The 72,089-nt window shown below is 38.3% G+C and overlaps 1 protein-coding gene across 1 annotated transcript; it reads right to left on the bottom strand.

The window, feature by feature from the left end:
• Positions 1-20,867: 20,867 nt before the first annotated feature.
• Positions 20,868-60,187, bottom strand: LOC150080246 (uncharacterized). Its single transcript, XM_090381425.1, has 4 exons — positions 59,445-60,187; positions 31,849-31,886; positions 22,932-24,194; positions 20,868-21,905 (listed from the first exon to the last, which is right to left on the bottom strand). Exons 1-4 carry the CDS (start codon positions 59,482-59,484, stop codon positions 21,684-21,686), a joined length of 1,563 nt encoding a protein of 520 aa, XP_090237551.1. The 5' UTR covers positions 59,485-60,187; the 3' UTR covers positions 20,868-21,683.
• Between the last annotated feature and the right edge of the window lie 11,902 nt (positions 60,188-72,089).

Here is a 72,089-nt window from a genome sequence, read left to right as displayed (position 1 = left end):
GGTGGCCAAAAATTAACTTTACAACTTTCATTTCAAATAATTCCTATAATAAAGACAAAACAATAAATATTTTAACATAAATGCTTTATTTGGACCTTGCAATTATTTGTGGAATATAATGTCGGCCAAATGGCCGCCTCTTGCTGCCACACAAATGCGAGCTCTTTCAAGAGCGTATCTCATAACATTTAATATTAGTATTAGTATGGCGCATTATAGCCTTAGTTGCTAATGCGCCAACAAAACCCAACCAACCAGTATTAGTAATGGCCCATGGTTCAAGAAAGCCTATGGCTTATGCTGCAACAGCCAAAAAAATAAAAAATAAAAAATAAAATAAATAAATAATAATAATTAATAAAAGAAAAGAATTTATACAAATTTCAGGAGATATTTCAACTGTTTCTGCTCGAATATTGTTCTTTAGTTGTTCAATCGTCTTTGGCTTGTTGGCATAGACACGTCCTTTAAGATAACTCCACAGAAAAAGTCTGCAGCAGTTAAATCTGGCGATCTTGACGGCCAGTCGATGTCACTGTTTCTGGAAATTAATCGGTGTGGAAACATTCTCTTCAAAATTTCGATTGTGGCTCATGCCGTGTGACATATAATCCCATCTTGTTGAAACCACATGCTTTCCAAACTCAGTTCATCCAATTGCACTGACAGAAAGTTCTCGATCGTGGCACACACGTGGTCGCCGTTCACAGTTACAGCGTTACTCGCAGCATCTTCGAAGAAATAAGGTCCAATAACACTCCTGACCAAATGCCACACCACACTGTCACTCTGCGAGGATGTAATGGTCACTGATGAATCACTTTTGGATTTTCAGTGCCCCAATAGAGTCTATTATTGTTTGTTAACATAACCGCTGAGGTCGAAATGGGCTTCGTCGCTCATTATGATTTTCTCATAAAAATTCGAGTATTCATTAGAGACGAGTAAGATTGCATTATTGTAGTTGTGACGGTGTTCATGGTCTCGAGGACGAAGTTCTTGAATCAACTGTATCTTATATGGATATATATGCAAATCGTTTTTGAGAATATTCTGCAGAGACGACCGCGAAATTCCAATTTGTTGGGAACGTCACCGTGAGGACGTTGTCGGTTCTTCAGCTACACTTTCATGCACGATTTCAATGTTCTGCACTGAGCTTGCACTTCTAATGTGGCCTGACCTTGGTCTATCTGCCACAGCACCGCTTTCCTCGAAATTAGCCACTAAACGAATAATTGTGGGTCTGGAAGGCGTATTGTTTCTACCAAGAATTGGATGCAATTTTCTGTGGGTCACCGTTATTGATGACTGATTTTTGTAGTATGGTAATAATAAGAACGCATTGTTGAATCTTTAAGCGCTCCATAACAAATCTGCCGTGTCCACACTGCTCGACGATGTACTGTCACGTTCGAACCAAACCAAGATGGCAGCCGTTATAAGTTGTAAAGTTATTTTTTGGCCACCCTGTGCCATATGATGGTCTCTAGAATGATTTGGATTGGACTTGGGTGGATCATCAGGCACTAACTGCTTTAATTCCAAAGGTCATTTTGGTGGAGAATTCACTTGCTAGAAAACTGTGCATATTGTTTAATAAAATCAGACCTAACAGAACCAAAACATGCCTTCTGGTGTTACTTAAAGTGCAGCCATTATCAACCCACTGCAGGATGGAAGCCTCCTCAACAATTCATGCTGAGGGAACCAACTGCTAGTTATCAAGGAAATTAAAGACTGTATGGTTATTTTTTGGGAGAAGTAATGACTTAAAGCAAAGCTGAGGACTTGGAAAAGAAATATAAGGTCATGCTAAAAAAAAAGTCACGAAATAGACCTGAAGGACTAACTATGTACGTAATAGGGTTTTAGAAACCTCAGCAACAGTCCGTATTGCTCCGTGTAAATTGTCTGTAAATTGCGTGTGTTCTGTGGTCGATTTTCTGTTTACTGGAAAAAAAACTTGAGTCTCCGTGAGGAAAAATCATGCTTCCCTCCCTTGAGACCGACTAATTCAGCCATGTTGTGAAAAAGTCCCATAAAAATAACTCGGGTCTTTTCCAGTCCGTGTAGGGAGGACTGTGATCCTATCAACTGTACTACTCACGAGGGCACCTGAAAGACTTTGCAAGGCTTATGGAGAGGGTGATTTTTCAGCATGATTAGTAGAAGAATTTATTTAGCAAAAATGAACACAGGAGAACATTTGAACACAGGAGATTGCTAGTTTTTTGCTAATGCCATGAAGAGTTTAGGAAACTGTTAATTGGTGGTGTTAGATCTTCCAGAAGTTCTGTACGACCACGATTTTTCGATATTCACGAATAGAGGAAATGAGGAAGATGTATGTGTTAAAAGATCAGAGGAGCAACTAAGGCTGTAAGATATCAGTACGTTGTGTCTGTAATTGCATGTGTTCTTCGGGTGATTTTTTTCCCGAAGACTCAGGTTTTTCATCCAGAAAACAGCAAATCGATCACAGAACAGATATACGGGGCAATATGGCCAAAATCGCTGATGTGCCTAAAACCCTACAACAACCGTTGGTCAATTTCCTATTTGCTGGGGGAAAAACCGGTGGTCTCATGAGAAAATTCCACGCAATCGTTGCCTGAGACCGACTTAGTCAGCCATTTTGTGAAAAGGTGCCCCTTAAAATTCTTCAGGTCACTGACGGGATTCCAACTCAGGTGTTTTCCATTTGGTATGGAAGAACGGTGATATATTCACTGCGTTACTACTAGACACATGTCACTTTGGAAAAACTTGCTCATTTAACATGTTCTTGCAAAATTTTCATGTTTTCTTTTGTATGAGGTGTATCACGAAGTAGTGAACAATAGAAAAATACAAAAGCAAAATAGTATTTTACACAAAATGAATTAATTTAAACTTCTTGTTCGGTCTACTAATGTTGATGTACGGCCAACTGACATGTGGTGCAATCTAAAGCTGAAGAGTAACTTAACTTAGAGATTGGGAGGACTTGTGATTATGATACAGTCAGCTATGAAATTTAGCATGCACTCTAAAGAGGTTGATGAGAAAAAGTAATAAATTGTTATATTAGGGACACCTGAAAACTAATTCATCTGTCCATGTGAATTATGTTCATTATCTGGTCGATTTCTCTGTTTAGGCTGAACGCAAAATCCAAGTTTCCTGGTTAAAAACCTTGCGCTGCATGATTGAGACAGGCTAACTCTGCCATTGACCGAAAAAAGCCGATAACAGTTCCTGGAGTTGTCGACGGGATTCGAGCTGGGGCTTTTCAACCTGATGTGGAGAGGATGGTGTTATCACTACTGTGCTACCATCGCAGACTGGTTGATAGGAAAACAATGTCTGTCTATAATAAACAGTTCCTTTGCAAGAAGAGAGGGGGATGGTATTGCCCATCTCTATAAGAAGTTGGCGAAATCTCAATTTGAACAGTATATCCAGATATAGAGGTTACACTTGAAGAAGAACAAAATTTCTAAAGAGAATTCAACGAAAAGCGACGAGATTGGTGGGCAACACTAATCGAGATCTACCTTCCAAGAGACTTAGAGGGTGTGGACTTCAAAGATACGCAACTGCTTGCTAACTTGGTACCCATACATTAATGAAGCTCATTTATTTCTTTTTTTTTAGGAATACTGGTTGTTAAAACGGACCATCCACAAATTTCATCTTCTCTTTGCACAATGGACAACGGAAATGGAAAAAGGAAACGGTAATAACCAGGCTAAAAAACCTCGGTGAAGATAGAAGACCTGCATTTACTGCTAAAATTGGCTAAAATGGTAATAGGCATTTTATCAGAGCCTAATATCTGGGAAATATATTCATGGTGCATCTCTCTGCACGTCTACGGTCGATCCCAACGATCATTATGGATTCCGACAATTGGCTTTATTATTATTATTATTATTATTAGCCATATGGTGCAAGGAAGCCTGAGGCTTATGCTACACCAGCCAAAAAAAAAAAAAAAAAAGAAGAGTTACCCTGAGAGAGAGAGAGAGAGAGAGAGAGAGAGAGAGAGAGAGAGAGAGAGAGAGAGAGAGAGAGAAGGGAATCACCAAGAAAGAGAAAAATGATGATATCCAGCTCAGGGTGTGCCAAGCCCATACTCACCAGATGTGAGCCCCTGGGATAAATTAAGTACATGGACCAGCATCCCTGTGGCATGCTGTTGACATCTTATTGAATCTGTGCCACAACAAACAAAATCGAAACTGTTCTACGGACTAAAGGAGGGCCCACTTGCTATTAGGTAGGTGCACCTGAAAAAGTGGCCACCCAGCATACACTAGTGTCACTGCTTCTGACAGTCGGAAGCTTCGATTAATTACAGATGTGCTTGAACTTGTAAAATTTAATGACCATATTAACATTTAATCAGAAAAACATTTTTTGTGTATATTGAACATCTGGTGGAATGCCTTGTGCTTAATTAAAAAAAATTAAATCAATTTTTTGTTGCGTTTACAAGTAAGTTTTACTAAATGCTGTAATAAGAAGTTACGACCTTATTAATTTAATGCTTACTACACCGCTCAACAAAATTAAAAGAACACGTGGTGTAATTGGTGAGCTTGTGAAGTGGGACAAAATTTGATATTTGATGTACCATATAACAATGAAATGAGGAGACAGTGAGAAACTTCGGACAGGTATAAGTGACATTTATAGGGGTTGTATGAGAATCATGAAAAATCATATTACAGAAGTCAATACAAGATGCTTAAAAATATGTTCGCACGACATCAGTATGGTGTATAATCCCCGGTAACGGTTAAACAGGCGTGACAGTGGTGAACCATGCTCAATATAAGGGTGTCTACAAGATTCTGTGGAAGCAAATCCTATTCTTCCACCAGTGCAGACCTTAACTTGCCAAGTGATTGAGGAGTTGGCTGTCGGTGTGAAATGCGACACCCTAGGGCATCCCACACATTTGATCTGATTAAGTCTGGTAATTGTGCTGGCCACAGCAGTTGTTGAATATCTTCAGGTTCAAGATTTTCCTCCCATACTTGAACTCCATGTACAGTGGAATTGTCGTGCATGAAAATACAATCTAGATCAACTTGAGGTCTTGAAGTTGTCACAGACATTCCCTCAGCTATGCCAGACAAGCTGTACTTGCTACCTGGGAGTCTAAAACGCTGATGGAACTGATATTCAGGTGACACTCAAGTCGAGTGGACCCAATTTCGGCGAAGTCCGGACGGTCTGTGACAGCCAAATCCTCTGCTTGCACCTTCACGATGGTAGGACTGTTAGTAATCCTAGGTATAACCTCCATGCACAAGTACATGGTGGGTGACCACCCAGGTGTGAACCAACATAAGCATGGGTTGAGGTGTGGCGCCCACACCACATGGATAAATGCCGCCCCTCTATGTTACCAGGCAGTACTAGGTGGTAGATGACTCTCGTCAACCGGTGCAATACCACCACTTTGCTTATTGCAGGCTTGAAGTGGTGGAACCAATGTTTAGTCTCTAGAGCTAAGTTCCGGTCAACCCTTCCCTATCTCTTCCATCATGCAGTATGATTGATGACTTTTGAGGTTATGATGAAAGTTGTGGAGAGATCCAATATTCCTTACATTTCGAGGGTACAGCTCTAAAACGGTGTTCGCAGGCCGGTCGCTAGTTAGTACACCTGACCGAACCTATTTGTTAGTCTCTAGGAGGCTTCTGGATCAGCTAGTGTATAATCTTGCTACCTCTATTCTGCCAGATAGTGACTGAAGGGAGTCCGAGTAGTGTGTATGCGGGGAGCATTGTCGAGGCTACGTTATGTCAAGGATCTGGGTATATTCTTACCATGTGTAGGCCATATCCAAAAATTTCATTACTTTAGCATTAACATTAGCATTAGTAGAGGCATATGATGAAAGAAAGCAAGCTTATTTATGCAGCATCAGCCAAAAAAAAAAAAAAAAAAAATTCCACTTCACCCCTCCGTTCGTTTGAAATACCTGTCCAGCTGAGCCTTAAATTTATTTAGGCTATCAACTTCCACAACAAGGGATGGAAATCTGTTCTACCAACCAACTACCTGCTGGCTAAAGGCAAATTTCCGCACATCTATCCTACATCTGTCTTTCCTCAATTTGAATTTATGCCCTCTCAGGTGATTATTCTGAGAAAGAGGAAGAATCCCATCAGCATTGAGCATGCTCAAACCATTCAAGGCTTTATATACCTCTATCAGATATCTCGCCGGTGCCTACTCTCCAGACACTGTAATTTGCAAAACTTAAGCCTTTCTTTGTAAGAGAAACCCTTTGTTTCAGTCATCAATCTTGTTGTCCTTCTCTGTACTCGTTCAGCAGCTTTATATCCTTCTTGAAATGAGGCCTCCAGACCTGTATACAGTACTCAAGGTGTGGCCTGACCATTGCCTTGTACAAGGGAATAATCACCTCCTTATCCCTGCTAGAAAAATTCCTGTATATCATTGACAAGACACCATGAGCTACTCTTGCAGCCCGTCTGCACTGCTCAGAGAACTTCATATCTGCCTGCACAAAAACCCCAGGTCCTTTTCATTCTCTACCGCTGTCAGTGTAGTACCACAGAGTTTAGAAATCTTTATTGCAATAAAAATAATAATAATAGTAATACAATTTAATGGATACATCGTAATAAGCCCTTCACGGCCACAAGGCCAGGGGTTAACTGAAATATTACAATATATAAGAAAAAGGAATTAATAAATTAAATATAAAAATGCATATATGAACGAATAAAAGTAAATATAGCTCAACACTCAAAGTATAATACATCACAATGTGGAAAACTGCAAGGTTGGCTGGTAAGCCATCTTCATATCATGCTGGATTGCGGCATTAAGGCGAGCTTCAAGGAGAAGGATCAGGGACAGGGAAGTACAATTTAAGGATGCGGCGTCTGTACTCCTTATCACAAGAAAACCTATTAAGGTTAGCATCGAAAGACTGGGCACATGAAAGTAGCTGATATGGCAGAAACCTATCGGATAGGTGGAGACGGCTGAGATGTGGGCGCAGAGTTGAAGTCGCTCTGAGGGAAAGCTGAGGGACTCTCCAAGAGCACAGGTCCCAGAATGATGGTGCCGAGATCTCGCCAGAGATCATTTTTACAGTTGTGGTAAGGCATTTTTGTACACTCTTCTTATATTGTAAATACTGTAAATAATTATAACTTTTTGCTTTTTGTACACCCTTCTTATATTGTATATAATTGCAATTCTTACATTTTGTACGCCCTTCTAGCCGGTCGGCTGTGTATAAGGGGTGAAAGCTAACACTTGCTATTTTTAATAAACTGATTTAATAATAATAATAATTAATAATTTCACCCTAATCAGCATGGGAAGCCTGTGAATTTTTATCAAACTGGTCATTTCAGTTGTCCTTAACTGTTGAGGAAGTTTATGTTTGTTTATGGTCCATTTTAAGAGCCAAAACTCAGTAGAAAAGAGTGGTCGAATTGTGCTAGGGACAGCAGAAGCCCATCCGTCTGCAGCATATAGAAGCAGAGAGTATACTGTGCTTTTTGTATATCTTCTGGTGGTCGTTAGCTCATTAATATAATGCAAATGCTGTTTGGCCATCCATCGGAGTCGAGCTGCCTGGGTGAGCAGCTTTTCCATGTGGTTACCAAAGCAGAGCTTAGAATCAAAAACAACCCCCAAATCAGTATGTTTCTTGACGATGGAAATAGGGGAATTGTATAATGTTGGCTGAATATAGGAAGGCGTTTTCTTTAATGAGAATATCATAAATTCAGACTTTCCTGGATTTATTTTTAGTCCAAACTGGTTGAGGTAGTTTGCAAATTCCAGAAGTATATTGTTAATTGATGCTGTTATCATGAGAAGATCATCATGTGGAGAAATCAGTGTGAGGAGTTTCATATCATCAGCATAACATAGAGTATCACGTCTGGACTCAACAAGCGGCGAGATAAGCGCTGTAAACAAGAGCCCTGATAAGACACCACCCTGTGGCACGCCTGAAGAGACACATCGCTCGTATGTTTGGCCGTGGAGAGTAAGCCGGATTATTCTATTTGAAGGAGTGAAGTGATTAATTGTAGAGTGTCTCCCTTGATTTGATAATGGTCTGAAAGTTGCTTCAGCATTGCAGGAACGTTTATAGAGTCGAAAGCTGCTTCGAGGTCTGCATAGGTGACTGCAAGCTCTGCATGAGATTCAAACGCAGAGAGGATAGAGCTCGTGGTGGCTAAGAGATTAGTCACAGTGGATCTATGAAGAAGAGAGTAGTGGATTTGTTGAGGCTGATGTGGAAGAAGTTGTTTAGTTAGAATGGGTAGAAGTACCTCCTCTAGGAGTTTTAGAAGACTTGAGGCGTTGGAGATTGGCCAGTCTCTGGAGTTACTATTTCCCATATGTAGTACTTTACATTTGTCAGTGTTAAACTTCATTTGCCACCTCTCAGCCCATCTGCTCAACCTTTCCAGATCCTGTTGCAGCAGCATAGCGTCAGTAGTGTCCTTAACAACCCTGCCAACCTTTGTATCGCCTGCAAACCTGGACATTAAGCTTGATATAGCATCATCAATATCATTTATAAATACAGAAAACAATAATGGATCCAATACTGAACCCTGAGGGACTCCACTAATAACATTAGTCCACGATGAGCAGTGTCCATTGATTACCACTCTCTGTCTTCTCCCCCTCAACCATCCCTTTATCCATAGCAGCAATTTGCCTCCAATGCCACACTACTCCAATTTGTGTAGCAGTCTTCCATGTGCAACAGTATCAAAAGCCTTTCTAAGATCCAAATTTATAATATCAAAGTTATTGCTTGCATCCAGTTCTTTTGTGACTGCATCATAGTATCCAATCAAATTTGTCAGGCAAGACTTTCCCTTAACAAAACTATGCTGTGTCCGAGCTATAACTGAAGTCTTGTCTAGATGATCCTGCAGTGCTTCTTTAACCAGTGCCTCAATTAATTTTCCTGGAACAGAAGTTAAACTCACAGGTGTATAATTACTTGTGTCAGCCTTTGATCCTCCTTTGTGAATTGGGATCACATTTGCACATCTCCAGTCTAAGGGTACCTCCCCTGAGTCCAGAGAGGCTCTCATGATTATGGCTAAGTGTTTGCTTACTTCCTTTGCTGCCTTCTTTAATATAACTGGATAGATCCCATCCACCCGGGTGCCTTTTTTATGTTTATCCTCAAAAATTTCTCCTTCCATAACAACGCTGAGTTGTCGCCTGATTTCCTTACATCGCGCACACACAAAGACAACCCCCCATGGCAATATCATGTCCCGTACCCGATTGCTCCACAAAAATCAAGCAAGAAGTGCATTTTAAAAGGCTATGATTCAGAGGGCAACTGCTCCCTCAATTCTCCCCTGAGCCACAGCACTCCCATTAGCTTGAGCTTTTTGCTTTGCTGCTCTGGTCTGACTCATGATTTCGATTTAATTTCAATAAAATTTCAATTTCAGTACAAATTTTAACCCTAAACTTGTATCCCAACACAGTTATAACGCTATATATATTTTTCAGTACAGAGTATTATCTATGAGTTCCGTTTATATAATTTCCGTATCAAGTTATGTATTAATTAATTATGTGACGTTTGTAATCTTAGTCGTTATGTGTATTTAGTTAAAAAGTACAATTTAATTGACAATGAAGTTTAACAAGATTAATAGATTTTACTGATTAATTGACAATATTATATTATATACTATACTATACTAAACTTACGCTATCCAGTTCGGGATATCCAGTTCAGGTCGGTACCAGCACTTGTGGCTCACCACAACAGGCTTGTACTCACCGAAAGATTTCTGCCCAAGCAGATGCTCGCTGCCCTCAACCGTGTGGACGCCGACATCGACACCATAATAAGTAAAAAGAAGGACAGACACAACTTTATCAAAGCTCTTGAAACCTGAATCACTGCCAAGTTGTATTTGTTTTTCTTTATTTGTGTTCAGCTCCTTGTTTTTATGATGTATTTGTATTTCTTTTTGCATTTGTAATCTGTATTTTGTAGCCTTTTGTATGTGTTCGCTATATTTTGTAGCCATTTGAATTTGTACTTATGTTATCCATATATGAACCCCTGGCGCTCGTCGCCGTGATGGGATATTGTGCTGTAATTCTACTTCACAATAAAGATTTATTTATTTATTTATTTATATAACGTTGTATCGTATAACAATGGCGGCAAGTTACGAACGGTAAATCTACGGACACTTAAGTATTAATTAACTTCAGAATCTCGCTGTCTCAATTCAGAATAAACTAAGGATCCTGACTAAGTCTATAAATTACTTATAGAAAATAATTTGATATAACAATTGGTCAATAAAACGGCTAAATATGTGTAAAAAACTTCTCGTTCAGCGGAGCTGCACTTGTAACACGTGGATTTGATACTCTTACCGATACTAAGTAATACCTACAAAATATCTATCTAAGTTAATCTTTAAACTAAGTATCTAAATATAAACCTGTTTCCCACCGGTGTATGTTGTTGTTGTTGTAGTTGTAGTAGGGTTTTAAGAGTAACGGAGGCCATATTACTCTGTGTATATTATCTGTAGATTGCATGTATTCTGAGGTTGATTTTCAGCTTTGCTGAGCGAAAAACCCGAGTTTCCGGTAGAAAAACCATTCTACCCGCGCATGAGACCGACTAACTCAGCCACGTTGTGAAAAGAGCCAATAAAATTCCTCTCATTATCGACGGGACTCGAACTCAGGTCTTTTTCACCCGGTGTAGGGGCAGACGGCGATTCTACACAGGGACGCATTAACGCTAGGGCCAAACCGGCCATGGCCGGAGGCCTCATTTTCAGTGTAAATATTTTCAAAAGTAGTAATAAAAATTTCTAATAATAATAAACCAATTAAATGTGTAATATAAAAGCATTCTTAAACTTAAGTTTAAGCGTTTAAATTTTATTATTGTACCTTTTTATTGTACAATAAATAAGTTAAAAGTTTCTTTTAAAATTGTTTTTATTATTACTTTATTTTTTTAAGTCAAAAAACAAAACAGTTTTGACCTCTTAGTTTACATTTGTATCAAGGAATTATTATTCACAATATAAATATAAAAACCTATGTAGTATTTGTTTTTATAGGTATGTGTGTAATATATTTTTATATTAAAGGGGCCTCAATTTTAAATATGGCCGTAGGCCCTATTTCATCCTTAATCCGAACCTGGATTCCAACCAACTGTGCTATCCACGCGGGCAACGTGCGTCTCAAGAAGTTTATCATGGAGCAGCGTATTATAGAGCAGTGAAATAAAACTGTCTTCCTCATTTATTAAAAACAAAACACAATGTGTTGTACCTTTTTGTCACTAGAGGAGTTACTATATGCATATTTTTGATGTTATTATTCTTATTTCATATTATTTTTATTTGTTATTTTATGTATTCATTTTTCTACGTGTACTTTTCTGTGTGAAAATATCCATTTATTAATAAATGCCTTGCACTTTCCGTAATAAAAATAAAGATTATTTATTTATTTTCTTTGACACACACACACACACACACACACACACACACAGATGCATTCCAAACGAATTCTGCGTTGGTCCACAAGTCTAAACCAAACAACCGCAACTTGCAAACAACGCCGCATCTGAGTTAATAAAGTTAATATTAACTTTATTAACTATTTAATTCATAGTAGTAAACTGGTGTGCAAAATTTAAGGACCAGTCAGGTTTCGACTTATAGCTTCTCATAGGAGTGGCCTGGATATGGGAAAAGCATACCAAAGGAACCTGGTGAGGCAGAAATGATGAAGGAAACAACGCCGACACAACAACGGAAACAAAACTGTATAGAGGGACGTTATTCAAAAATGGCAACATAGCATTGGCTGCCATGATACAGATGCATTGCTGCCAAAGATGGAACAAAGGGAAGCGGTGGTCCTCAGTAGGAGATATGTCCACTCCTAATGTCGATGTAGGCTTTGCACCGCCTGTCCATACTTAGAACAATGTTGTTGATAAGTTCTTGTGGTAACATCGTCCGTTCCTCTGTCAGTGCCATCTTCAGATGGTGAACATTTTCTGGTGGGTGTGGACGTGCCGATAGGCGTTTCCCCAGAGCGTCTCATATGTGTTCGATGGGATTTAGTTCGACGGAAACGGGCAAGCCAATCCATAAAAACAATGTCCTCACTTTCCAAAAGCATATCAACAGCTGCAGTGCGATGGGGTATGGCGTTATCATCCATAAACACAACAACTCGGGGCCAAGGACAACTCGGAACAGACTCACATGGGTAAGGATTACCTCAGTACAGTAGTGTGCACCGATTACAGTACCGCCTTACAGTTTCTGGAGTTGTATAAGTCCATTCAAGAAAACGCCTCCCCAGACGAGAACGCAACCACCGCCATATCGATGCCTTTCAGTGATGTTTGCGCAGTGATACCGTGCGCCAACCTCTCGCCAGATTACATGACGTCCAGAATCGCTGCTGACACTGAATCTACTCTCATCAGTAAAGAGTACCTTAAATAAAGATTTAGTGGTTGTAACTTTTAGAAATAGTTGGTGTTTAAGTTTTGCACACCAGTGTAGTAGTAGTAATGGAGACATGTGATGAAAGAAAGCAAGCGTATGAGCTCATGTAGCATCAGCCAAAAAACAATTTCACAAATCCATTTCCTCTAAACGTTTGTCCAGTTCCTCCTTGAATTTATTTACGTTATCAACTTCCACAACGACAGATGGCAGTTTATTCCAGCAATTAACCACCCAATGGGTAAAGGAAAATTTCTGCACATCTAATCTGCAACTGTCATTCCTCAGTTTGAATTTATGCAAACTCAGATTCGTAATCTGAGCAAGCGGAAGAATCCCATCAAAATTCAGCGTGCTCAACCCATTTAAGGCCTTATGCACCTCAATCAGATCGCCTTGCAGGTGCATAGTCTCTAGCCGCTGAAATTTGCAAAACTGAAACCTTTCTTGCTAAGAGGATCCCTTCACCTCCCCTCACCAATCTTGTTGCCCTTCTCTGTACACGCTCAAGAAACTGTACATCCTTCTTAAAGTGAGGCCACCAGACCTATACGCAGTACTCAAGGCGTGGCCTGACCCGTGCCTTATATAAAGGGATATCATCTCCTATTCCATACTAGCAAAATTCCTCTATATCATTGACAATATCACATGACCTGCTCTGGCGTGCTGTGTGCATTGATCAGAAAACTTCATATCTGACTGCACAATTACTCCCTGATCTCTTTCATTTTCTACCAGACTAAGTGTAGTACCACAACAGTTGGTACGTTTCTCTGGGGTTACTTCTACCGATATGCAGTATTTTGCATTTGCCAATGTTAAACTTCAATTGCCACTTCTCAGCCCATCATCCCAAATTTTCTAGATCCTGTTGCAGTAGCACACTGCCATTGCTGTTATTAACAACCCTGCCAATCTTTGTACCATCTGCAAACTTCGACATTAAGCTTGATATACCTTCATCAATATCATTGATCAATATACAAAACAACAGTGGAACCCAACACTGAATCCTGGGGGACTCCACTAATAACATTAGTCCCCGAAGAGACTCATTTGCGTCCGGTTCTTATCAGAAGAATCAGTATTCTTGAGTTTGGAAAGAAATCTACTCACTCTCGACTGATTATATACTTGGATTTCAGGAAAGCTTTTGACACTGTTGTGCCTGGAAGACTACTGCACAAATTGGAGCAGAATGGTATTAAGGGTAAGTTGTTACAATGGATAAAAGGATGGTTGAGTGGGAAAAGACAGAAGGTGGTAATTAATGGGTGCTGCTCTTCGTGGACTAATGTTATTAGTGGAGTCCCACAGGGCTCGGTGTTGGGTCCACTGTTGTTTTGCATATTTATCAATGATATTGATGAAGGTATATCAGACTTAGTGTCGAAGTTTGCAGATGATACAAAGGTTACAAAGGTTGGCATGGTTGTTAATAACAGTAATGGCAGTGTGCTACTGCAACAGGATCTAGAAAATTTGGGCAGATGGGCTGAGAAGTCGCAACTGAAGTTTAACATTGACAAATGCAAAGTACTGCATATGGGTAGAAGTAACCACAGAGAAACGTACCAACTGTGCGGTACTACACTTAAGATGGTAGAAAATGAAAAAGACCTGGGAGTAATTGTGCAGTCAGATATGAAGTTTTCTGAGCAATGCAGACAGGCTGCCAGGGCAGGTCATAGGGTTTTGTCAATGATATATAGAAATTTTGCTAGCAGAGAAAAGGAGGTGATTGTCCCTCTTATAAGGCAATAGTCAGGCCACGCCATGAGTACTGCGTAGAGGTCTGGAGGTTTCATTTTAGGAAGGATGTAGATTTTCTTGAGCGTGTACAGAGAAGGACAACAAGATCGGTGAAGGGAATGAAGGGATCCTTTTACCAAGAGAGGCTTACATTCTGTAAACTGCAGCGGCTGGGAACAAAGCACCTGCGAGATGATCTGATTGAAGTGTACGAGGCCTTGAATGGGTTGAGCACGCTGAATTCTGATGGGATTCTTCCACTTGTTCAGATTACGAACCTAAGCGGGCATAAATTCAAATTGAGGAACGACAGATGTAGAATAGATGTGCGGAAATTTGCCTTTAGCCAGCGGGTGGTTAATTGCTGGAACAAGCTTCCATCTGTCGTTGTGGAGGTTAATAGTTTGAATGAATTTAAGGAGTGGCTGGACGGACATTTGGAGGGAATTGTGTTTAATTTATTTTTTTTTTTTTTTGGCTGATGCTGAATAAGCTCATACACTTGTTTTCTTGGATCTCATGTCACTACTACTAACCGACGCAAGCATCCCCACGCCAACGGCATTCCAGAAACAGCAAGACCACCTTGATTGGCATGAGAGTAGTTAATACTAGCCTCAGAATACAAGATCGCCAAGCGACCAGCAATACTCGCAAATATCTTCATTAGCAGGCTGGATCCGTTGACAAAAGTTGAAGAAATTGAGGCACTATTGAAGGAACTAAGCATACCCGGTAAGCCTTTCAAAATCAATACCAAGCATTCGTCTTATGCTTCCTTCAGGATTCAGATTGATCAGCCCAATTACCAACAATACTTCAATGTCGAATACTAGCCCAGAGGTCTGTTGGTAATGCCATACTATGGAACACTAAAGGCCAAGGACTTATCAAGCCCGAACCCCATTCCACAACAGTGCATTACTACGCCAGCATAGCTACCTGTCCTCTCTAGCGGAGTCTCCCAAATTATATCCGAGAGCGGGTGCAATTTGTGGATGTCTAGCATGGCGATGATGAGCGAACATGGGACCGGTCGCATTCCGGTTAGAATATCCAGCAGCAGGGCACATCGAACGCTACATCGATCCCGGGACGAGATTTCAGACCATTATATGAAAAGCAAATACTGTTCCGAGAGTAATCTCATCATAATATAACCTGCTGTCGAAGTAAATATTCGATGTTTCCTACAAAACATCAGGAGTGTCTAAAACAAGCTAGATGGCCTACTTGATTTGCTTTCCTGCGCAGAGTACGCCTTCGTAATTTTGATTGAAACCTGGCTCATAGATGAAATGGAAATTGCTGCCTTCATCTCAAATCTTGGCTATCACACGCTGGCTGCTAATAGAACTGCGAGACGAGGTGGCGGGGTAGCAACCTGTCAAAGGAGTTCACCCCCCCCCCTGATTAAGGCATCCACTTATACAGTAGGTGACATAGAAGCTGTTCTTGGAATCTACAGAATTGCTGGTTTGTCGATCTCTGTGTGTGCCGCTTATTTCCCTCCACCAGTTTCTGAAGATTCTGTCCTTAATCTGACAGCATGGCTGTCATTCACAATCAATCATCAGCAAAAGCTCATCATCCTCGGAGACTTTAACCTTCCACTGCCAGCCACAAAGAAGCTCCTAGATACACTGTCATTGAACATGTCAGAAATGGGAATTGGTCTTATTCTTGTTCCTCCCTCACATGGCGATGCCACCCTGCAGCGCATCTTCTCAAACTGATCAGTAAAGGAAACTCTGACCATAACTGAGAACTTCCTCCCGTCTGATCACGTTCCGATCGCTGCTGTGATATCTCTGCAGGCACCTAAGGATGAACGTACGCAAGTACAAACTACAAACACTGTCAGAAGAGTATACAATCCAAATTACATCAACATTGAAAAAGTTACAACCCTTTTCCAACTTTACCCATGGAACATACTGGCTGAGCTTAACATCAATGAGGCTGCCTCCTGGCTTTCGAGATGGATGGAATTCATTGCAAGGTCTGCAATGTCTAAAACTTGCATCCTTGGTCCCCACTCAAAGCCATGGTGGAATCACCTCCTGACTAAGGCCTTTAGGGAAAAACAGGTAGCCCATGCCTCTTACAAGAAGTCGCCTTCACAAGAGTAATACGCCAAATTTTCCAAAGCAAGGATGGATTTCCAGAAGAGTAAACAATTTGCTATTGACAATTTCATGAACGGCCGGCTATCCAGGGGAAAACGTGTGTGGTCCACTAGTCATACTTGCACCCCTCTTTAAATGTCCAGGAATGGTGCGAGCATGTGGTGCGTTTTAAACGAGATCACAGTGTATCCGAAGCATATCCTTGGAATGAAGCGTTTAACGTTTCTTCACCTTCTTGTAATACAGAAATTTCTGAAGAACAGCTAATAAAAATAATAAATTCACTACCTGATAAGTTCAGCACAGGAATTGCCGCAATACCACTTTTTAGTCTAAAAATTGCTTCTTTTTTCATCAGCAAAGAGCTCACTCAACTCTACAACAAAGTACTCAAATATGCACAGGTGCCTTCAAGCTGGTTGTCATACAGAGTCGTGGCAGTTCCGAAGAAGCCTCATGCGAAAACGCCGGCTGACTTCAGGCCAATATCAATTGCCTCTCCCTTCCTGAAATGCCTCAAGAAGTGCATCTATAATGATGTAGCACTCGCAATCTTTGCGCATAGGCCTGAACATACCCATTATGCCATGCCTAATAGATCTACTGTAACCGGCCTACAGTCCTTATCACAGAAACTTCACGCGTGGAATGACAACGAAGGTTTTCACACCATTTTTCTGGACATGAAATCTGCTTTCGACTCAGTCGATATAACGCCCCTTCCTGCCTTACTTGAAAGATTCTATGGGATATCCGGAAATATGCTCGAGATCCTGAATAATCTGATATCCAGGAGAATGCTTCACTTCACAGGCAATGGCATTACAATCTCTAAAAGCGTAGAAGTAGGGATCACATAAGGTAGTTCTCTCTCAGCCTTGCTATTTACAGCAATATTCGTTCCACTAATGGATCAAATTCCAGCTTTCCTATCGTATGCTGATGATATTGTATGCTACTTGTCATGCAAACGCCATGTTGGTGACTCACAAGAAAGACAAATCTCCTCTGAATCTGTAAACAGCTACCTAAATACATTCTAATAAGTATGCCAACTTTTTTGGCCTGTTAGTCAATTCAGAGAAGTCAAACTATCTAATCTTTACGCTTGTTTGTTTGTTTGTTTGTTTATTTGGTTTTTAGGAGCATTAGCAACTAAGGCCATATTGCTCCGGGATATGCGGTTGTCATTCCCTGACCTTTCCGCATCCTCCGTATTTGGTGGTGACGGGCTCGAACCCCGGTCTAATCAAGAAGCGTGTGCTACGCACTGCTGCTCCTTCCCACCTGGCTACGGAGGCGCCTTAATCTTTACGCCAAGTCAAATGACTTCTGCTGATACGGTATCTTCTCTATGTCCAGAATTGGCAGGAAATGTTCTGACTCCCACTGACAGTGTCAAATTCCTAGGAGTAATCCTTGCTGCCAACCTCGCCTATGAAAAACAAATCCAAGCTCAGTATTCCAAAGCCCTGAGAGCGTTGTGGGGAATGAAAATAGATCTGTGCAAAACGCACAATAAGCAAATAATAAGCAATAAGTTCCTGCCAGTGAAACATGCCTCACACCATACAACCGCCTCAACCGGCCTGCACTTTTGATATCATGCATGGTGGATGAAGAGCCTCATGTTGTTGACGCCAAATCCGTATACGACCATCCACGGTGTGGAGTAAATAACGTGACTCATCCGACCAGCACACCTTCTTTCAGTCTTCTAATGTCTAACTTGCATGCTGTTTACACCAGGCGAGTCTTTTACGCCGATGAACGTTGGTCAGGAGAGGATGCCGTAGGGATTGTCTGCTGGTATAGCCCATACGTGCGACGCATGGTCATGGCAGATATTGTTCCCGGTTGGCCTGTGTTGTATTGGGTAGTCAACTCTTGAACAGTGCTGCGCCTGTACGAGTCGTCGAACCTGGTTCTCACCTCTAACTTCAACCGTTCAATGACCTTTGCAGTTTTGCCGTCGGGTCGTTGTTTGACCATTTTTACGCCAGTCCTGGTACACTTTAAATACGGCTGCTCTCGAACACCTCACTAGTTCAGCAGTTTGGGAAATTGAGGTACCAGCTCATCGAGCACCCACAATCTGTCCTTTTTCAAAGTCCGATAAATCCTTCCTTTTACCCATCACGCTCGGAATTTTACTACCTACTGAATCATTGACACCTAATATATGCTACGTAGGTCAACTAACTGCTACTCTGGTACCTCATGTGGTCAACGGGTTGCATTCACTTCTCATAAGGGTGGTCATAATTCGGTGATCACTCAGTGTATATCATATTATTACGTAATTAGAGTTTTTTTTTTTTTTTTTTATTTTCTTTAAACGATATGCCATTTCTTAGCAAAATGTGGAAATAAAAAAATCACCATGCATAAAAATTGTTGTACTGTTTTCACAACAAACCACGTGTCTTCACCCTCTAATGCCTTTTAGAATAAACTATCGTTAAAAGTTACCTTACACTTGTGATGGCTTTTAATGCTAGTTACTAACAATAAATCAGAGTTCTCTTTCACGAACTTGTAATTAGCACTGCATATACAACCTTCAAGCATTTCGTCGAACAGTTCCTATTAAAACACACAGCTGACAGAACACGTGTGAAATATGTACCGCCAGTTGACCTTCCCTGTAAACTGTGGATTCTCGGAAGAACTGTTCGAAGAGTTAATTTTATGTGGATGGTTAACATGAACCCTCCGCAATCAGGTCTATTTTATCCAGCTCCTCGAAGACCCATCTAAGTGCCGGTGTGATAACCACACTCTGTTGAAACCATTCCCATGAATCTTTGATTTTAATGACCACACGCAAAACAAAAATCGATACCGAGATGTCTCTGACGTCATTCACGTGCGCACCTTTGTACCTCGTGAATCAATCTAACCTACAGGTACAACCAGAATGTGGTTAAAATGTTTGAAAAGTTAAAGATGAAACGGATAAATTAGACTTCGAAATTATGGCATGATCGAAATAGGTGGCGCTATTGTTACCCAGTGCAGATGACAGATATCTGGTTGCTGGGGGATACATTTAAAAGAAATATCCGAATTTCTAAATCTTTTGTTTTGAAATCAAGTACAATATCAAAATGTAAAAACAATGGAGCAGATATGCTTCCTTCTACTAGCATTACAACGTTAGAGGAGTGGTCAGTGTACAGGTTAATAGTACCTCATTTCGCTTATTCGAACCTACACGACGCCAGAAAATACGTTGTGAAGGAGAAGAGACTTGTCCGATTGTAGAATCCTCAAAGAAAACGCTTAGACTTAACAGAGATTATTTATTCTTTCCATTTTGGTAGCAGTCATTTGATGTTCATGTTTGGGTTGTCTTATCATTTGTAAATATTGTATAGTCATTGGACATTGATATTTGTTTCTCTGATGGTCTGAATACCATATTTCTGTATACTCCCCAACCCTGCGTGTATGTACTTTTCTCCACATGATCAGTGTACAAACTAAACTAATATTTACACAAAAAGGCGCATTATAGCCTTGTTGTCCTTGCGCAGTAAAGCCTATAAACAATTTACGCAAATATACTTTGAAATTAACGTATTTCAATAGGAAAAAAAAGTCACTATATTCTGCCTGTACACGCGTGTAGGCAGAATTATATTGTTAATTCTAAATCAATGACTGACAAGCAATAAATATTTTTCTGCAGGGCCTGTTAGGTTAGGAAGAACAAACACGAAATCGTAAATAATTTATAACCGTTTTACTTTATTAGGGCTGACGCAAATTCAGTAAAATTTCTAGGAGGGTGGAGAGTTATCAGTGACTGATAACCTCATGCCTAGAGCATCCTAAACATGCTCTATTTGATCTAGGCCTTAGGATCTGGTTGGTCATTCCCTAAGAGAGCTCTTTGGTTGGTTCCCTAAGAGAGCTCTTTGGGGACATAATATACATTACAAGGGTATCGCAAACAAGCTGTTTTTATCTGACTTGTTTTTTTTTTTTTTTTTTTCAAAACTGATGACTATGTAGTTTTATTTTCATTTTTATTTAAAAATGTATTCGAGATATTGTGTTTTCTTTATAGCTTTTGAGTACCAGTGTAGTTTCCTCTTCCGAAGGCCACTTAGAAATTCTCACAATCTCAATGAAACTTTAAAAGAAGCTTTATAATTCCTATTGATCATCGTGTTAAAATTATTAACGTTTTACACATTTAATAATTCCTGCGTACTGTACAGTATTTTCACCGACAAATATCACAGATTCTACTCTTCATGGACTACTAATAGAGACTTTTCAAGTCAACTCTATTAATGATCGTCAAACATAATAGATAACTTAATATCTATTATATATTCGATAAGTCCATCACTTTCCGAACAGCCCCTAATTTTTTTTTTTTTTTTTTTTTTTTTTTGGTATTTGAAAAGAAGAATGAAACAAATGCTAAAAAGGCAGAAGTTCACTTTATTTCGTTAACTTAGAGCATCTGTACAGATGGAAAATTTCCTCTTAAAAGAGGAAGGGATACATACCTTCACCCCTTTTCTGAATGGGTAGATGGAAAAACGCGCAGTTTTCTAAACACGCGTACATATTTGAAACGTAAAACGGTATGCCACGTAGCGAACCCAGATAGTACCTTAACTGTTAAAATATCTTCCTCAAAAATAACTTCCGCCACTTTTGAATCGTTACCATAGTAACCGGGATGAAATTAAAGAGAGAAACATAAACGAGACAGTGCGATTTTGATTTCTATAACTTGACAGATTCTCCTGGAATTTGTCATAGTGGACTTCCCACAATTCCTATAGTCACCTAGCCATTGTTTCTATATCACGATCGGTGTAGAGTTCTACAAAATTACAATATTTTGGTTTTATTATTTTTTTGGTCACTGGTTTCGTAAATTAAAGGAACAAAATCAATTTTAATGACTATTAACTTCAAGGTTAATTAAAGAGAAGTTACGTCTCTTTTTTTTTTTTTTTTCGAAAATCTAATGCGAAAAATGCAGCCAATTATTTAACAACCAAAATCAGGTGACTTCATCAATAAACCGCACTTTTCTCAACTTGGGATTGAAAATATAAAAAAAAAAAAAAAAAATTAAAGCCAAACCCGTTATGGTGGGGTCTTATTTTTTTTTTCTTATTTTATTTTTTATTTAAATCACATCGGACTTAAATTTGTTCTCTCTTAAAGTGCGTTACCACGCATTGCAGGAACTGAAAGTAAGCGAATGGAAGGACATTTAAATTTATTTATTTTTTTTCTTATCCTTTTTATCTTCTTCGATGCTTTGTTCTTTGCTGGGTAGCGTCGTAGTTTCGTAAAGGTCATTGTTACGATTATAATAAAGTTCGGAACTGGCACAGTCGACGTTGTTGACGAACCTACAAGTGAAGGTTGTCTGGTCGTATAACGTGTAATTTGGGCACAGGAAATCGTATCTAGCACCAGCAAAACAATAATGGAACAGCTGAAAAAAAAAAAGGAAAGAAAAATATATATAAAACACGCATTTTAACTTGTTCTTCAAAAACACTAAATACATTTTTAATGTTATTAACTACGCCTTATTCTAACTTGAGTAATCAACTGCTATCCGAGTTCAAAATCACACTTTCAACATTTTAAATAATCATTCTTATTAACTATAATGTAATTTTATAAAACAATCTGATTTATTCATATTAATTTTAATAAAATTTAATAAATATTATTAATAATAAAATTAATATTTAAAAAATATAATTAATTCGTATAACGTAATCTGTAATTTGAAATCCTAGTCTCACCTATTCTGTTCCAAGCATTACTATAGTAGAGAGAATTTCTATAAGCGGGTCAAAAAAAAAGCACTAACTAGCTATGCCGTGACTCTACGCTACAATTCTACCAATTCTCATCAACAAACTGAGCACACACCATTGTCAGTTTGTGTTGCTTGAGATCAATGATTTGAATTATTTCTGTGGTGTGTTTTGGACATTGGATTTCAGCTGATCATCCAACCGACACACATCTGCCTTATCGATTTACGTGAGTAATTCTTTGTAGAAATAAAACTTAGAGGAAAGTGTGGGTTTAGAATTCTTTTTACAGAAGCAACGAGGCGTGTTGCATTGTTCCAGTAGCAGGATGACCAGAAAAAGTCATATTTAGGGCCAGCTGTTGCGCATGACTGGTTTTTTTAATGAAACATGCTGACACATCCAGGCGAATTTCAAAACACTAGATTAAATTAATTTACTATAAAAAATGGACTTAAATATTGCGAAGTAACTAAATTTTAATTAATATACCAACTTTTCTTAAATCTTAACTCTAATCTTGACATAAATATAAATATTGAGTAAAGCTCTCATTCTGAAAGCAACTGACCAATGAAAGCTCTACTCGATGGCGAAACCCGTATTTGTTTTATATCTAGATTGAAGTAAGAGGGAACAGGGGTGTGGTGCAGTTTACCTGCATTGCGCTTGCGCAGAAGGCAGTGGCTTACCTGGCAAAAATGTGGAATACTGGCGTAATACCCATCGTGTCTTCCATCACACTCAAAGTCTATGGACTCGGGGACCGTGATGTAGAAAGGATAATCTGTTAAGTCGACCCCCTTTAACTCCCTCGGAAAATTGGGGTCACCGAGGAAATCGATTATCCTACCGTCCATTCTGGGTCTCAAGTTCCTGGTTCGGGTGATGTTAGGTTTCACGGGCGCCGGTGGGGCAAGGGTTGTCGTGGTGCTGCTGGTGGTGAACTTCTTCGTTACTCTCTCCTCTGATGGTTGCGCTGCCGGCAGTTCTTCCGGGGGTGGAAGAAACTGACTCTCTGGGTCAAATTTCACTGGCGGTCGCGGTTGAGAAGCCCTCTGGCTGGAAGGACGACGAACAGCAACTCTTCGAGGAGGTTTAGGTGGAGGTGGTGGAGGAGGTGGTGGGGTTGTTGTTGTGGTGGTGGTTCGTTTAGTGGGTACAGGCGCTGGTTCTTGGGGTTCCTCGTCTTCATAGTAATAATATTCGGGCTCTTCGGTAGTAGTAGTCGTTGTTGTGGTTGTCGTAGTTGTGGAGCGCTGTCGGGGCCGACCTCTCACCCCTGTCCTCCTTGCTCCTTGCACCCTACGACGAGGGGGATTCGAAGGAGGCGAAGCGGGGACTGCCTGAGTGAGGTTTGGAACTGGAGGTTCTTCTTCCACTGGTGGAGGTGCTGGACGGCTTCGAGACCTCGTAGGAGTCCTTCTGTTTGACGGTGGTCTAGGAGGTGGGTTCACAAATTGGGGGATAGCAGGAGGCGAAGGTCGCAGAACGGGCCTAACGGGAATTTCCTCTGGTTCTTCTTCAAGTTCTTCTTCTGGCGGGGGTCTAAACTGACCCCTCGTACGAATATAAGTCCGCCTTTCTTCGCTCGATGCTGGTGGTCCAGCTGGGGACTGCTGGGATGGCACAATCCTCTGACGTACAGCAATGCGAGGAGGGTATCTCCTAGGGTTCGCTGACTGAGGGGGAGATAGTCGTGGCGGTGGTTTGGCAGTGGTGCTTTGAAACACATCCTCTTCTACAAACACTTGGGGCTCCACCCTTGGCGATTGCACTCTGCTTCGGAAAACACCCCTCCGGCCACCTGGTGGAGATGGAGGCGGCTGGGGTGCGGTGAGTTCAGGCTCTGCATAGTCACTTTCGGAAACGTCTTCATCCTCTTCTAATGGAGGAAACTGTCGCGTGCGATATTGAGGCCTTCTGCCTCGATTTCCAAACGTTTGTCTTTTAACCTAGGAAAGTATAAGACACTAATAATGAACCAGTTAAAGGTGAATAATTCCAGACAAGCGCAAAGCACTAATAATGCGAAGGGGAAGTGGGAAGTATACGAGGGATGATAAAAAAGTTCTGAGAACAGAATGCATAAATTGTATCAATGAATTATAGAACAGGTTGTTTTGATATCTATTCTTAGTGGCTTATAAAATAGATTGTATGTCAATGTCTTATGCAGTTTATAAAATTTATTTATTTATTTTATTTAATAGATGCAAAAAAGAATAACTATCCATCAAAAGGAGCATTGTTCTCTAATCATAACCAAAGAGGGCAACAATACTAAATAAATCCATGAAGGAATTGCTAGAGTGTTTGAGAAGTATCACCCAGTTATGATACTATTGCAAGATGGTCGGCAGAGTTCAAAAGGACACGGGAGACAGTTTAGGATCATTCAAGTCGTCATCTGAAGCAATCATTCTCAAAAGATTGAAGAAAAAAGTAGAAAAGGGAAGAATTAAAGTGACTGAAACTGAAAAACTACTTAACATCAAGCAATCTAACAATAATACATGAGTTTGGATTGTCCAAAGTTTGGGCAAGATGAGTTCCCAGAAACTTCTCCATTCATGCAAACATCACATAGTGAAGAAATTTAAAGATAATTTAAAATTAATTGTCGCTAATCCAGAGAGAGAGAGAGAGAGAGAGAGAGAGAGAGAGAGAGAGAGAGAGAGAGAGAGAGAGAGAGAGCACAAGGGATCTCCAAACCAAACAAAAAAAAGTTTCGAATCCAACCAATCGTCTCAGTTTTTTGGGTAAAAAAAGGAATGATGTTAATTGATTACTTTGCACCTAAAACTACAATAACAGGGGCATATTATGCCAGCCTTATGCCAAAGTTTCAATGAAGAAAGATGAGGAAATTTGGACCACTTGGGTTTTGTTTCTCCATAACACCGTGCACAAAGCAAAGGTTTAACGAGCTAAATTTCATGAATATGATTTGAACAAAGAACTCTCCCTCCGTACATCGAGATCTTTCCTTCAAGTATTTATTATTTGTTCAGAAACTCGTTTTAAAGATGATAAAGATCTAAGAGCAGTTGGGGAAGCCTAGTTTGAAGCCCAACTTGAAGAATTTTTTCAAACGGCTGAACTCTTTTTCTCTCATACTCCGTTCTCAGAACTTTTGACCACCCGTGGTACGATTAAATTTTTTAAAATGTTAGAAAAGCATATAGAACGAATATTTGACTAAATAAGTATTAGGTAAATAAACAATTCTAATAAAATAAAATTAATGTAAAAAAACATAATAAATCTATAAAAGTAAACAAACTTTTCAAAACTTGAAGTGGATTGATGAAACCTATGCCACGAACGAAGTGACTGATACAGACACCAGCAGTCCATTTCGCTTTGTTCAGAGATGAAATGCAGCTTTATTCAGTCATTTGCAAATTCTACCTCACCCCACTTGAGGAAACTAGACACCAAGAGCAAAACAGGAGGCTGTACTTTATTCGTTGTTCTTATTGTAACAAGGGACTTGTTACGTTACAATATGTCCCTGGTTACAACGGACACAATGCGTATGTTGTTTGTCCATGGCTTACGATGGTTCTTGGTATTTCGGAGTATAATGGAATCTTGGTCCTTTAGGCTGTCATAGACATTCTCTCCCGTATGTCAAGCTACGCCTGCTGTCTGAGAGTTTAAAACGATGATGGAAATGATATTCGGGTGACACTTAAGTCAAATCGACCGAATTTCGAAGAAGCCCGATCGTTCTGTGGCAGCCAAATTCTCTGCTTCACGATGGTGGGACTGTTAATAACCCTGGGTATAACCTCCTGAAATACGGCACCCAGGAGGTGATCACGCAAGCACAAATCAACGTAAGCAGGTGTCGAAGTCCACACCAGAGGGAAGGTATGCCTCCTCTGTGTGTTACTAGGCAAAACTAGGTGGTAGATGACACTCATCAACGGTGCAACACGGCCAATTTGTTTATTGGAGGCTTGAAATGGTGGAACCCATGTTTAGTCTCCAGAGCAAAGCTCCGGCAACGCGATCATCTCTTCTATCATATAGCATGATTGGTGTTTTTTTGAGATTATGATGGATATCATGGCATGATCCAATCTTCCTTGTATTTCGAGGATGCAGCTCTAAAATGGTGTTCGCGGGCCAGAAGCTAGATATTCACTAGACCGAATATATTGGCTTGGGATCAGCTATTGCATAATCACGCTGCCTCTACTCTGCTAGATAGAGACTGGAGGGAGTCTGAGGAGTGTATATTGGGGGGGGGGGGGCATTATCGAAGTCACTTTATGTCAAGGACCTGGGTTTATTCTTGCCATGTGTATACCATATCCAAAAATTTCATTACTTCATACAGCACGTCCCCCCACCTTTTCTTGCTATTGAATACACCACGAATTGTCAAACCAATGGAACAAACTTATCTGCGAAAAGATAAGTTTGATTTCACAAATATACGTGGTCTCATATCTAACCTCAATGATGTCCCTTTTCACTTACAGTCTGCCAAACCCCATGTACTTTTTCTGACAGAATCCCAGTTATCGGTTGATTCAACCACTGTTCATCTCAGTCCAAATTATTCCCTGTATGACACTTTTCGCTTCAACGGTGGTATTTGTGCGTATGACCGTTCTGATGTTCCTTGTCAGAGATTTAGCAATTTGGAATCTCCTCTTTTCGATCTTCTCTGGCAAAATCTCTCTACCACGTTCTGTCAAATTCATCTGTTGCCTCTATCGCCCAAACCCCGCTAATCACTTGAAACTCTTTAACTTTCTTTCTTTGAAACTTGAGTTTCTCTAGTACAACTTTCCCAACAGTGAGGTAGTTTCCCTTAGTGATTTTAATGTTCACAACTCCAGCTGGCTTTGATGTTCTAGTCACCCGCACACAGCAGGCCGAGAAGCCCAGGCTTTTGCAATTACAAGCACCTGTTCATTTACCTACCAGAACACCAGATAGACCTAACCATGCAGCAAACATGCTTGATCTTTTTTTTTACAAACAACCCTTCTAAGCACACGGTCGAAGTGAGTGGTCCTCTAGGTATCTCAGATCATTGTTTCTTCTCCAATGGAGCTTTTCTCGTGGCCATTCTCAACATCATATTGTTTAGCATTAAAAGAATGCAAAATGGAATGATCTGCGAAATTTCTTTTCCTTCGTTTTATTACTGTTTCAATTTTTCTTATGTCGATATTTACTCAGACCGTGTCAGTGAAATAATTTTTATAGGGATAGAATCCTTTATTCCACACTTTACCTTAAAATCTCGTCTTATACCTTGGTTTTCCAATAAATGAGCTAAGCATTTTGGTCTCTTGCCAAAACTATTGGCCGAAACTTTTGCTCATTTCTATTCCCACCTTTTTAAAAACTGGATGGTTCTATTGCCACTTCAGCCAAACATAAAGCTGACCTGCTATCATCCTAAATTTCTTCTAATTCTTAGAAGCAATTTAGGTTGATGATCTTGGTAAACTACCTCGTACCATTCACAGTACGCTCCAATCAATAACTCCATTGGTCTTCCGTCAAAAGAATGTCAGAAAGGTTTTGTGCAGTCTTGGTGCCAAGAAAGTGCCAGGTCCTGATGGTATTTCTCTACTTGTTCTCAAAACCTGTGCTCCTGAGCTTACTCCTGTTCTGTGTTGCCTTTTTTCATTTTCTTATTCCGCGGGTGTTTTCCCATCTGCTTGGAAATTTGCTAATATCTAGCTACTTCCTAAATAGGGGAACAAATCCCTCCCATTCAATTACCATCCCATTGCACTTTCTTCTACTCTTTCTAAATTAATGGAGAAATATAATAACCGCCAAATCTTAAACTATCTAGAAACCTTCCATCTGATCAATGATCGCCAATATGGATTCCGTCAGTATCGATCCACTAGTGATATTCTGGCTTATGTCACCCATCTGTGGACAAATTCAATGGAAACGTTTGATGAAACTCAAGCAGTTGCTCCTGACATTTCAAATTGATTGTGTTTGGCATAAAGGTCTTCTAAATAAGCTTCCATCTTATGGCTTATCAACTATTTTTTGTTACTGGGTATCCACTTTCTATCTGGCTGCTGACTGCAGGTGATGATAGATGGCTCTCTGTCTTCTATCTTCTCCACTAATGCAGGTGTCCGTCAATTCTTTCCCCCAACACTTTTTCTCTTGTATATTAATGACCTTCCATTGACCGGAAATCCTATCTATGTAGCTAAAAAACTGGGCTTTTATCTTTCACTCTTGGCGTTACGTTTCTTCCAAACAGCTGTTCACTGTATAAATATCAAATCCTCTCTATCATGGAATATTGTTCCCACATCTGGAGCGGTGCCCCGACAACTTCTCTCAAAAGAGACAAAAGAGAGCAGTTATTTTAATTAATGACTCATCTGTAACATAGTCTCTCTATTCTCTGTCTCATAGATGTTCTGTTTCTTCGGCATGCCTTTTGTATAGATTCTTCTGTGGTCACTGTTCTTCTGAAGTGGCTTTTATAATTTAACTCTTTCTCTTCAAAATCAGTCCTTACACGTGCCGCATCCGGTCATCATTCTTTTACTGTCCAACTTCGAACTCACGGAATAAACCTTTCTTCTTCCTCATTTATTCCTTTAATTTCCATTTTCTGGAACAAACTCCCGTCATCATACGTATTTCCTTAAAATTACAACCTACAGACATTCATGCCAACAAGTATTTTCTTTCATCTTTTCAACCTTCAACCCATGCACTGTACGAAGCACTATAGATTCTGATACTTCTGGTGCTTATGGTTTTCCCAAAAAAAAAAAAAAAAAAAAAATGGCTAAGAGAAACCGTCCACTTCTCAAGTGTTTACCCGTTTATGAAGTTTGAAATGTCTGCTTCTGAAAAATATCCCTTAAGTTTAATGTTCTTTCTGTCTGTTTAATAGGATTGAAAGAAGTTTTAACCTTTAAGGAATCGTAAAGAACCTTTAAGAATTTTTTTCACCTTTCACCTTTAACATTTTTGTCGTAAAAAACTTACATTTTAACACCGTATGCCTTTTCTCGGCAACTTCCCCATGGCCTGCATTAGGGGCAGGATAATTGGATGACTGTCTGGGAAGCCTGTGTGTTTCAAAGTGACTCATGACTTATTTTTCTATTCTATGTTTGCAATCCAAGTTTTGTATTTGGAGAAGATATTGTACATTACGTGAAGCATCCACCTTCGCAATGAGTTGCCTTGGTATTGCACTGCTTATTAGAATAAACTGAGCTTCCCTTTTGACAACTGACAGTTTTAACAAAATTCATTTCTCATATTCGGAATATTTTTTGTCCTGGTATTAATAGTCACTGGTATAATTTTGTTTAAATAGTTATTGAACTTTATCAGATATTTTAGCCATATTATAAAATTAAACGTGAACAGATCTAGTACTAGGAATCACAACGTGACGTCACATTGACTGATGAAAGGGGCTGGGATCGGTGCAGCGTAAATAAACAATTATTTTTTTATTTTAATTAATTTTTATTATAAAACTTGGATTTATTAATTTTTATTACTTGCATTTTCCGCGGCACACAGGTTGAGAAACACTGATTTAACGTAATCAGTGTTTTACGTCTGTAATGAGACGTAATGTAGCCGAGTGGTTAAAAGAAAAAGTGCAGTAGCATATGCCCTTTGAGTAGACCATGATTCAAGCCTGCATGACTGTTAAATATCATTTAACGATTGTAGTCATGGTTTATTGTAAATTCCTATAACCTGTTGGTTTGTGCCATATTATAAAAAAGAAACCGGTGCAGTATCCTGTTTATTACAATATGTGGAATTTTCCTTGCCTCTACAACGAGTTGCCTCGGTAACAGAATACTCCAAACAGCATTTTCATGTGATAGAGAAGGTGCAGTGCGTACAGTGGCGTAAATTTTGCTATTCTTTTGTTACTTTAAAGTGCTTCTTTATTTATCACTGCGAAGTTGGTTTTGAACCAAATGAAATTTCATGAACCAATACCAAATGAACCAATACTAAGGCAACTCGTTGTAAATTGTGAACCAAATGAAAGACAGGTGTCATCACGGAGTAATGGTACCGATTCACTCTTTACCTTTACAGTGAGTTGCCTTTATATTTCACTATTTTAAATAAAGAACTTTATGAAATACTATATGATCCACAACAGGACAGCCCTGTTGATTAGGAGGAGCAGGTCCGACGAGAGAGGGAATATTTACGCAGGCCCTTTGTTCTTCAAGGGCCACTTGCAGAGAGTTTAGCATTATATTTTTAACAAATTAAATACATTTTTTATAACTATAAAAATTTACAAACTTAAAATAATAAAAATGTTTTTATTTTTTAAATTTTTTATCCTATTGATTTATTATGTTATGATTGACTTGTTGCTTTTTTAACTGTAGTATTTGTGTGTCCACATGTGAACACACACAAACATATGTTAACTCTTGACCGACCTGGACGAGGCACGGATAAATTACTGTACAGCAACAGTACATAAAGTATGATACAACTGTGAAAAAGAAAAGGTGCATGTATTAATTAGAATTTATTTCTGCAATCAATTATGGGACAACTAGCAAAGCACGATAGCGTTGGCTAGAAACATTCTATTGATGTGTTTGGTAACGGACTATTTATATTAGAGAATATTGCACCTTCAGAACGAGTTGAGTCGGTATTGCACTACTTCATATAGTACAACGGACATAATAATAATAATAATTATTATTATTATTAGCCATATGGTGCAAGGAAGCCTGAGGCTTATGCTGCACCAGCCAAAAAAAAAAAATTCTGAATTACCCTGAGAGAGAGAGAGAGAGAGAGAGAGAGAGAGAGAGAGAGAGAGAGAGAGAGAGAGAAAAAACAAGAGTCAGAAGCAGAAAAGAATCACCAAGAAGAGAAGAATGATATCTAGCTCAGGACCTTGGGTGTGCCAAGCCCATACTTACCAGATGTGAGCCCCAGGGGATAATTGTCCCTTTAAAATTCTTTACGTGATTAATCTTTATGCTAAATTAATTATAAACAATATATTAACTATTACCGCTTCGAAGTAACACAATGCAATACATAATCAATGCTTTAATTTAGTTAATCTATTTAAAGAACCCTATTTTCCCAAAGATCCCTCATTGGCCTTTTGCAATCTTTCTTCTATAACGTAATCCCCCCACCCTCCTCTTGTCAACAACAACAAGGTCTCGGAGCATAAAACTTTTATTTATGCGTTAATATAAGTGTTTAATTAATTTTTAAAATGATTTCCAAATTAAATTCATTTTTGATTTTTCGTTTTCACTCTAATTAATAAATTGATATATTTTATTTTATGCAAAATTATTTTTTTTTACAATTAAAGTGATAACGGTAATAATAATTAATAATTTATTTTTCTTTTAAAAAGTGTAATTTTGCTAGTGTAATTAACAATTCATATTTCGTTCGGTAGATGGCGCCATTGATAGGGTAAGTCAAGTGAGGAATGAAGGGAAAGTGGATATTTGTGTTCTGTTAGTATGTCTTCTGCAAGGGCTAGTATTATACATGCAGCTTATTTTGATAATTATAATATTTAAATATTTTTAAAGATATGAATAATTTACTTACCACTTCGTGAGAGCTGCCCTCTGTTGCTAAAACGACAACTGCAAAATAAAAATTATATATAAAATAATGATATATAAAAAACAATCTATATTTATTTATTTAAGTGATTTATCATTCCATGTACAGTACAGTATAGGGAAACTGTCGTATTAATCTATATCTTCATTATTTCTAATATTTATGGTGATTAAATATACGACATGCCGATATGGTGATCTACCAAACTACTGGCTAATAATGATAGCCCTTAGTGGCGAAACTATAAATTCTGGAACCTTCTATTAGATTGCCTATCAGCTATTATGCCAAACTAATACTATAACAAGTATACCAAACCAGCTGTCGGGCCCCTTGACTCCTTGGTTCCTCCACCGTGCCGATCTAGTGGTATGGTAGTTTCGCCACTGGGATGCCTGATCCTATTTCAGTTTAATTTAAAGAGCACCAGAAATGTACGGAAATGATGTGTTTCACGTGCTGCCATCTGGTGATGAGGCATTCATTTATTTTATTCTTCCACGTCGACAGAAATTTTGGGATTCCGATGTTTTCTGCCATTATTAATATCCACATTGATCAGTGGTTTAGCTGAAAAAAAAATAAAATATAAAATTTCGTCCCCTCCTCTTTTTCGGATGATCCTCGATTTTCTGTTACACCACTGATCCTTGTTGCACATCTAAAATACCTTTTGCGATACTTTCTGTGTGCATTTTGTTTTGGTTGTTGTTGTTGTTGTTATGGGCGTTTAATGACGCATAAGCTACTATGGCTATAATGCGCCTATTCAATTTTTATATAGGGAAATCAAAATATTTTTATAAAATCAGAAAAGATTAAAAAGTCCAATCTGCTTCAGAAAGTTGAAAAATTCGAAAATATTTGCCTTGTCACCAATGAGATTCTCTAAAGTTATTGGTTTATTAAGATTTACTAGTGATAGCAGGGTTATTTTGTTTTGGTGAATCTGCAGCTGTCGATTTGCTTGAAAACGAGCGTTCTAACGTTTTAGCGATAACAGTTTTCCAATAAGCGTTGGGCATTGACTAGCATTGATCAAGGAGATCGATATGGATTCATCGGATCGTTTTCTAACTGTTTTTAAAATCTTCTTAAGGTCTGTGAAGTTTAGTAAGGTTTCTTTGGGATTAAAAAAAGAAAAAGAATAGATCCAATAGGAAACTTAAGAGTCTGTCGATAAAGAGGAATAGATTGCCCAATATTCTGAGCGATTAGAAGGAAATGGAAGAAAATATCGAATTAACGCCACCATGAACGAAACCAAAGTTTAATTGATATTGCATTAACGTGTTGTGCTGACTACGTCATTCTAATCGGTCCATTAATTTTGAATTATCGGTTACAGCCCAAAGGGCTTACGGGAATTTAGCGGAAAGGATTTCCTTCTCTCTGATATGCTGAACAAGGAAAATCACCTCCTGTGAAGCGGAGGAAAACTTATATTTCAAGTAGTGGAGTTTAATTTTAAACTCGATGTGAACTTTATTTATTCTTTTCATAGAATAACGACATTAATCTTTGGAGTGCATACGCTACCACCAGAATCATGAGAACAACAAAATTACCAGAACTGTGAGAAATATTGAACTACAGAAAAACAGAAGGTTTTAATTCTGAAATGAACTACCAAGAGTGAATGAATACTCTGGGTCCTTCTTCAGTGAATAAATAATTAAAAAAAAATTCTTTAGACATATGTTTGGAAATGGGTCACATGACCCATCTCCAACCCTCTGACGCTCAGCACGACTTGCAGCAAAGAGGAACCAGTTGACTTCCCGGGGATTCATCATTAAATTAAGAACACGGCCTCTGACCTAATAGCTTTGTCTCGAGACTATTTCTCCCTCGTCTTCTCGTTCTCTAGATTCTTTGTGTCAGGTAAAGTATAATGGAGGATCCCTCACTCTGTACATATCTAAACAACTTCTTAGCTATTTATCCACAGAAGGACACAGTTTTCCGAAATGGAGTGTCTTTGCCTTTATTAAATTGCATTATGCATATATTCATTATCCGAGTTGTCTGCCAAAGTAGTCATTGAAGGTCGTCCTTTACATTTACTTCATGCGATGACCCTCAGGGTTCTTCGTTGGGACCATGATTTATCTGCTGTAATTAAACACCTGCTAATGTGTTATAAAAGCTGTAACCACACTACTACTAGACAAAATTAACAGAACACGAAGAAAACGTGGTGTAACTCGTGCAGCTTGAGATGAAGAGGAACAAAATTTGGTATGGTGGTGTACCGTAGAGTAACGATGAAATGAGAAGGCATCGAGAAACTTCGGACAGGTATAAGGGACATTTATGGGGTTGTATAAGAATTACCAAAAAGGGTCACATTACAGAAATCGATACAAGACGCTCCAAAATATGTCCACATGACACCAGCACGGCGTATGAACCCTTCCAACGGCTAAAGAGGCCTGATAACGGTGAACCATGATCAATATAAGGGTGTCTTTAAGATTCTGTGGCAACAAATTCCATTTTTCCACCAGCGCAGACCTTAGCTCACCAAGTGATCGAGAAGTTGGTTTCCGGCATGCAATGGACGCCCAAGGACATCCCACACATGTTCGATCGGATTTAGCTCTGTTGATCGTGCTGGCCATGGCAGTCGTTGGATATCTTCAGTTTCAAGACATTCCTTTCCCACTTGAGCTCTATGTGCAATGGCATTGTCTTACATGAAAAGAAAATCTGGGCCAACCGCACCCATAAAATGTCACACATAGGGTTTGAGGATCTATTCTCGGTACCTCTGCGCAGTTAAGGTACTGCTATCAAAAATATGAAGAGGAGTAAGACTTGATCATTATTCCGACCCTCATGAGAACACCGCCTCCACTGTAAGTGTCCCTTTCTCTGATGTTGGATGGATGGTACCGCATTCCTCATTGTCTCCACATGAAATAACGTCTTGTAGGCAAAAGTGGACTCATCAGAGAATAGAACTGTCCCGCTTCATCGCAAGCTGCACGAATTACCACGTTTTCTACGTGTTCTGTTAATTTTATCGAGTAGTGTAGATATAGATTTTTTCTTTTTTCTTTCTTAATTCTCTGGTGTCCTTCATATGGCTGCTGCTTTTGTCACCGTAGTGTACATTATTAAATAAATATATAATTTAACGTCGAGATAATTCAGTTTTTATTAATGATAGCAATGAATCAAAATCAACCATCCTGTAGAACTTCGTAATAGAAATACAAAAAAAGAAAAAAAAAACTGGTAATTTTGATACTCTCCTAGCGCTGTGATTTTTCACCCGAACAAATCTTTAGAATTCACTGTTGCATCCGAAGGCAACATCAGCGCATTTTATTGACTTGAAAAGTGAGTTATTTTCAATTTTTCAAAACGAAAGCTTTTATTGGCTTTGAGTGAGATAGTAAAATCCCATCAGTGCACCTCTCTATTTTCTGTTTTTAGCCTTCCCCAATAACCTCACTCCCACGCACGCTACTTCTAAAAGCATCTTTTGACATTTTAACTCAGGCTTCTCGATCCCGTTACAGTAAAGCCATTAGTTGGCCCCAAAGCAAAATGTAATCTTAACACAACTTCACCAGGCATGACATCGTGGGTCAGTAGAGTTGTTATGATTTCGGAACAAGCTTTGCCACCGATAACTTCCTCCCACACGCACAACAAAACACGTTCTACAAAGGTAACCTTGCCTACACTGAGTGAGGCTTAGTATGTTCCATAAATAAAATAATTCAAACTGTCTTGTTTCTAAGAAAAAACATCCGTAGAAGCTTAAATAAATCAACACTTTCTCGTGATAAAAAAATGAAGTAAATTCACAAATAATACATAACTTTGGGGTTAAAAACGATTGAATATGTTGTCATATGGATTACTATTGAAAATATGTGACCTCTAAAGATGACTTTAAACTAGGAAAGCAAAAAAAAATAAATAAATAAAAATCACAGTAAGCTAAATCTGGTGAGTAGACGTACTCAGTATCTTATTATTTTATTTATTTATTATACTAGGCATTCCCTGCAAAAAAACTGGCATCCCCGACATAATTAGAGACCCTGTTATACAATATACATAAATAATACATATATTTAAATCCAGTGTAGTAAAAGACGTCCAGGAACTAAAACCCCATCAGATAGGAAGCTCACTAAAACGCCATTAGTCCATAAATTATAAAAAGTGCGCATTGATGAAGTTCAGACTTAACTAAGATGCCAACAGAAAGAAGAATCCACGTTAGCTGACTAAATTCAATGAAGTCCAAAAATAAGTGATGGGTTCACCAAAGATGTGCTCTTCACATGAGGTACACCTTTGCAGACTGTTAGCAGAGTCCAGATAAACCAAATTAAGTCCGCCAGTCATTAGCAGTCCATCAAGTATCGCTAAATCAGAATATAGACCAAGCTAGAGGAGATGCAACTTGGTGAATAGCAGACATTTGGAGTTGAGGAAGATAGAGGAGAGCAGACTCCTACTACTAATCGGAATAGTACCCGCATCTTATGTCTACCCTGATAATAAATATAAATCCGTTCTGATCTGTTCTGATTCATAGCCTACGAGACCTGCACAGATTAGACGCCAATATACTGCTCCAACTGGAGCTTTTTTTTTAATCAGGCGGTCCGCGTCCAATTTGGACAACCTCACCTTATATTCACAATACCATCCATACAATATTAAAGATACAATTTACAGAACCGTACAGAGAATGAAGTACATCAATTCGAAATAGTCAACAATGTCCGAAGTCCTTTCGCACCAAGAACCCGACAAAATGTCTTCCTCAATGAAACGATTTGAGTAGGATGGCTCATGAGAGCCTATTCAAGTCCGTCATAATCCACTGTGATAATACAGAAATGTGTCAAGAAAGGCCTACCCAGTAGCCATCTATGCCACGAGGAGGCGGGCCACAAATAATCGCGAATCGTAGCGGATCTCGACTATCATATACGGCGGACAACAGTGATAGAGTTCTTAAATGGATAGCGCCGAGTGTGCAGGGGCGTTATCATAATGCAATCGCCAATTCTCTGAAGCCTATATTTCCGGCCATTTTTCCGAACAGAATCCCGGAATTACCATAGAACTGTTTTCCTGTATTTCTGGTTTGACTATGCAGCACAAATTCACAATGCTCTGCCAGTCAATAAATATGCATTCTAGATCTTCACATTTTATCGAGATTGTCTTGCTCTTTTGGGCTTTGGAGAAGATGGACAAAGGTCCAGTCCATTGAGAGGACTGGATCTTTGCTTGCCGTATGCTCACAATTTGTTACCACTAATGATGGAAGAAACAAAGTGTGAACGAATAGCAGCACGGTGACGAAGATCCTGATATGCCAGAACTTGCCCCCTCTGTGAATATTCGAGAGACAGATACTTGGCTGCAAAGCAACGCATTCCGAAATCTACGTTAATTCATAGTGACTGCAGATAGATAAGTAATTGACACGTTGCTATGTCTAGATGAGTCAAAGTTTACCCTTGAGGAATAGCAACTCCCTAAATCAATTATACACTTGGTGGGGTTGAAATAAAAATAGCAGAGGGGGAAAGGGATCTTCGAGTTACGATACGGGCAGATATGAAGTTTTCTGAACAGTGCAAACAGGTAGTAGCCAGGAAAGCCCATGGTGTGTCCTATCAATGATATATCGAACGTTATCCTCTAGAGATAGGGAAGTTGTAATTCCACTGTATAAGTTAATATTGTTAGACCATATTTGGAATACTGTGTTCAAGTATGGAGACTTCATCTAAAAAAGGACATTGAGATTGTTGAAAGGGTCCAAAGACGGGCAACTAGAATGGTGAGATCGACAGAAGGACGACCGTAGGAGAAAAGATTCTGATTATGTGGGCTACACAGCTTGGCAACTAGGCACCTCAGAGGTGACCTGATTGAGGTTATAAGGCTCTGAGAGGGATTAATAAAATGAACGAAGGTGGAATTTTCACTGTTATAAAGAATTCCAGAATTAGGGGTCATAAATTCAAATTACAGGGGTTGAAGTTTAGATTAGATTGTAGGAAGTTTTCTTTTAGCCAATGAGTCGTTGATTGCTGAAAAGTTGCTCTCGCCAGTAGTTGAGGTTCACAGTTTGAATAAATTCAAAGGTCAACTGAATAGTTACCTGTATGAGGAAGGAAGCATATAATTCGTATTTTCTTATCTACTTGATGTTTTTTTTTTCCAGTGCAGCAAAAACCTGTAGCTTCCTTACAGTATATGGCGAATACTATTACTATTACTACTATTACTGTCTTGCACCTTATATTTTAAAAATAATTGGCCCTTCCCATAAGAAACAGTAGTTCCACCAGCAACTTCGCAGATAGTTAAACAGCAATACTCCTGATGAAGATAGATTAAATAATTGGAACAAGAGCGATTAAATAATTGGTTTTTGAAGTTGAAGGGCAGCCAGAGCTACCGACAAGTGGCCATTTTTAAACTTAGCTACCCACTGAAACAAAATTTGATAAAAATTTTTAAATTTTAAATTCGAGGAAACACATAACATAACTTTCTATTCAATGAACGCTAATTCAAAGTGACTGCAGATAGATGAGTAATTGACACTTTGCTATGTCTAAATGAGTCAACAAACGTGTTTAAACAAGTTTAAACTTGTTTTTACGACGAAATTCCAAGATACAAAGTCGGTTCCGAAACGTTTTGCTTACACCTTGTAGTTTTCGTGTGACCCTGAATTCAGAAATGAATACCAATGGATTCATATTCATAAAGTAGGGGCTCTTTAACATCACATCACACCGAGTATTGCAGTTTTCAGGAAGAGAAAAAAGAAAGAAAAAGAGAGAATATATTGATGCTACTCGGAATATGTCTGTCATATTTAGAGGCGTACCAGGACAGAATATTATAAAGCAAAACATTTTTCCTCCCTAGCAGTCTTTGTATTCGTATGTTTTTTTTTTTTAATTGCTAAATTTTCACCCATTTCATGCTTTCTACTTTTTTAATTTCTTTGTCAGCTTTTTCTTTCATTTTTAAATTTAGAACAGCAGCTGGCAGCTGCTGTCTCATGGCCTTCTTTCTACCCATCCATCTATTGCAACTTTCAACTGATGTGACTGACCTTTCTGCCTTCTTGATGTCTTCCTGTTTCATCACATCACTCTTCTACGCAGCCCTATTAACTTTCATCACCTCACGATGATTGTCTTTGATAAATACTCTCGTGTCGATAGTGATGACATCTGGTTGCAGGTTCTAGTATGAGGACCTAAATTTACAAAGTCCACTTTCCATTACGTATTGCAACCGCTCCACTGAGGTATAAAAATATAGGAAATATCTCGTATTCTTGTTTAAATTTAGCTTGGCCACAACAGATAAATATTTCATTTACTAGAAAAATAGAAATAAATAGGATAGTCAAGAATCACAAAATGTATAGTCAATTAATTTAACTGTATGTTAATTAATATTATAGTTAATTAATTTAACTATTTCGCTTAGGATGGTGCGAGCGTAAACATCCTACGCGATAAAGATAATAAAATAATAAAAAAATAACTTAAGGCCACTTTGCAACTAAACAACATGTCAGATTTTGTAACTGTGTAAGCGTGGTCTTGGACACATTTTCCTGCCATCTATTGTCAGTTCACCGAAACTTGAGTGATTGTACGGTGGCACTGCAATTCCTCGAATTAAACGATCAACTTGCGTAACATTACTCAATTATGCAAGGTTTAGAAATTAACTTTTAGGTGTTAGGTGTGTGTATTTAGCGTCAAAGCAACTAAGGCTATGAGGCGTAAGCATATTGTGTTTATATTTGTATCTATTCTTCGGTTACTTTGCCTTCTTGCTGGACCAATAAACCTTCATCTGAGATCCACTAATTCGGCCACGTTGTGGAAAAAAACCGAAGAAATTTCCACCCATCGAGACGGGACTCGAACCCAGTCCATTTTCACATGAGTTTTAAGGACGGCGATCGTAACTATTGTACTAACCGCGAGGGCTGAATTCCAGGAATACATTGCACATATATCAAAAAGATTAGAACCGTGATGCAACGTGCTGAGACTACTTCCCTCTGCAGGGTCATTTGAATATCGTAGTTGTTCTGACGCAGTCACATTAGAGTTGTTGCATTATTTAAGGCATTGCCATTGTCTTAAGTGATGGAATAAAGAGAAAATTAAATGTTGGTTCTTCTTTTCCAGTTATGCTTCTAATGGAGGGTTTAGGATGTTGTAATCGTGTTTAATTATTAAAACTCTAAAATATGATACTTATTTTCAATTTTATACTTCCTATATGTAGTATCAATACAGTACGTCTGTGGATCAACATCCATTTTGTTGATAAACTGTATTTTGAGGGAATATATGTTGGAGACATTTATGATTAAGAAGGCATGAACTCAATCGATTTCAGCATTAATCTGCATCCTGCTTCGTTCCTGCATTGAATCTCTATTCCCTCAAGGAAAGGGGCTCCCATTTGTTTAATAATTAGATTACGAAGTGGACAAAGTTTAGTTTCCACGATTTGGATTTTCTACAGTTTGATTTCGAGCAAGCTATGTAGGACTGATCAAGGTAACGTTAGAGGTTGTTTTGCGACCCTCTTGATCCGTTTCAAGATCCAGTATTTGATCCTGAAAATTTCATTAATTTGGGTAGTGGGAACCGATGATCGTCCTCCTCTCGATTCAATCGTAACGGGTAACAAATCGTGATATTTCGAATAGGATCCAGCAACGAAGAGATAAAGCATGGAATGGCGATGAACATGCTCACCAGGACACAAAAAAATCTCGTTTTCAAAAATCAAAAAACGAAGTGATGTTGATCCCTTTTTTCGTTATGAAAGGAATCGAAGATAAACTTAATCCTCAAAAAAATTTATTCCAGCAAGTGAATAAGGAGTGCTGTGCACAAGTTTCGGATCATTTGGTAAAAGAATTCAAGGAGTAAGAGTTCGGGTTTCATAAAAACAGATCTGGTTTCTGTTGCACATCAACGCTATGCTGCATTCTGTGCTAATTATTAAGGAATTTCTGGAATGGGACCAAGGAGCTAAATCTTCTCCTTTATTCCCTTAAGAGTACTTCTTATTCCCGAAAATCAAATTCATAAATGGCTGATTATTTTACGTTATAGATGACATTAAAAGAAATGTCGCAAAGGAATTGGTGGTGATCAGTTGAAATGCATTTAAAAGTTGTTATTTTTTTGTCCAACAGTTCTACAAGCAATCTCACAAGTGTGTAGCTGATAAAGGCGATTACTCTGAAAAATATTAAAAACTTTTTTCATTGTAACATCCAGTTTTCTTAAACTGACTCGGCCCTGGGCCTTAAGTGTCAAACCTTTTACTACACGTTTGTATCAATGGAGGTTACAGAAGAACACCGAATGCTCAAAAGACTCTTTATTTGGGATGTACATCGCCCACCTGAGGTGGAGGGAGTTAAATCTTAGCCCGTGAGTTATTCGTGGTTTTTCATCCCACACGATATTCATATTGGCCCGTGAACATACACTTGTATAGGATGTTAATGATCTTTATAAATAATAATATTTAATAATAATAAATACACTGATATCCATTTCTTTGGATAATTTCATAGCTCTATTACAGAATTCATAATGTAAATAGTTTTGAAGAGATTTATAGGCTTTAAATGAGTTAGTGTTCCGTATAGAACTTGTTGGACAATTGAAGTTAAAATTAATCATTTTATGTTTTAAATGATTAATTTTAAAAAGTACTAAAAATCAAATTTTTCTAGACAAGATATTTTCTTGTCTAGAAAAAAACGTCTTGTTTATACTTCCTGCGTAACCACTGGATCAGAGGAGTCTTTAATTAATTATTTTGACAATGAATACTATCATTAACTGTATTTAGCAGTCATGTGAGTTTGAACCATGGTCAGCTAAAACGCGTGTGCTACAGCACCCTTGCATTTACTACTCGGCTATATCGGGCCTAAAATCATTCTATAACGCCTGGGTTCGAAACAAAAAATTGCATAATTTTTCCTTGTCTTTTCTATATCTCTTTTAGCTCACGTGTAGAGTTCATATATCATTGTCTTCTGCTAATGTATTTGTGGGAATATTCCTTTTATGGCATGTAGTCTGAAAGGATGAGGCGAAGTGGCCACTGAGTATTAGACGAATGTCTACCGTTTATTTTGGGAAACTTGATGATATTTGGTGTTGAGGAGGCATATAACTTTCCTGTGATCGGTTTTGATGTCAGGATATTTTTTTATTTTTACTTTCGATCGACATTTGCAAGAAGCGTTGATTTTGAGATGGTAAGCGGAATCATACATCAAGATCCAACATTCCACAGAGTACACCTTTGCTTTTAGCTCTCTGGCGCCAACGACCAGATCTTTCTGTTGGAAAGTTCACACTAAACTTGGCATCCCTTTTGGTTTCAATATATAATGGTTTGCCTCCTTATTTTCCTGTAAAGTCAGAAGGTAATTGGATGCGAACACCAAAGACAGAGAGAAAGCACGTCGTGACGCAGTTGAGTGGTAATTCTGAAGTCTGATTTGTCATTGCTTGATTTCTTTCTATTTCTCAGGTCTGTCTGCGCGTGTAGCACAGTGGTCTCGTCACCGCCTCCCCACACCGGATGGAAAAGGCCCGTCGATGACGCGAAGAACTTTAATGGTTTTTTTTTTCACTTCGTGGCTGAGTTAGTCGGTCTCAGGCGTATATAGCAAGGTGTGGAGGGCGCCCACCGTCCAAAGAGTGGATTGTCAAGAGCAGTAAAAGATTAGTGGTGATAGGGTCAACAAGGCGAAGTACTTGAAATCGAAGGTGGGGAGGGGAACAGGGATTGTAGGAGTGGAGTCTTAGGGCCAGGGCACCCTAAGTGGGAGGAGAAGATCCCATTTGGAAAGTGCTTCTCTGTTTAGTGATCCCACAGCAACCAGACCAGCTGCAGCCAGTGTCAGCTAATCCCGCGCGATGTCTCAAAAGGGAGCATGTCCTCAGTAAGGCAGGTGGGAGTTTCCAGTTAGGATGCCTCTTCTGCAGTCTGTCTTTTATGTGGGGGGGGGGGCTGCCAGAACAACACACACTCTACATGCACTCACTGCAAATCTAGCATACACACACTTTACACAATGGACACTTTTTTGACATATTTAGGGGCAGACTGCAAGAATGGCACAACTCTCTCACAGATTCTCCGTCTTACATTGCAAGGGTAGAAATTTTATTATTATTATTTGAGTGATGGACACGAAACAGTCTGGGTTCACACCACGCTTTCACCCTACCATTGGTGCAAAAAGTGCAAATCGAGACTCGCCAGACCACACGAGCTTTTTCCACTGTTCCATTCCACAGTCCAGTCTCAGCGTTAGCGGCACCACTTCAGTCGAATATTTCGATTTTTTACAGAGAGAAGTGGCTTCCGTATAGAAAAAAAGGCTACCAAATCACAGATTCTTCAACTCCTGCCTTACAGTTTGATTGGAAATGGATCTTTCTTTGCTTAAACTGAATTTTTCAGTCTTTCAATGACTGAAAAATTGATTATAACACACAATTCGCTTTAAATTCCTGCAGTTTTGTTCTTGGAGTACTAACTTTCATTCCTTTTAGCGCTGCATTTGCCTTTTGTTTTCCACTCATTGTATATTTCTGAGATGGTTGCTATTGTCACACACCAGTGATTTCCTTTGTTTTCTCAATTGTGGTTTCGGTTAAACGAGCTCCACCAATTACACCTTTCTGAAAATCGGAAATATTTTCAGAAAGGTGTTATTCCTTATGACATACCTGTTTTCCCTATTCTCGGATCGACTCTGAAGCACAAGAAACCGTACAGTATTTATCTAATATCAAGGAACTTGTGATTTACCATACAGCAACTTACATTTGGACATCGTATATTTAACTGTCTGTTAACGCCAATCGCAAATGGTCCCTAATTTTGTGCCCAGTGAATGTATATGTTATGCAGATTTTTGTGTACCTACTTATTCTTCGCCTTAAGCATTTCAAAACTGAGGGGGGGGGGGAGGCGGTTGCTGTAAAGAGAAACTATTCTTTAATTTGAATGTAATTAAAGATCGACCTCTTTATGTATGATTTGTGCTAGTCCTATAAAACAACCTTTCTATTGGGGATATCGCTAAAGTTTGTTTCTGCTAATAGCCTAGGAAACAGTGACCAAGAAGTAGAAAAATTCTGTAGGCCTTGTGGGAACGTGCATTGGTTGTAGACCTGTTGCTTGTGCTCAATTCTCAGTCGGAGTGCCTGTCTTTCCCCCTTGTAAAATGTGCAGACCACGACATCATACCAGTTGTTGGCGCATTGTTTGATGGTAGATACGTAAGCGGAAATTTGCAGCTTAAAGATTGTCACATGTTCACCTACATTTTGACTTTTCTTTTGCTCACTCCACAAAACAGGTTTCTCTCTTCTTGTAAAAGGTGCGTTGACTGCATCGAAATGGGTCAGGGGACACAGAGAGAGAGAGAGAGAAAAAGTAACAGCATGGATGATCTTGGAACAGCCAGTCGACTGCCAAGAATGCAGTCTGACACAACCGGTTTGGCACAAAGAGTGATCAAACAGTTCCATTGAATCTAACTGATTGCCGGTGTCTAGTTTGGCATGTGTGGTTCAGTTACACGACCTCCGATTGATTTAGTAGAATCGAGAATAAACATTATGTTCAATTTTAAGACTACTATTTTTATAAAAAGAATACAAATTTTATTATTAATTTTTAATAATAAAATAATTGTGATTTGAATTCCTTATCTAATTCTGCTTTTATTTTCACTCACTTGTTAAACTATGCACTAGTAAAAATAGACAGCAAGTTGTAATTTCTTTTATATGATTTAACCTTCATATAGGAAGCCATATTATTCTAAGAAACTTAACTTGTTCTTTCTTTTAGTACTTTTTAAATTAATACTTCGATGTCCATGCAGCTATTGTCAAAGTATGTCAAGGCCATTGTATATTATTCAGGTTTTTGAAAGCATACGGTGCACCCTTCCCCTTCTTTTAACGTGGTCACCTTTGAATTATCGGAAAAAACTAATAACAGAATATAATAATATAATAAATAAATTTTTACAATAATGCATCTTTTATTTTACCATCTTTTTGTATACTCCAAACTCTAAAGTGGGAAATTATTTCTATGGTCCACATGTCAGTGTCATTATAATAAAAAAATTGTCACTATAAACTTAATGCTTCCATTTTTCAGGGAAAGATCTGTTTTTTAGAATTCAGGACGTCCATCAGTCTTATGAACTGCCTCACAAAACCTGAAAAGTGTTCGAATATTATTTATTCACTTTGAACACCCTCGTGGGTAGCAAGTGGATATAATCAACGTCGTCTCCACACTGGGTAGAAAAGACTAAGGTTAGGAATCCTGTCAAATGGCGCAGGGAATTTTTATGGGCATTTATTTGCTCCGTGGCTGAGTTAGTTGGTCTCAGATGAAGATAACAAAGTTTTTTTTTCCCCAGAAATTCGGGTTTTCATCCAGCAAAACAGGCAACCGAACACGCAAGCCATGGACATAATACAAATGGGTGAATGAAGTTTTTCTCAGCTACCCCTGATATAACAGTTTTTTTTATTCACTTCGAACCACAGCAAGGATTGGACCAAGTCAGAACAGTAATCTGTAAGATCATGAGTATTCTGATCGTGTGTAAATTTTTTAAAAAAAGATCTGTCCATCAATCAATTACCTAATGTTCATCTGCTCGTCCCACTTTTCCCATCATGCATTTGTATGGTTTCTATTAGGCATGTATCCATTGTTCATTCATGTAAATAATCCAGTGCACGATGGGAAGACACCTACGAACACGGAGACTACTGATTTTCAATGGATCTTGGCTCTTTGTTATATAAAGGTGTTCTACTGGTTATTTATTTAGGTGTTCCATTAAAATCCACCAAAAGGTGATAATCCCATTACGCACAATACGTGTGTGTGTGTGTTGTAGTAGGGTTTTTTAGGAGCATCAGCGACTAAGGCCGTATTACTCCGCGTATATTGTATGTAAACCGCGTGTGTTCTGAGGTCGATTTTCTGTTTGCTGGACAAAAAATCCGAGATTCCGGGTGAAAAAACCATGTTACCCTCGCCTGAGACCGACTAACTCAGCCGAGTTGTGAAAAAGGCCCATAAAAATTCCTCACGTCATCGACGGAACTCGAACTTAGGTCTTTTCCACCCATTGTGGGGGAGGACAGCGATTCTACCAATGCTGCCTACGAGGGCGTGTGTGTTAGACGACAAAACACCTAAGGTTAAGAGCATCAGTATGTTGTGGCTTTACTGGCACTTAGCAGAAGACAAGGCACCTGAGAGGTGACCTGATTGAGGTGTTTAAGGCTTTCAATGGCTCTTTGAATTTGAATTTTGACAAACTCGATGCTGATGGGATTCTCAGACTAAACTCACAAGGGATGTCGATAACGACTGATGAAGAATGGTTGCAGAATGGATGTGTGGAAGTTTGCCTTTAGCAACAGTGGTTGATTGTTGGAACAGACTTCCATTCGTTGTTGTAAACGTGAATAGTTTGAATAAATTCAAGGGAGAACTAGACAAATTATTGGAGGGTATGGACAGATGAAATGGGAAGTTTTTTTTTTCTTTGACTGATGCTGTATAAGTTTGATTTTTTGCGTCATTTTACACTACTAGTACTAAAGCTAACTGCGCGTAATTTGGAGCGGAAAAAAAAAAGCCCATAAAAGTTCCTTATGTCATTGACGGAATTCGAATCCAAGCTTTTTCCATCCAGTGTGGGGAGGAGGATCGTTCTACCACTGTGCTACGAGCGAAGACTACTTTCGAAAGCCTATAGAAGTATCTGCTCATAAAGTCAATTCTATTCCATATCCCACCAGATTTCTTGTGAGAAGAACTCTTTCTCTCCTCCTCTTTATTCGCCGTTGCAATCGAACCACTCCCATTGTCGCAGTCAGTTTCTTTTGCATACAGACGATATTCATTCCTTCCTATGATAATCGAAATGCTCAATTAATCTCTAAGGATATTGTTTTGGGACAGCTCCAAGTTCTTGTTGTTGAGATCCATTCATCTCAACAATATGAGTACCCCTTATCTCAATCTAACATCACTCAAGTAATCTTCAACACAAAGATACTGAGAATTGTATCACTGTAAGTAAAACCTTTTTCAACTATAATGAATCCAGGGAAAACCCGTACAGTTGCAAATGTGCAGAGGTCTCCTGTTCACAAAATGACTCGAGTGGTGAGATAAGCAACTAATGACTGTCAGCCTGATTTCTGTGCCTGGAAAGATTATGAAGTTCTTAGTTAATTCAATACAGGATCATTCCCTTATAATTCCACTCCTGGACAGGTGTGGAATTACAAAGGAATAACAGCAGAACAGACCATGACTGACTAATATAATATCTTCTATGAGGTTATCAGTAAAGAACTGGATGGAAGGAATTATCATTTGCTTAGATTAAGGTTAAGCCTTTGATACTATTCTACATGAAGGATTGTTGTATAAATTGGAGCAATTGAGGCATCGAGGGTATGGATATACAACTATGAATAAATGAATGGAGAGGAGTAGTTATAAATGAATTAATTTTAGAACAAAATAGAATGCACCGCTTACCTTACCTAACTTTACCTTACATTAACTTGTAATGGAAATATGTTATCCGATGTTTAAACATTACTTAATAAGGAAAACTTTTAAGATCAATCATAGCCATCCCTGTTCCCTCCTCGACCCCAGAAATCTATTTAAATAAATTAAAGTATATTTCGCCTATTACTCTAGAACGAAAAGTTGGATAGAGCCAAATATTTTTAGCTATGCTCTTCTGTTGGTCCTGGGAAATTTTTCAGGTCCACTTACGACTTCACAGCCCCCTGAAAAAATCAGCATAAATGAAAGTATGTTTTCGTATTAATCAATAAGAAAAATACGGATTGCTACCTAATTTTCAACATATATTCTGTTGTCCACTGGGAATGGTTCTAAGTTCAATTCCTATTTCATAGCATTCCCTCCCCACTTTCCCATACAGAAATATCACTATAAATATGGAACAGGAGCTCTGATCCACTTCAAAATTTCAACGCTTACTTAGAATAATTTAGGAATCGTTGTTACAAATTTTCATGTCGATGGGTTGACTAATTTTGTTATAAACCGTGAGGTAATATAATTTATTAACTCGTAATTCATCGCGCACATTAACTAACTTGTTAATAGTGTTTATTAATGATATTGATGTAGTAATTTGAAAAATTACTACCTCAAATTTTAAATTTACAACAAATAATTATTTGCACGGAGTGAGAAGTGGCAGCTGCGGTTTAAAACTGGAAATTTTTGTTTTGGATCTGGGTAACAGTAATTGTGACAGAGACTGGTTGATGAAGAAAAGTTGCTATTTTTTCGAGAAAATCATCAAAAAAAAAAATTGCAGTCATGATGTTTCTGGAAATCCATACAATCCATTAAAAACAAATAAAGAAAATATTAAAATCAGGAATTAGAAAAGGGTTAATGCTCTACTGGAAAACAGTCAGATTGGTAGGAATATAGATACAGTATTTTCCTTCATAGAATAACGATACTGGCAACCATACGAACTGCACGAAGCAATAGCAGTAACTAGACACGCAACGTGTCGGAATTTATGAACAAATTGGGAGCACTTCCAATGCACATGCGTGAACCGTGATAAGGCAAAAAAGCGATAATAAAAACCCACGCGCTGATTACAATAAACATTGTTTTTTTTCTATGTATTAATATACACTGCCCTACCATTAATATCCGGACACCTGTCTTTAGACAAAATAAGAGCTTTTATTGTATCATTTAATATATTGTGCTGAAACCTTTTGCTTTCATGACGGCTTTCAATCTTCGCGGCATACTCTCAACCAGCTTTCTATGAAGTCAGGTGATATGTTTCTCCACTCGGCCTTTAACGCAGCCACCAGTTCGGCCTTGTTCTTTGGGCGATCACAACGCGCACGTACCCAACGATCCAATATATCCCAAAGATGCTCGTAGGGTTCAGATTAGTACTCTGGGCTGGCCAATCCAACTTTTCCATACCCTTTTGGATACACCCTGTTACGACCAGAGCAGTATGGCTTGGCACGTTGTCTTGCTGATACAAGTATGGGCATTCCCCGAAGTGTGGCCATAATGTTCGAAGTGCACAGTTCAGGCTGTGCTGGTATTGCATAGCATTCATGGTTTTGTCGATAACGACTAATGGGCCCAAGCCAAACCAAGAAAGGAGCCCCATACCATAACACCGCCTCCATCAAACTTCATTGTTGGGAGGATATAATCAGGAAGGAACTGTTCCCCTGCCATTCGCCACACCCAGGAACGGCCATCAGACTGGTAGAGTGCGAACTTCGACTCGTCTGTCCATAGGACTGTTATCCATTGATCTACAGTCCAGGATGCGAGCTCCTTACACCATGTTAATCGGCGTCTAGCATTTGTTGAAGTGATCAATTTTGTTGAACTGTTGAGGTAATTCTGTTGAACGTGTCATCTTGCATGCCCACCTTTGCAATTGTCTGTTCGAAGCCCAGTGTGCATATTTATAGCAGGTTCTGTGATGTGTTGCATGCATAGGACCTCTTTCCCCATCCACTGGATATTAATGGTAAGGCAGTGCATGTCTGATCGGGTCTTTGTAAAAGTGATAACATTATCTGTGATTACAATAAGCGGTGTGCCCTGTGCTTCTAAAATGTAAATAAAGTCAGGAAAGGTACATCGATTATTCCAGTTTCTTTTTCTTTTGGTTTCGTTTGATATTACATAAGCACTTTTATTTTCATTTCGACAACACTAATGCCAAAAGAACATTCTTCTGAGAGAATTGGACAGCCGAAGGTTTTATCGTGACGTTGGATAACCAACCAACGTTTTCCCTTCACCTCGCAGACACGAATAGAATACCATTGGAACACCATGACGTATCAGACAAGAGCTTATAGGGATGTGACTTTCCGACCTTGAAGCACACTAGGTAGTGAGATGCGTGTCCTCAGTGTATGCACTTCCAGTCTGGGCTTCCCCCATCGCTTACCTCACGGGGATTTTTATCTTTCGAATTCTGCATTATGAGGTGGCTGAATTGTTACCGTGAAAGTTCTTTCACCACCTCTATGCCAACCTTGAGAGGAACTCCTAGCAACTACCAAATTTAAAATTTCTATCTTTGCAAAGCTCGTAACAAAGACAATGGAAGTTCCCAGATTGTTCTCCTTTACCAGACCATGAACTGATCCCGGTAGCCAAGCCAGTTTGAAATAACTTGTTAAGAAGAGTCTCAAATGTTCCCTTCAAACACTATTTGTAAATCAGCCAGATGGAATATTGTGCAGAGTGCTGGACAAAAGAAGGAAATGCCCTCTCTGTGAATCACCTAGGCCTACAAAGCATCACTTAAATGGTTATAACATAGTTATAAGAAAAGAAGGGACTCCCAAAAACTAACCATGCACTAGGGTCCCAGTATGCCACTGTACAGCACCGAGTGTACCCAATGTACACCCAGGACTGTACATGTTCTCTCTAGCCTCACTAGTTTGACATTGGACATGAAATTAATACAACTTATCTAATTAAATAATGTAATTATGTATCCACATCTCATGTAATTCCCTGGCATTGTAAGCCGTTTTGTTGGGTACGGTTCATACCCTAACTTATCTAAATAAATAAAATAAAATAAAAAATAACCAATAAGGTATTAATAAGTAGGATTTACTATCTGAAAATTTTAGTGTCCCACTTGAGCTGAGTTAATAAGTAAATCTCTGATATGTTGTTTTTCCTGTTGCACCAACTCTTAATAGAATATTTTCGGTTTCACCAATTCAAATATTACTGCATATGTTAATTCTTAAATTCTCATTGTAGGGAATTGAAGTCATCAATAAGTTTAACATGTAAGGTTGTCAATGTCAAAACAGCGTTTTGGTGTTGTGGAATGAAGTTAAAGTGCGAGTTGAATTTGACACGAGTTCGAACTGGTTTGGAAGAAAGAGGTGGAACTAGAGATGATAACAGTGACCGTGAAAAGATTTGAAAAGGCAAATTCAGAAGAATAGTGCTCAGAGAAAAGACATGCTCATAAACTTAGTGTCTGTGTGATAAGGAGTGGAGTGAGCTTGTGCTTGTACAAAGAGAGGAATAAGTAACTTTTGCATAGAACTTAGGAGAATTCAGAGAGATGTTTTTGGTAGGCTGCCTTAATTATTAGGAAAAACATTACATCTTGGAGAAGAACTTTTATAAAGTTAATAGTTTCTCAGGAAAATTACTCCGGTCTCTAAAGAGAAAGCTTAGAATTTTTTTGGATATAGAGGAAGCGATAATCTTGATGTGATTGTTCATAGAAAGGTTAGAGGATATTTTGAAAGATAAGGTGTGATATTTTCCTTTTAAATCTAGGTTTATCAAGTTTATCTCCAAATAATCCTTCTGTGGGTCGTAGATCATGTTTGAATCTTTCCAGACATGATCTAAGACCGACAGACATGTCTGAATCTTTCTACACACTAAAAGTCTAGACATTTGTCCCACCCCATAGACGCCTTCCCTCAACTGTATGTATGGATTTGGTTAACGAAGGAAGGTTCGGGAACTTCTTTATTTCAACCCTTATTTTTTTTGCTTTCATATCTTTTTTCCAAAGAAATTTTGGATATTTCCGCTTATCTTTAAAGACATTTAAGGCTGGACTTGTAATTCTGATCTCAGATACCTGTTTCAGACCGGTCTCCGCCCACTACAACGTCGTTATGTTCAGGGTGGAGAAAAATTCTCTAAAACAGCCTTCAAAGAGAATTCAGCTGCTGTGTGTTGGAACGAACTTTGAAGGTTAAGTCCTCCTACAAAGAAAAAGAAAAAAAAAACGTAACAAAAAGCTCTTTCCACTCAATTACAAAAAGAACCAACAATAGTAAGCATGGAGCAACTTGTCCTGCTATCATTAACATGATAGTGCCTTTCTTCATCAGATAACACACCAAGCAAAGATTGGTGGTTTTTGCTACGTCCCCTTTTAAGCAACAGTCCTTTATCTAAACATACCGAATGAGTTACACAATGATTCATGGTGAACGGTGACTGTCAGAAGACTGAAAACAAACATGAAAGGAAAATATCTAGCGTAAAGAATCTTAAGAATAATGAGGTATTGAGGCAACAATAAGTATTGTCCCATAGAAGTTGGGGGGTTGTGTCCTTCGCCATTGTGACAAGCTTGGTTACACATTATTGCTGAAGAGAAAATTAGTATATTGCTGTAGATATATAAACTAAAAGATGCTGTCTCAGGTATGTAAAATTATATGATGTGGTGTTTCCCTTTTGAAAATTTTAAAGTTGTTAACTGAGAAATATTTATTTTAGTGTCACTAACCTTTGTATATGCGGTTGTTGTACAGCATCTAAGGCAAGAATTGCGTCCTCTTATGCTATTTGCATCTCATACAAGACAGTCTGAAGCCCTACATAAGTCTATCGGGCACGCCCAATTTATCACCTGTCACCCCTCCCTTAACTACAATTACTGGTCGCACCTTTCGAAACCACCTATTTATCAAAGTTACAGCCACACCATCTTCTACATGTCAATATTTTTTCCTGTTGTGGCATTTTTCTGGATTTATCTTCTGCGTTAAGACCGGTTCAAAGACGTCTTCGATTATGTAATTATGCTATTGACCCCTTCTCATGGTCATCTGACAGAATATGTAATCTATATTTTTGCAAGCTGGCATGTTCATGGACGTCCAAAACAAATCCAGTGAGATTCTTATATTTTCGAAGTGTATTCACCTCCTATTTCGCCCCGATGGGTAGCAAATTTGGTAGACTCGCTGTCCTTCCCACACCAGGTGGAAAAGTCCTGAGTTCGAGTCCCGTCGATGACGTGAGGAATTTTTATGGGCCTTTTTCGAAAAGTGGCTGAGTGGGTGGCATGATTTTGTCTCCCGGAAACTCAGGTTTTTCATCCAGCAAACAGAAAATCGACCACAGAACACGAATTTACAGACAGTATACACGGAGTAATATGGCCTTAGTCACTGATGCTCCTAAAACCCAATAACAACTACAGCCTCCTATTGCTATGGTTTTTTGGTGCATTACGCGCCTATTGTCTTTATCCTATGTGTCAGTCCGTCCACATGTAACAACTCGACTCCCAGTGGACAAATTTTCATGAAATTTTATATTTGGCCCTTTTAAAAATATTGGTAAATGCATTCAAAATTTAATCAAAATCCGACCAATAGAAATCCGACAATTGCTATTTCTTTGTCCGCGTTTAATTACTCGACTCATAGTGGATGTATTTTCATCAAGATTTTATATTTCGCTGTTTGATTTGTTGAATCAGCAGAACTTTCATTAAAATCCTGCTAGAAATCAGGCACTTATTATTTATTTCTATAGCGTATATTGTAGCTGAGGAACCGGATATTATGTCTGTTGCCATACGCTGTTTGAATGGACAACATGGTGGATGCCCAAAAACGAAATTTTTTTGATTCGCATATAAAAGTTGTTGCCTTTTTCCTCTTTTTTTGTTATAAATCACGAATATTATTATTTGCTAACGCGCCTAAAATGAACACACTGTGTAGATCAACTGACTTGCTTTATTATTATTTTAATTCTCTTGAATATTTTACAGATCTGGCCACAGGTTCAAGCAATCCACAATGCTCCTCCGAAGCCTCATTTCGCTGGAAACTCAGTTGGATGTGGCTCTCTTCTAATAAATCAATTCAAATCTAGATAGGTTTTATGAAACATATGATGGATACAAATGTGACATTATTTTTTACGGGAATATGTATGAAAGTACTTTGTGGCTTTCTGTAGATAAGAAAGAATCCAATGGATTCTTTATCTACATCTTGGATTCTTTCTTGTCCAGTTCATGACTTCAAATGGAAGAATAATTTCGACTTTCTTTCCTACAAGGGCTGCTTGGTTCCGACCATGAATGTCTAGTAGGAATTTACCTCAATATTCTCATCTTTTAATCTCCCTATTGCGTCCTACACCTTGTAAATACTAGGCACGTAACACATTTTGCTATCTCTCTCTCTCTCTCTCTCTCCTAACTTATAGCTGTGGTAAGCAATATGAGACTAACGTGATTCTAACTGAAATAGCGAAATTTCCTGAAAGTCGGTTAAAAGCTTTCAATGTTCATGGATAAAAACAAACCTGCGATGTCTCAAACAATGTTAACACTGATCAGCAGATAATTAGTTTCTTCCTTATTCTGACACATCGGAACTTGAACTTCCTTGTTCAATTTAAGACTTAGTGCCTTCCATTTGAATTATTGAAAATATTTTTTCCTTGATATTACTGGATGAAACACTGTACCATCTAGAGTAGGGAAACTGGACATAAAAATAAAAAAGTCTTTTCAAACGAAGCGTTGAACTTTTCGAAGTAAGGGACGCGCTGATACGTAATTTTTAATTTTACACTTATTGGACACGAAACAGTAAAAATATTTGTAGAGACAGAGTTAAAATAAGATATGAAAAAAAAAAATATATATATATATATGGTCTTCCGTGTATCCTATAACTTTTGGTGGTAAAATGTATAAAGATTCATTTTTCCCTCGGCAGAAAATGAGCTGATTATTTTGTCACAAATTAATTACTAATTAAATTAACTAACCACGAAATAATCGTTGTCAATTCACTTTAAATACCCATAACGTAATATTCACTGAACGTTTTGCAACACTTTTCTCCTGGATTTTTAATAAAATTTGGGAAAAAAAGACTAGAAATGCTGCTGTTCCAAATTTATAGCAATGTTTCTCGACGGTACATCTACTGAATCGGTTAGACCTAAAACCTTTCCACGAACTATCAAGATATAAACAGAAAATGTGGTGTAGATCTAAATTTTCCACATCGAATAACATCCAAATGTCCGAAACATACTTGCATTTATATTTATAAATACCTTGACATTAAAGAAAGAAAAAATATATATATATATATCGAATTTATAATGGCTTGATTTTAATTAAACTTGGAACGTCTCGATAAATTTTTCTAAAAGAATTCAAACATAAAATTTCATAAAAATCCGTCCACCAGGAGTCGACTTGTTACATGCGGACGGACAGATGGACATAGCATATATTAGGCATTTTCGAAACTGGTAAAAAACGAATTCTACAGTTCACCGTCATATGGCTAAATTAGCATAAATTACAGCAATATTCACTTCAGTTAAACTCATAATCGAATTAATTTCAATTAATAACTCATTATCTTTTCAACAGCCAAAATGGTATAATTTCTCAGATAATTAGTATCATTACAACTATTATACGCCTACTGATAATTAGCAATTAGTAATTAAATTAATATAAAAAATATAACTGAAGATCTTTCGGAGTCATCCACTGTGTCTATCTACATATTTCTCAGACAGTGCACAAACTCTACCTGCGGTCATTGTTTTCTACCTGTTCTTTCAACTTTCCCTTACTTGTTCATCCGGTTTTACTGGGCGACAAGCTACATTCTTGCTGTCTTGTATGTTAAATAATACCTGGTTATGCGACTTTTTTAATTACTCTTGAAAACTCCTTTAGGTTTTCAGAACAAGTTGCTTGCAATGTTCTTTGAATATTGTCCGAACTCGAGTTAAAATTTTCTCTTAACATTTTCATTATTTATTATGTCGATTGTTCGTATCCGGTATAATTATGCTAATAATGAATGTAATAAAGATATAAATCGAATTTAGGTCTAATTTATACATAAAAACTTTGAATTAGTTTTAACGCCAGGTGGGGAAAGTATAGAGGTATCAAAATATAAGAGAAGTTTTGAGATCTTTCCAAGATCTTCAACAACTTTACTAGATAGCATATTGAGGAAGATAACTTGTATTTAGGATATTGAATTTCATTTATCATTTTTATTAGAGAAGATCATTAGATCGAAGTTACTTTTTTTTAAATTAACTTATAAAAGATTAATGACAACGATACTCGTATTTGCAGAAACTTTTGTTACTGTACGGACGACTTATTTAGATTGTGTGTTAAGGTCGGTTTGTTTTTTTATTGTCAAAATATGAGGAGACTTATGAGAAAGGCGATGTCATTGATCTCCTATTTGTTTGAACAATCTGATTTCTTGTTTGACCAATCTGATTGGATACTATGATGCAGTAACAAAAGAACTGGAGGCAAAAAATAATTTTGATATCACATACTTGGATTTCAGGAAGGCGTTTAACGCTCTTGCACAAAAAGACTGCCTGTATGTACAAACTGGAGCATTGTGACATTAAGGGCAAGTTGCTGCTATGGCTGAAGGGATGGTTGAGTGGGAGAAGACAGAAGGTGGTTATCAATGGGCACTGCTCTTGGTGGACTAATGATATTAGGAGTCCCCCAGGGTTCTATGCTGTACCCATTGTTGTTTTCAGTATTTATTAATGATATTGATGAAGGTATGTCAAGCTCAATGTCTACGTTCGTAGATGATATAAAAGTTGGGAGAGTGGTTAATGCCAGTAATTAGGGTGAGCTACTGCACCAAGACCCAGGAAAGTTAGGTCGATGGGCTGAGAAATGACAGTTGAAGTTTAACACTGACAAATGTGAGGTATTTCTAGGAACTGTAAAATGAAAAAGACCTGGGGTAATTGTGATATCAGATATGAAACTCTCTGAACAGTGCAAATGATGTACAAAAACTTTGCTAGCAGGGATAAGGAGTTGATTATCCTCTTGTACAAGGCCATGGTTAGGCCGCATCTTGAGTACTGTATACAGGTCTGGAAGCCTTATTTTAGGAAGGATGTAGATCTGAGGGATGGGTGCAGAGAAGGGCAACCAGATTGGTGATGGGAATAAAATGGGTCTCTTACTAAGAAAGGCTTCAGTTCAGCAAATTGCAGCGTCTGGAAACGAGGCACACGTGGGAAGATCTGATTGAGGTGTTTAAGCCTTAAGCGCCTCGAGTAAGATAAATGTTGATGTTATTCTTCCTCTTGCGGCGACTACACACATGAGGGGGCATAAATTGAAGTCGAGGAAGGATGGTTGCAGGATACATGTGCGAAAGCCTGTCTTCAGTCAACGGGTGGTTGACTGTTGGAACAAACTTCCATCTGTTGTTGTAGTACAAGCGGGTGGTTTGAGTAAACTGGAAAAATTCTTAGAAAGTATGGATAGGTGAAGTGTGTAGTTTTTTTTGGCTGATTCTTTATAAGCTTACTTTTTTATTCATTTGCTACTACTAATATTAATGCTAATGTCATTGAAAAGCGGAAAATAAGTCGATTAAAGTGAAAAGGCTGATAATCCTTTAAGAAATTATAGCAAATGATACACAAGTAAAAAGATATGAGGGACAGTGTTGTGGGAATTCGGATCGGATGGTTTATGTATTTCCGCGTATTACTTGAAACAGTTAAGTTAGGATATTTTTCGAAAATATCCTTCAAAATGCTTTGAACGGCTCCTGTATAACAATTTTACAATTTTAATATCTTCTTATCCTACAGTTTGGCGAGCGGGTATAAATTTCAAAATGGTAAGATCAGCAACAGTCAGCTAACTATAAAAATTGTACTGCAAGCACCAGAGATTTCTTAAAACAAAACGAATCAAAATTTTTATAGTTAGCTGACTGTTGCTGATCTTACCATTTTGAAATTTATACCCGCTCGCCAAACTGTAGGATAAGAAGATATTAAAATTTAAAAATTTTTGGTTCTGAAATACGTGAATAGTAATATAACCAAAATAATCACACGATTTAGATTCTAGTTGATTTCGATATCATGAAATTTTGGTACTTAGAATTGAGTTAGTCCGTGTTGATGCATCACTAATTAGTGATCAATTGTCTTCTTATCAGATTTCTTTTCATGCTCGTACTTTTCAAACGTAGAATTAATTAGAGTCTAAACAAAATACGTCATAACAACGAATGTAATCGAATTCAAACTGATGACCCAGTTTGAATCGAGCACAAAGAAACTCAAACCACGATGCTTTTTTTTAAAAAATTCGTCCAATAAATTTTGTGATCCTACAACCTATCAAGTCTGTTTAGTGTTGTGAAAATCCCACCGTTCCTAACTGGAAATATTGCCTGACTGAAAGAGCGGAGAAGATCGTTAAAACAGTTCCTCCAGTTTAATATGGGATAGAAAAAAATCTGCAGTTACATTGGAGTACATTAATAGATAAAGGTTTACTAAGGTCACTAGGACAAACCCACGTGCTTCTAATAATTTAAGGCATATGCGACTTTCATGAAGAAATAGGGCGTAGCTTCTTTCAAGATAACAACAGAGGACCGGATTCTGTGAAAAATTATAAATAAGGCAATTAAAGGTTTCTAAACTGGAAAAAAGGAACGAACTTCATATGAAGTTTGAGATTCAGCATAAGGATAATGAAGGTCTGGGATTATCTGTAAAAATCCGGTGAGCCATTGTAGATTCTGAGCTGTAACCTATTATTTTCATTAAAACAAAAAGTTGGGGCTTAGTTTTGGAGCATCACAGAAGGTGAATCTTCATACTTTTGGTGAAATGTTTCATTGATACAGAAGAATATCCGCACCTCGAAGAGGAAATGTTCTAAATCCTGCTACAAACATTTGGTAAAATGTTTCATTGGTACAGAAGAATATCGGCACCTGGAAGAGGAAATCTTCTAAATGGCCTTTCAAGGACTTTTAGATTTGACAGACCTTGAGATAACACTGAAGTGACTGGGTACTTTATGACCGTATTAGGTTAGATCTTGTGATCAGTGACTTAGATCCAGTCGTTAATTTTGCATTTAAAAAAAAAAAAGAAGAAAAAGAAATACACTACAGCGCCATCTTGTACGTGTACTATTTACAGAATCGGTAAAGCGAACTGCTGATGACTGGCGTCGATGTTGTAGTAATATTAAAATCCAATCTTTTAAAGCCATTATTTTTGAAATGTTTATTAAATATTTACACACATCACTAACCAAGCAAAAATAGTCATCTGTTTGATAGGGAACATATGAAGCCAGAGTACACGTAATCACGGCTTAGACATGGAGATAAAAAATGACAGGAAGAGTACAACAAATTAAAAACTCGAAAATAAATGAAAATTCCAAATAAGTAACAATAATCTTTTAATGAGTTGGTCATTAAAATATTCAGAAAATCACACGCTTTCAAATCACACAATATCATCCTTAATAAAATATTAAGGATGATATTGTACGTTTTACGTTCTCTCTGTTTCTATATTCTCGTTGCTTTTCCATATTCTATTGAATCTTTTCTATCTTAGATTGAGACTGTAAATTTCAAAAATTTAAATTTGACAATTAGAAATTGCAATTAATCCTAATCGTATACTTTTTGCGAAATGGTAGTCATTATTTAAAAAATAAGCAAAGAAACAAACTCAAAACATAATTAAATCTATAAAATAGTACTTACTCAACCATAGGGACACTAGGAAGATTCCACACTTGTTCATGATGAGTTCTCCAAATAGGAAAAGGACAAGAGAAAGCACTCAATCCACTTGTATTGCAAAATGACCTATACAGACCCAAGACGGGTTTTCTTTGGGCCGAAAACAAGGAACTGACGTTAGCACCTGATCAGTTTCGCTTTGTTGACCTAGATAACGTTCGTATATATGCAGGAAATAAGGGGGGATACGACTTACAATATGCACTAGGGAGACGCTGGGCCTCAGGTCACCCACGGGGGTGACACGGAGGTACAATAACGAGACGGAACTGGTTTTCTCGACTGTTGAACTCAGCGCCCAACAAGTCTCGGTCTCACCAGCAGACTACACACTTTCTGTTTCGAAGACTTCTGGCCCCGATGGATGTCTCCAGCTTGAAGAAAACCCTTGAGAAGGTGGATAAAAAACGCTAGAAAAAACAAGACAAAACAAAAACAAATGGATCCCCTTTTTGGCAGAGGTCAGGGGGCGTACAACTCTACGGAACAGAACTCAATAGTAACAGCTGTTGAGTTAGAAGCAGGCAATAATCCGTGATTGGCCTTCTTCCTTGAAGAAATGGAACTCGCCCGGTTGGCGACTGAGCTGAAGTCTCGCTACTCAAATGGAGACAGGATTGTAGAGCTCGAGGGTTTATAAACAACTTACAGAATCCAGTTATTTGACCGGAGGGAAGGTAAGGTAAGGTGCCTTGTCGCACATTCGCGTGCCTCTACCTGCTTCCAGGTAAAATGGGTCAGCTGGCTTGCTCGACTGCCGCCAGCTTGCGACCAACCAGAGAAGAGCTTTGATAGCTGCTTGGACCCAGCGATGACGTTCCTTCACGACATTAAACCAGTCACGCGCGGTAGGAGAACCTTGGTTAATGAGACCATCACCAGAAATACTGGCCTTGTAACACACTGACTGATTTGTGTGGTTCCTGGTGGCGGTCTTGGGAACTACAATATTTGATTACGTTAAAACATTCTTAAGATGGCAATGCTTGACTGAATGTACACTGTGCAGCAGAATATTAGTTGGATAACTGAATGATATACTTCGCAGGGAGACTCTGGTATCGGATTTCATCTGCAGGGTCGCTGATCAATGTATTTTTCTGTGTCATTCTTTTGTATCTTTCAATAGCTTTACACTTTTCGCACATGCAAACAGTCATAATCTGTATTAAAACAAGGACATTAGATGAGGGGATTTGGATACCTTGAAACATTACACTCCTGAATAATTGGTCCGATTTCAAAGAAGTCTACTTTAATGGAATATAATTATTTTCACCATAATCATATATCAAATAAACCAAAAAATTATCATTATTAATTTACAACTATAATTATCATATTTTAAAGTCATAATTCTATTAAAATTTTGTTAATTAGACTCTGGTTGAACACTGTGAAGTTAAAATTAATTGATAGTAAAATTTAAAAAAATTAAAAAACCTAGAACTATTAGAAATCTAGTAACAAAAAAAAAATGAGAAAAATTATATATTATTAATAAAACCAAATGTAATTTTCAAAATTTTAATGTCCATTAATGTCCAAAAGAACGAAACATAGACTAAGATTTAAAGAGATAATATATTAAACAAGGTATTAATTAAAGCAAGTATGAAAGCCCGTAATAGAAGTCGATATTGGTCTATATTATAATTATCTACCTTTCTAAAAATTATATTAATTAAATCAAAGAATACGGTGATTTATTCCAGGATTTCGACCTAAAAGTAAAAATGTTTTTTGGAGAAAAATTAAGCCAATTCAATCCTGGAAAAGCAGAAGGGGGAGGGGTCGTCAAATTAAGGCAATTTTCATATTACACAAATCAAAAAAATGCACACAGTTCTTCTTAAAGTTATTGTGTGCATTATTTAAATGACGTTGAAATTTATTTCGTTTGAACAATTCATTGGAAAGAACTACCACGCATATGAAGCATTGCAGCTTTTGGACTCCTGCTGTAATTATCAAAGTAAATCCGTACTTGATGTATTTGTCAGCTTACCTGCTTTTCGCTGCGGTCATTTTTTTAAATAAAGGGTGAAAGGTAAGATTGTTCGACACCAACTGATTATGATTTAGCTAGCAAAAAGCGTCCTCACTGGCAGCAGAGTGATTGTAATTGCCTTTATGCGACACCTAGTGGAAAAGACCTGAGTTTGAGAAATTTTTGTTTTTTTCCACAACGTGGTTGAGTTAATCGGCTTGAGATGAGGGTTGCATTTTTTTAAGCTGGGAACTCCGGTTTTTCATCCAGCAAACAGCAAACCGACCAAAAATACCTGTAATTACAGAAACGATATACTGATGCCACGTACCCTTAGTCTCTTTGGCTCTTAACACACTCCTAATATAATCTAGCAAAAAGTGAAGCCGGACATGGATGTTGAAAGAAGCAGCACAAGTTTGGTTCAGTGTATATTAATAGTGATTTACATAATTTATTTATTTATTTATTATTCAATTTTATTACATTTGCTTCACTCCTGAACAGTCTTCAGCTAGGCGGGTGCCTATATACATTTGTACATTTATAAGTTAGAGAGCAATCATAGGAATCGTACATAAATTACGCATATTATTATTATTATTTCTATTTTATAGAAACATTAGTTTCTATATAATATTATAAACATTAGTTTCAATATTCCAACAATTAACATCTAACGTGAGCAAATAAAGCAGATACAAATATATACAGTGACACGAGCAAAAGGTAGAGACATATAAACACATACGCGTCCTAATATATGCATATACAGCTAATACATATACATACAAAACACAATGGTTTAAAACAAATTAATTCTTCAGCAAAGTAGAGTTGATGGATCAGGAAACTTTTACAGTTGTATGTGATGGTACATGTCCTGTATCTTCTCAGATCTGTACGCTTTCTCATCACAGTACTTGTGGGGATCAATCTTCAGGGTGTTGTACTGTGGGGGGTGGTAAAAGATGTTACCTATTTGTATCTACTTTTTTGTATCAATTCATATTTATTTATTTATTATATTTATTTTTATATATATATATATTTTTTTTATCCCCTTTTTTTTTTTGTTTAACCCCTCCCACTTTAACACCTGACTTGATTGATCTCAGAAAATCCCAGACTCACGGGGACCCCAATTATATTAGGTATTCTTCCACTGGACTGGCTGAGTTTCGGAATAACAGACACACACACATATAACATTGTTTATTGACATATCATATATAAGAAGACTTGCAATAACATTTAACTGAATACAATATTTAGTTGGAGACTTGTTATGTTACTAACGTTTAAATGTGTATATATCGTGATATCAAATAAATCATTTCACCAACAATTATCCAATTCTAATACATATTCTTATATATTATAACATTGTGTCTCTTCATGTTCTACATAGGCTTCGATGGGTCATGGTATTCACCTCACACAATCCCTCTCTCTCTACTCCTAAACAGTCCATATAAATGAACGACCTACTATCAGCCAATGAGCTGGCTAACAAATTCATTAAGAGTTCGTTTTCCAAAATTGTAAGGAAAGTACATTTATTCAATCAAACATTTCCTTATAACCAGGTTAACAGTCAACATTAATCAACCAAATTAAATCGTACCCTTCGAATCAATTAATTCCACAACTCCTTAATAGCCTACCTGTTTAATCAAATCATACTCCAATCAGATATATTCACCTTAAATCAACATTAACAATAATTCCAAATTCAACTTTTAACTTTACACTAGTTAGGAAACCTTTACCCAATCGCTAACAATTCTTAATTACTTAATAGGTCATTTCTTTCTATCAACCATTAATACAGAACTTCACTTCCAATTATATACTACTTACACCTTAATTACATTTCTCTTATGCCACCCTCTAGCCTGATTATCTTTCTTTATGTATTACATTAGTACAGTACACTTATATATTTTTATCACTTAGACATCCTTCCATAACTATATAGCATTCTCCTATAGTCCTGCCCTTACTAATTTAGGTTCATTTATTCTCAGAAAACTTCCTAACACTTACGTGATTTTCTGGGCTTTTCTCCTTGCTCGGTTTACGTTCCTGTCTGTCTTAAGTGTGGACTGGAATGCAGAAGGTCGTCCATCCGGGGATCACGGTAATCTTTCTGATGTTTCCCTACCGGGTACTATGCGGCTGGATTTAATTCAGGATCCTATATTTTTTCCTAGCCTTCATTTTTTTCCGTGGACTGAGGTGCTTTCCGAGTAGGCCAGTCGCTCGACAGCTCATTTGATTAAACTTTACCTCTAGAATTCTCAGAGTGTGTTTCTCCTTTCTCCCTCCATACTGCTTCAATATCTACAAGTGAACATTCCTTCCTACTCTAGTCTTACCTAGAGTTCTTATCACAATTCTCCCGCTACTACTTCCATCTCCCCCCAGGACTGCATCCACCACCCAAAACTAGATCACGACTCTCTCCGAATCACCCCAAAACTCAACTTCCCGAATCTGCCCCGTATCAATCTTTTTTTTCAGACCCTTCTCTCCGTTCTCTCAAAAATCCCTCCGCTTTTTTCCTGGCCAATCGTTGACTTCCACATCCTTTCCTTCGTGATTCTTATTCGTCTCCTTTCATTTCCGTGGGCGTGTTTTTCCATCCTTTTGTGTCCGAACTTCCGTTGGTCTGGCAATTTCTGGCACTTTCGAGAAAAATAAACGTAAGTTCCGGTCAACTAAGCAAGTTTCATGCCTTCTTTGTGACCTCACAATCACATCCATTACTACCTCGCCCACACCTGCTAGAGTCGCACCGTGAAATTTTTAAGAGGGCCAACCCCCGCACTCAGTGCCCTTTCTATAGAGTATATGCTCCTGTCTTAAGTGGGATTTGTTTCGGTCTATTATACTTTTACTTACTCGCTTAAGGAATCCTTTACAAACCAGATATAACTAGAGATAGGCGTGGCTGGAATAAACTTCCAAATTCCAGTGGTTCCTAACACATATTATTTGAGCTGAAAACTAACTATTTACACTACAATTAATTCTTCCAATATTTAACAAAACTTTATTAAATTATTGTAAGGATGGGTCCTTACAGTACGTTTGGAGGATGTTAGACGGAAAACATCTTCTAAGCATAGTTAAATTCTGTAATACGCTTCTTAAGGGAATCCATGAACTATTGCAAAGGACGCGGAAAAGCCTAGGGCCTGCAACAAGATTATGGACATTTGGAGTGTCAAAGCGATCGGTGAGGAGTTGACAGAGATTACGCAGATTTCCTGTAATGAGCAACTGATTCCAAGGGGTGCAACCAAGGTTAGTATACATGACTGATCTCGAGATGGTGAAAGGGTGGCCATTCACACGGTTCAACCACCTTAAAATCCAGTACTCAATACCCATGAATTTTTTGATGTTAGTGAGGGAAGCAGAGGACCAGATCGTCGAGGCATACATGGGAATCGGAACAAGACAGGTTTGTATGTAGTGAGTGGCAAGTTTTTGGTTGTTTACTCCAGTAAGTTCCTGTCTTATCGCCCACATTGCTGACAGAGTTTTTGCCTTAGTGTTGGCAAAGTGCTGTTGGAAGGTCAGGCCTTCATCCTAGGTGAGCCCTAGATCAATGTGATGAGAAACCTTTTGGACTCTAATACCATTGATGTAGATGTCTATGTTCATCTTCTTCTTCAAGTTGGTGAAAGACATTTGTGCTGACTTGGTCGGATTTATGGATAGGCCAATATTCACAAGATAATGGTCAAGTTCTTCTGTTAGGGCAGTGGCATGGGCGGTGATTGCTTCAGATTTGTCACCTTGTTTTGACGAGATGAAGAGTTTTATATCATCTGCGTAAGAGCTGCAGTCAGGATGCGTAGAGAGGAAGGGGTCCAAAGCGGCAGCAAAAAATAGTGCGGAAAGGACGCCACCTTGGGGGACTCCTCTGTAGACGACGCGGTTCGATTGGAAGGTTCTATGTTCTACTCTCAAATGCCTTTGTTTGAGAATGGAAAGGATGACTTTTAATAGGCCTCCCTGTATTCTGAAATGCCTTTCAAGTATTAATGACGTAATTAGAAGTAATGTTTTATTAAACTGGCTTCGCATGGCGAATATATATTTCTATTCCTTCCTTTCCAATTTCCAGGTGTTAATTCATTGCTTTTAATTTCCAGACTTTAACTATTTTAATTAATTAATTTCTTTGGCTTACTTATAGGTAATAGTAACTCATTGGAAGAAAATCTTGCTTACAAAGTTAAGAACAGAAAATGAGAAATCCTAGCCCGTACTTCGGTTTGACGAGTTGCACTCTGCTTCTGTTGTTATGTGCAAAGCTCCAACACGGTTTAAAAGGAAACCCCCGAATAGACCTACATGTAATCGACCTAGTTCTGTACAGGTACGGAAAATCCATAAAGGATGCCTATTTGTGCAATCATCTCGGTCGAGGTGGTGGCAGAGCAAAAGTTAAAGAGGGTGCAGTGGAACTGATTCAAGGAAGTTTACGCGAAGTAAACTTCCCCGAAGTCCAAGGAAATCCATACTACCTGAAGTTAACACGTCGTATGGATTTCCATTCGCGAGCTTAACATCTCAAAGTGAGCAGTGTGTAATGTGTTACGTGGCCGTCTGAGGATGAAATCGCAAAGTTACAGCTCGTAATAGGATCTGTCGATCGACCAAGATGGTAAATTTTGCTGGTAAATTCCGGTAAAAACAAAACTGTAACCATACAGTTTTGTTTTTTTTTCACCGCGATGGTCATCAGAGTGTCATGTTGCCGGATCTTGGAACCGCATAGGCTACCACTCAGCTTAGGATGGGAACTGTTCCTTGGTAACACTTCTGTAGATTTCTTGAAGTCCGCATCAATCTTTTGAAGTTTTGGAACATTTCCATGGGCAGAAACCTGTCAGCTTTCCTGATCCTCCATGCCACAGACTGAAAAGATGGAAAGGCTCTTAAGGATGGCGGATAGATTCTCCATTTACACAGCTGCCAGAAACTAGACGCGTTTATTTCGCCCTCTGTCATTTTTATCGTTGAGAGTAGGGGGAGGGCGCGATTCGTTCTGAAACTTAAAAAAAATAAAAATCCATTACAATTGTATGTGTGTGTGTTAACGGGCCGATTTGCATACTGTGAGGGCTGAAAAAGCCGGAATAACTCACGGGAGAACCCTATTTCCTCCGTCTGAGGTTGGCTAACTACAGCCTCGATTGATGAGCCTTTAGAAATTCCTCCAGTGATTTGCTATTGGATTTTAGGAGAATTGGCTACTTAAGCCATGTTGCTCTGTGTACATTGTCTGTGAATTGCATGTGTTATGAGGTCGATTATCGATTTACTGAACGAAAAATCCGAGTTTCCGGGAGAAAAAAACCATGTTACCCTTGTCTCAGACCGACTAACTCAGCCATGTTATGTAAAAGAGACATAAAAATTCCTCCCGTCGTCGACTGGATTCGAACACAGGTCTTTTCCACTCCATGTGGGGAAGACGGCGATCGTACAAACTGTGAAGGTACCTCCAGCGAGAGATGGGAATCGAATATAGACCTCTACAAACGAGTGACAAGTGGCGAACTCACCAAGCTCTGACTGAGTACTTTGCATCATATGGAACAGGCCTAGGCTCGAGTCGTCTACGATGAATTGTGTAATGGGATGAATTTAAGAGGCGTTCCTCACAACGTGTCCGAATTAGTCTGTGGGATACGGTTTTATCTTCCAGAAAATCAGGTTTCTCCATTCAGAAAACATGAATAATTGACAATGGTATACCTTTTACATTGCTCATAATATTGACTTACCTCTATAATATGGAAACTTCAGTAAATGTCCAAAAAGATCTCTAAAACCGTTACGATGAAGTGATAATTTATGAATATTTTATAAAAGATTTGAAAATTAAATTTAACTATCTTTCTTTTAGTATATTCTCTCCTTTGCTATTTTTCTTAGATATGAATAATAAATTCATTCAGAGATCTCCCCCTTTTTTTTTCAACTCTTAAGGTGTAACTGTAATACACTGGTGTGCAAAACTTAAGGACCAGCACTATTTCTAAAGGCTACAACCACAAAATCAAACGAAACAGCCTGGCGATTTGTATAACTGTGGCCATTGGTTAGAAAGCAGGTGCACATGCAAAAATTTGAATCATGATAAGAGGGTTCACATAAGCAGATAAAAGCAGCAGTTCTTCAGCAGTTAAGTGCAAAGTACCGAATGGTGAGCACGATTGTTACAGACGTTCGATTGGTTTCATACAGTGCTACAGACAACGAAATGGCCAGTAGACAACATCTGGATGACTTTACCCGGGGTCGAATAATTGGGAAGGTCGAAGTGCGAGGAGTGTGGTTGCAGAGTTCGGTATCGCCCATAGCATCGTCTCACGTGCGTGGTCGGCCTTCAAAACAACAGGTACAACTGTTCGAAGGACCAGTGGTGGTCGTCCACGAAAAACAACGCCCAATGATGACAGCTATATACTCCTACAGGCCAAGAGGGACAGACACCAGACAGCGGGAGCCATTGCAAACCAGCTTCACAGGACGCAGGATATCGCGGTTTACTGTGGCCAGGCGACACCGCAAAGGTGGACTGTTTGCCCGACGGCCAGTACGCTGTGTCCCTTTAACACCTGCACATCGGAGACATCGTTTATAGTGGTGCATCGAACACAAGGACTGGACAGCAAGGCAATGGGGTAAGGTATTCTTTACTGATGAGAGTAGATTCAGTCAACAGCGATTCTGGACGTCAGCTAATCTGGCGAGAGGTTGGCACACGGTATCACCCCACAAACATCACTGAAAGGGATCGATATGGCAGTCGAGGTGTTCTCGTCTGGGGGAGGCTTTATCTTGGATGGACATACACAACTCCAGATACTGGAAGGCGATACTGTAACCGGTGCACGCTACTGTGCTGAGGTAATCCTTCCCCATGTGCGTCTGTTCCGAGGTGCCATTAGCCCTGAGTTCGTGTTTATGAATGATAACGCCACACCCCATCACATTGCAGCTGTTGATATGCTTTTGAAAGTGTGAACATTGTTCGTATGGATTGGCCTGCTCGTTCCCATCGATCTAAATCCCATCGAACACATATGAGACGCTCTGGGGAAACGCCTAGCGGCACGTCCACACCACCCGAAAATGTTCACCAGCTGAAGATGGCGCTGACAGAGGAATAGACGATGATACCGCAAGAACTTCTCAACAACAGTGTTCTAAGTATGGACAGGCGGTGCAAAGTCTGCATCGACATTAGGGGTGGCCATATCTCCTACTGAGGACCACCTATTCCTTTTGTTCCATCTTTGGCAGTGATGCATCTGTATCATGGCAGCCAGTGCTATGTTGACATTTTTGAATAAAGTCCCTCTGTACTGTTTTGTTTCCGTTGTTGTGTTGGTGTTGCTTCCTTCATCATTTCTGTACCTCACGAGGTTCCTTTTTGGTATGCTTTTTCCATATCCAGGCTACTCCTATGAGAAGCTACAGGTGAAAACTTGTAGCTTCTCATAGGAGTACTACAGGATCTGACTGGTCGTTAAGTTTTGCACACTAGTGTACATTTAGCTAAATAATAGTAAAGGATGAGAAACAAAAAACAATTTTTTTAACCTCTAGCGCCTATGATTCAACCGATATTAATAATTTCGGATTTCAAGTTGTCCATAATTGCAATTTTTGTAACTCAGTTACATTTGGAGTAATATATTATGCATCTTGAAAAAAAGTATGTAATAAGATAGAGACATCTCATCCTAATCTGAAATCCAGTAGCTGTGGGATTACAACCGTAATTAGATAAAAGAAAAAGTCCTTTTTCAGGTAATAAAGTTTAATACATAAGTGCGGAATAATCAATAAACAGCTTAATTTCAGGCAGAAATATTTTTTTGTAAAAATGTTTGTAATACATTTCAGCCAATGTGTTTCTCGACATACGACTAGTTTTCATAATATTATCAGGCATTAAAGTGTAACAAAGTATTTCGCCGAACAGGGATTTGAACCCTGGACCCTTAGGTTAAAAGCCTAATGCTCTACTGCTGAGCTATCCTGGCACTGACTTGCAATTATTTATGCTTTTTTTTCATAAGAATTAAACTTTTTTTTGTTATTGCCAACAGTTCTAAATAGCTAGTGTTTGGAATTACCATTATGCATACTTTCACAAAGATACCTCCTTAGCAATGAATCTCATAAACACGATTGTTTTTCTAGACTACTTTCCAAAAATGGACAGCAGACTTATATCAAACCGCAATGCACGTATCTTTCTAATATCCACTGCATTTATGGTCTGAGATAAAACAAATTGCAATGCAAATGAAGATGTTACTGTATAGATGGTTTTTATATTAATTTACCATCTCGATTCAAAATGGTCACCACTAAAGTCATGAGCATTGCGTGTTCAGAACCCTTGTGTTTCATATTCCATTTCAAAACAAACTTAATCAGGGAGTCGTACAATAATTCGACGGGTCTGTTTATGCACAAGAACACCCTATTTATAAATGGGAACACAAGGGTTCTGAACACGCAATGCTCATGACTTTACAGAGTACAGAGTCAGTAGCTGTTTAAAATAACTTGGAGAGGGTAAAAGAAACCCCAATTTTTTCGATGCAGAGAAAGCAATATTTGTGATTTTCTTGTATCAAGTCAAGATTCAGGGACTCGGGTTATCTCCAGTAAAGATATATGTGATCTAGAAATACGAGTCTCATCGAAGATGAGCATTTCAGTAGTACAATCTCTTTTCTAAGAAAAGGATTGAAGATTAGCCTAGCATAAAACAACAACAACAACAAAAAAGAGAGGATGTTATCTTGGCAATTAACTTATTATGTTTGACACATTTTTCCAACTGGAAAAATCTCTGTCTGAATAACTTCATTAATTTAAATGTAAAACTGATTATTCAAGTCCCCCCCCCCACTTCACTTTTCTTTTCCTCAAACATAACATTTTGGATAAAATGGTTATAAGCAAATGGTTAGCTGTTAAAAGCTAAAAGGAAACACCAGAAGACTAGTTATTCCTTTGGGGAAAATACTGTGGTGCTCAAAAGTTAAACAACAAACAGAAAAACGCGAATATATTTTTAAACAAATCCACATCATCTCTACATTTTTAAATAAATCAATATAGAACTAAAATACTGATAATTTATGAAACGAAACATTTTCTGTCTGATATCAATGTTGCGCAACCTCACAACCACCGTTCGTCCCTCACAATCAAGAGTAATTAAATAACATTCCAGTCAAAGAAAGTGCCCGGATAGTTCAGTCATAGAGAATTAGGCTTTTAACCTAAGGGTCCAGGGCTCAAGTACCTGTTTGGGCGATGTACTTCAATTCTCATTTTAATGCCTGATAATATCATGAAAAATGGTCGTATGTCAAGGATTAAAGATGTCTGTGAAAATATTTTTGCCTAGTATTCCTTCTTTTATCTAATTAGGCTTTGAGGAATTTCTCAATGGAGGAATTTCTAGACTCATCATATATTTTATCAATTTTTCTAAAGGCTGCATATATTTTACCATAATCAAACGAAGTTATTATATGTCTGTTACTACGGTTCTATCGTCTTTGTTGAAAATCACACCAATCCTTTGTAATTTAGCCTCTCAGCCGCTACCCTGATCTAAAGAATGCTAGTCTCCATGGCGGCCATGTTTATCGAGCCCTGAATTCATCTCTGTTGCTAACCTGGTTTAAATCCGATAATACGAACTCAATTCGAAAGACACACGCCCATGGCAATTTCATAGTTTCGTTTCTGGAAGATAGGTTAGCCAAAATGTGGTAATTATTAATCTCTTTGAAGCAGGCAAGGACTTAATCCAAAACAATAATTATAAAAATGATGATTCGTTGTAAGTTTAAAAAAGTGAGTGTTGGGACTGCTCAGTCATAGAGCATTAGGGTTTTAATCAAACTATCCCAGGTTAAAATTCCTCTCCACCTAAACTATTTTGCTCTCTTTTCCAATTTTAATGAATTATGTGTTGTAATTTGATAAATATAATGAAATTTGGTTGTATATCTTGGATAAATCGCAAACCTACAGATCTCGTCTTCAGAACTTGAAATTACTTCCAGAAGTATCGTTTAAATGATAAATATCCTATTTACATTTGGGATGGCCACATCGGGTCACAATGGCTGTTTTGCATCTATTTTGAAACAGGAAGAAACAAAGTTAAAACATCTCTTCCTTACAGCAATTATTTAAAACTACTGGAATTTGAAATGGTCTCGACAGGATGTGACGAGAAGGGTGTCTTTAAAGGTAGATACAGAAAAAATCAAATTTTAGCGAAAGATTTCAAACGAAAACTACGTCAATAGAAGAGTCAGTAACCACTTTGTTCTGAATCACAGTGAGGAAGACAATTTCAATTGCGAAGTGAACTATTCTTCATTTGAACAATTTCTCTCACCTCTTAACACTTTAGCCACGAAGAGGTGTCTGAGCAATGCACGAATGTTTTGTGAACCGTGGAACGGAAGATTGTGTTTTTTTTTTGGCCAAAGCAATTAAGGCTATGAGGCGTCAGCTTCTACCTGTATACACACGAAAAC

The sequence above is a fragment of the Mastigoproctus giganteus genome, chromosome 9 (genome assembly GCF_048544385.1).
Source record: "Mastigoproctus giganteus isolate SK-2022 chromosome 9, ASM4854438v1, whole genome shotgun sequence".
NCBI lineage: Eukaryota > Metazoa > Arthropoda > Arachnida > Uropygi > Thelyphonidae > Mastigoproctus > Mastigoproctus giganteus.
Note: the sequence above shows the minus strand (reverse complement) of the source record. Positions and strands in the feature narration are given on the sequence as shown.

What these genes read in the sequence shown, in the direction of transcription:
- LOC150080246 (XM_090381425.1), bottom strand. Translation starts at nt 59,484, where the DNA reads ATGAACAAGTGTGGAATCTTCCTAGTGTCCCTATGGTTGA. An exon ending in CCTAGTGTCCCTATGGTTGA is followed by an intron (nt 31,887 to 59,444) that starts GTAAGTACTATT and finishes TTTATTTTGCAG; the next exon opens with TTGTCGTTTTAGCAACAGAG. An exon ending in GTATTCCACATTTTTGCCAG is followed by an intron (nt 21,906 to 22,931) that starts GTAAGCCACTGC and finishes TTTTTTTTTCAG; the next exon opens with CTGTTCCATTATTGTTTTGC.